At 54.6% G+C, this 60,948-nt stretch overlaps 1 protein-coding gene across 5 annotated transcripts; it reads left to right on the forward strand.

Moving 5' to 3' along the window:
• The first annotated feature begins 32,545 nt into the window (after nt 1–32,545).
• Nucleotides 32,546–54,585, forward strand: LOC140910923 (RING finger protein 145). 5 transcript variants are annotated; one of them, XM_073343079.2, is made up of 11 exons: nt 32,546–32,917; nt 41,674–41,782; nt 42,242–42,333; nt 43,648–43,883; nt 46,378–46,553; nt 46,911–47,051; nt 48,587–48,769; nt 49,383–49,595; nt 50,077–50,131; nt 50,647–51,003; nt 52,565–54,585. In XM_073343079.2, the coding sequence occupies exons 1-11, from the start codon at nt 32,752–32,754 to the stop codon at nt 53,105–53,107; spliced, it is 2,271 nt and encodes a 756-aa protein (XP_073199180.1). In that variant the 5' UTR covers nt 32,546–32,751; the 3' UTR covers nt 53,108–54,585. The 5 variants fall into 5 exon arrangements, with proteins under 5 accessions (XP_073199180.1, XP_073199179.1, XP_073199176.1 ...); XM_073343075.2 differs by lacking the exon at nt 50,077–50,131 and having other exon boundaries at nt 32,547–32,917; nt 49,383–49,590; XM_073343076.2 differs by lacking the exon at nt 50,077–50,131 and having other exon boundaries at nt 32,548–32,917; nt 49,383–49,530.
• Nucleotides 54,586–60,948: the final 6,363 nt, after the last annotated feature.

The following is a 60,948-nucleotide window of genomic DNA, read 5'->3' on the forward strand; positions in this document are numbered from 1 at the left end:
ACTTGATACCGGCTGCCAACTAGACATGGAGCCATTGATCACTACCCGTTGAGCCCGACAATTTAGCCAGCTTTCTACCCACCTTATAGTGCATTCATCCAGCCCATACTTCCTTAACTTGCTGACAAGAATACTATGGGAGACCGTGTCAAAAGCTTTGCTAAAGTCAAGAAACAATACATCCACTGCTTTCCCTTCATCCACAGAACCAGTAATCTCATCATAAAAGGCGATTAGATTAGTCAGGCATGACCTTCCCTTGGTGAATCCATGCTGGCTGTTCCTGATCACTTTCCTCTCATGCAAGTGCTTCAGGATTGATTCTTTGAGGACCTGCTCCATGATTTTTCCAGGGACTGAGGTGAGGCTGACTGGCCTGTAGTTCCCAGGATCTTCCTTCTTCCCTTTTTTAAAGATTGGCACTACATTAGCCTTTTTCCAGTCATCCGGGACTTCCCCGGTTCGCCACGAGTTTTCAAAGATAATGGCCAGTGGCTCTGCAATCACAGCCGCCAATTCCTTCAGCACTCTCGGATGCAACTCGTCCGGCCCCAGGGACTTGTGCACGTCCAGCTTTTCTAAATAGTCCCTAACCGCCTCTATCTCCACAGAGGGCTGGCCATCTCTTCCGCATTTTGTGATGCCCAGCGCAGCAGTCTGGGAGCTGACCTTGTTAGTGAAAACAGACTTGGTGTGTCCTGGGCTCTAGTTAGGGTTGCCTCGTGTCCGGTTTTCGACCGGAAAGCCAGATCGAAAAGGGACCCTAGTGGCTCCGGTCGGCACCACCGCCTGGGCCTTTAAAAGTCGGGTGGGAACCCAGGGCTAAGGCAGGCTCCCTGCCGGCCCTGGCTCTGTGTGGCTCCCGGAAGCGGCCACCAGGTCTCTGCAGCCCCTAGACACATGAGCCACCAGCGAGGCTCCACGCGCTGCCCCTGCCCCGAGGGCTGGCTCCTCAGCTCCTATTGGCCAGGAACCGCAACCAACGGGAGCTGCGGGGGCGGCACCTGCAGGCGCGAGGGCAGCGTGCAGAGCTTTCCTGGCCGCCCATGTGTCTAGGGGCTGCAGGGACCTGGTGGCCGCTTCCCAGGAGCCGTGGCAAATGCCACCAGGACCCCGCACTCTGAACCCTCTCCCGCACCCCAACCCCCTGGCCCAGCCCGGAGCCCCCTCCTTCAAGCCAAACCCCTCATCCCTGCCCCATCCCTGAGCCTGAACCCTCAGCCCAGAGCCCTCACCCTCCTCCTGCACCCCAACCCCCTGCCCCAGCCCAGAGCCCTCACCCCTCACACACTCCAACCCCCTGCTCCAGCCCGGAGCTCCCCCCTTCAACCCAAACCCTCATCCCCACCCCCACCCCCAGTCCAGAGCCCCTCACCCTCCTCCTGCACCCCAACCCCCTGGCCCAGCCCGGAGCCCCCTCCTTCAAGCCAAACCCCTCATCCCTGCCCCATCCCTGAGCCTGAACCCCCAGTCCAGAGCCCTCACCCTCCTCCTGCACCCCAACCCCCTGCCCCAGCCCAGAGCCCTCACCCCTCACACACTCCAACCCCCTGCTCCAGCCCGGAGCTCCCCCCTCCAACCCAAACCCTCATCCCCACCCCCACCCCAGAGCCTGCACCCCCAGTCCAGAGCCCCTCACCCTCCTCCTGCACCCCAACCCCCTGCTCCAGGCTGGTGAAAGTGAGGGTGGGGGAGAGCGAACAATGGGGGGGGGGGATGGAGAGAGTGGGGGCGGGGCCTTGGGGAAGGGATGGGACAGGGTCGGCTGGTTTTGTGCAATTAGGAAGTTGGCAACCCTTGCTCTAGTCCAGCCCTACCCCAGGCTTTTGTTGGGACCAGGGTCCATCCTGGCTGACACAGGCACCGTGCTGTGGCTCGGGACGTGCTGGCCAACGTCTATGCTCCGAAGAGGCGTCTCCACCGGGAGGAAACCTCTGGGCTTGGCTCCGTGCCCTTCCATGTCTATCCTCAGAGGACTCCTTGCCAAGTCGGGGGGGAAACAGGGCATTCAATGCAACGCAGGCCCTGGGGATGCACAGCCTGATGGGAAAAGCTCCCAGGCCAAGGGAGGAGACAGGCGAGCCTAGGGAATCCCCACCATCAATGCACACAAGCACCACCCAGGCCCTCCCCTCCCGTGCTTGGATCAAAACAGGGCTCGGGTGGCTTTCCATCCCCTTTGTGCTGCCTGGACCTGGGCCACACAGGTATGTGCCTGGCCCCCAGCGATGGCTAGAGCAGCCTCAGGGCTGCTCTGACTTACACTCTGCTATGGGTGCAGGTAAGCAGAGGGTAGCCATGGTGCATTGCGCTCTGTCCCCGAAAGCCCCGTGGGCTGAATTTCTGGTTTGGAAGCGGCTCTGCAGCATACGTGCCATGTGTTAACAGCAGCTTACTGTTATTAATGTCCTGGGTCAGAGTCTGCAGCCTGTACGCAGGCAGAGTGGTTCCTGTGATCAGCACCACTAAAAGCCATGGGACTGCCGACAGGAGGAAGCACTGCTCAGCATGCGCAAAGATTGCAGCGTGCGGCCCTGTGTTTGTACTGGAAACAAAGGCAGCGGAGATGCAGGGATCTCCCCTCCCACCGGCCTCAGCCTCCGCTCACTGCAGTAAGGGCCCCGTCAGCTAAGAGCCCCAGGGCCTTTGGCTGCAAAAGCAGGCCTGAGCTAATCCTCACAAAGGGGGACGAGGTCCGGCACAGGGAACTGGGTGGGAAGGACTCCAAAGGACTCTTAAATGCCCCTGCGGGAGCAGGGAGACTGGGTGCGTTGCAGAGCGTGCATTCGCTAGGACGGAGATTAGCCTCTTGGCTACTCAATGGCTCGTTTTGCACCTGCCAGGTGAGGCCTCTGCTCGGAGCAGCTGCAGCTAGGAGAAGGAGTACAGAACGAGTGCGTTTGCATAGCCGGGCCCTTTGACAAGAGGCGCAGCATCCCCGGCCGTGGAGAATTCATGACAGAAGGCGGAGCTTTTCCAATATGCAGGAACCCCCACACGTAGGTTGGGCTAGCCTCAGGTCTTCTGTTTTACAGAGCAAGAAATTCTACTGCAAGTCACCACAGTTATTATTTAGATTACAGCAGAGGGCACCGGCTGAGATCAGTGTAGTATTGTGCTAGGCCCTGCCCAAACACGTTACACGGGACAGTCCGTGTCCCAAAGAGCTTTCGGTCTAAGCTGACAAGACACGGGAAGAAAAGCAGAGGCACTGAGATGGGAGGGGTCTTGCCTAAGGTCACATGTCAGGACTAGAACCCAGGGCTGGTGGACTGGATGATTCAGAGGCCTGTGAATTGCACTGGGACCCTTTGATTTGTGGACCCTCCCTTCAGAGGTGCCCATCTCCAATCTCAGAACACTCCCCACTTCAGGTGAAGCCAGTGGGGTCTGTGGGCCCATTAGCCCCCCAAAAATCAGGCCTGGGCGTGTCGAGGTGGGCACCCAGCATCTGGATCTTTTTGGAAAGTATCGGCCTGTCACTGCTTGGTTGCAGTCAGGCCCGGGCGTAAGTGAGGGCATTGCTGAGGAAACAAAGGTAAACTGACCACACGAATGAAGGGATAGGGTTGATGTGCCCAATTTTGCTCCCAGCTACCCTGTGGCTGTCCCAAACTGAGGTCAACAATTCAGGTTATTTATTAGGTTCATTATGGTAATGCTTCAAGGCCCCAGCTGAGATCAGAGCCCGTGTGACACTGAAAGACACTGGAAACCCTCAGGCATGGGGGATGTGGTTTACGCCCGGCATTTTAAAGGCAACGTGTTTGAGAAAATGTTTGCCATATTCATTGGTGCTGGTTTGCCTGTTGCTTTCCCAAACCAGGCAACTTTAGGTACCATGTTACTGGCATCAGAAAAAAATGCCCCATTCTGTCCATGAACCAACCACTCGGCTAGGACAGTCTGGTGACTCAGCACCTCCAGCTCGTCCGCTGGGTTTGACCATGGAGCCTTCAGCCCCGAAGCTCTCCCATGTGAGCCGAAGGAGGGAATTCCAGAGGCTGGCATCAGGGGTAGGTTGTTCTCCTCTAGGCAGGGCAGTCATTAGAGATGGGCAGCTGACTGCTGAGGCTTAAAAGCCGAGGAGTGCGAAAGCCAAGGGTCCGACAGGCCGGAGAGGCACAGAAATGTCTCTCCCAGTACTCCTTGGGATGTGGAGTTGAAGAGATGAGCCCCATGGCCCAGGTAAAGGGGGTTCTAAGCACCCTAACCTTTCCCAGACCTTGCTGTGCACCCGGAACGTAGCCTTTGAGTCGTTTATCAGAGCGCAGTTTCTTCTTATTTCTACTGGGCCAGATCCTCAGCTGGTGGAAAGAGGCCCAGCTCCTCTGAAGTCAATAGTTAGACCAATTAATATCAGCTGAAGAACTGACCTGCTATGATTTACAGTGTGTTAATTGCTGTCAACTGGTAAAAGGCATCTCATCTCCTTCCCTCGTGGCTGACTCCCTAGCGGCTAACAACCTGCTACTGCTGCTGGCCAACGGAATTTCTCCTTCTGGCTGGAGTCGTAACCAGCTTATGCTGCAGTGCAGGGTTGCTGCGATTGGCACCCACTCCTATCGGGCCTGGAGGCTCTGCTGCGGCCACAGCATGTCTTTATTTTGGGATCACCGGGGAGCAAGGAGGAAAGGAAGGAGGGGTTGAGTAAATAGGAGCAAGAGAACAGGGGAAAGGGATGGAGGGGCATGACAAGAGGGCAGAGGGGGCTGGAGAGGGAGGGCGGGGCAGTGGTTAAGCCTTTAGCCAGAGACCTGGGTTCAGTGCTCTGCCTGTGTGGAAAAGGGGGCCTGAGGGGCTAAGTGGCACCCCCCTACACACACACACACCTGTCAGTGCGGTGCTGTGGGAGCCGGGCAGCCCGAGCCAGGCTGCTGCGGGAACTGCTGGGATTCCCGGCCTGCAGCGTGCCCAGCCAGCACTCCGTGACCCATGCATGTGCCAGTCCAGAGAGCTCTAGGGACAAGAGGAAACACTCAGCACAGTGGCTCCTCTCCCCAGCGCCTGGCCAGCTGTCTCCCCGCTGCAGAGAGGGATGTTCTAACGGCAATGGCGGGGGCAACTGGCCCTGAAGGGACAGAGCATGGTAGCGAGTGGCTGGTGGCACACTGAGGGCAGGCTGCACAGCCTAGGGGCCTGAGGCTGCACCAGGGCAGCTGCTCCTCCCCTGCACCAGTGGCTCTGCAGAATCGCCCAGGGGCCACTGCGTCTGGAGAACTGAGCCGGGCATTGTGGGATAGCTACCCAGAGGGCATTGCACTGCTCCAGGCCAGCACTAGTAGTGGGGGAAAACGTAAACGGATTCCGCAGGGCTGGTGTGGACGCACCGAACCCGTTGGGCTTAAACTGGTTCTGTCCAAGTGGGGCCAGTCTCTGGTGTGGACAGGCCGTAGCGTGGCAGGGAGGGCAGACCGGCAGAGCAGGCCGGAGCTGCAGAGCATGAACAAACAGCGCTCATGTGCAGTCCAAAGCCAGAGGCTGTTAACGGGCTGTTTCTTGGCAGGAGGCCGATGCCCTTCCACGTGACTTATTTTTCAGTGACACTGGCCCCATTGGGAGCTGCCGTGCGGCCAGCATAGCCTCTAGACCCCACCCTGCTGCGGAGGGGCCCCTGAGTACTAGTGGGCTGATGCTTTGGGCTGGCTAGGATGCACTCAGACTGAGGAAGCAGCGAGTGCTACTGATGGGAAGTGCAGCCCGGTTTTTTGAGCTTCCTGCCTTGTGTCCCTCCTGCTGGGGCCTCGGCTGGTTAAGAGGCACCATGCACTGCTGTGACGATCACTTCTGTGTTTCTCTGCCTCAGCCCAGGGTCACACACCTGGCAGATAGTCCAGCACACAGCCTTCAGAGCAACAGCATCACCTGGGGGGAGCTCGGAGGCATGCTCCCCCACCGGCCCCCCACCCTCACACAGGATCAGACTCCTTCTCGCTGTGTTAATTGCTTTGGCCTCTCTTTTCACGGGCTGACTCTGTTGATGGATTGTGTGGGTAATGCTCACTCACCACGGATGGGGCTGGCTTGTAATTGGAATGGAGATGGGTTCGCTGCTGTACATCAGCAGCCCTGTGACAGCTTAGGTGACAAGAGGAGAAAATTAAAAAAAGACAGAGAACATCATCCTCTCCTCCTGCAAAGCGAGATGGTACCAATCTCTCTCTTTGGACAAGGCAGGAGGAAACACGCCGAAAGGAAAATCCGGGTGCTCAGTGGAGGCTGCTTCTCCCGTTGAGCCAGAGCTGGCCTTTCCTGCTCTGCTCTACAGACACACTCTCCAAAGGGCTCAAACTCTCAAACACCACAGCAACAACATTCACTCAGACCCGCCCAGAGCTGGCTGTTCCTGGGGATCCTCACTCAGCACTGTTCTGCCCACACCCTAGATCCTCTCTCCAGACAGCCACACCCACTGCCCTTTCATCTGGGTGGCAGAGCCAGCGAGCCAGCAGAGCCCCTGTCACTTCCCCAGCAAGGCGAGCCCCTGCTAACAGGGCAGAGTGTGTCAGGCAAACATACATACACACCCCCCCCCCACTAGGGTGCTGTCACCAGGTAGGGCTTCACCCCGGTTTCCAAACACCCCTGCCTCACCCAGTCTCCGTTGAGAAGGTGATGCTCTTCAAATAGGCAAGCAAACAAACAGCAACCAGTCTCTGAACTCTCCTTTTCTCTCAGGCTTCAGGATCACTCCTGCCAGGGATCTCTGCTCTAGCTCTGAGCAGCTTCCCAGGTCCAGTCAGCTCTGCTCCTTTCCTGACACCTTCTTTGGGACACTCTGACTTTGACAAAACCGGCATGTTTTGCTGAAGAAACCTTTCAGTGAAAAGTTCTGGCTCCCTCTAGTTTTAATGGGAAGTTCTAACAAGGAGTCACCTGGGCAGCCTCACCCATGCTCTCTCCTGCACCTTCCTCCACATATCGTGGGGAGGGGCGGGAGCAGACACCAGCTGGAGGAGGGGCTGACTAGCCTGGGAACGCATTGGGTCTGTCTACACAGCACATAGACACCTGCAGCTGGCCCATGCCAGCCCACTTGGGCTCACAGGGCTCGGGCCATGGGCCGGTTTCATTGCTGTGCAGACTTCCACCTCCAGTTCCAAGTGCAGGGCCAGTTAGATGGGCAGAACTGCAGCGTCTGAATGCGTGGATGAGATGACTGTGTAGGGAGGAGGGGTTTAGATTTATTAGGAACTGGGGAAAACTTTGGGGAAAGAGGGAGCCTATACAGGAAGGATGGGTGCCATCCAAACCAAAATGGAACCAGATTGCTGGCACTTAGTTTAAAAACTGCTCTACAACCTTTTTAACGTTAAGGGCTGGGGGAAAGCTCACAGGTGCGAAGGAGCATGTGGTTCAGACAGCGACATCCCTTAGGGGAGGATCTACTAATGGAGATTCTCTGTGTCTTAGTCAGGAGAAGAGGATGGAGGAGGATGAAATACAAGTAGGATCTGATGAGAAACAGTCAAATGAAAAAATGTCCTGTTCAATTACATCATGTAATGGCAGACAGCTAAAAAGTGACAAGTTTTTTAAGTGCTTATAAACCAGTGCTAGAAGTCTAAATAATAAGATGGGTAAACTAGAGTGTCTCGTATTCAGTGAGGCATCACAGAAACTCGGTGGAATGAGGATAGTCAATGGGACACAGTAATACCAGGGTACAGAATGTCTCAGAAGTACAGAACAGGTCGTGCTGGTGGGGGAGGGGCTCTGTATGTGAAAGAAAGCGTAGAATCAAATGACGTAAAAATCTTAAATGAACCAAACTGTACCACAGAATCTCTATGGATAGTAATTCCAGGCTCGAATAAGAATACAGCAGTAGGGATCTATTACCGACCACCTGACTGCCATGGTGATAATAACTGAAATGCTCAGGGAGATTAAAGAGACTATTAAAATAAAAAACTTCATAATAACGGGGGAATTCAACTATCCCCATAGTGACGGGGTCCATGTCACCTCGGGACGGGATGCAGAGAGAAAGTTTGACACCTTAAATGCCGGCTTCTTGGAGTAGCTAGTCCTGGAACCCACCAGAGGAGAGGCAGTTCTTGATTCAGTCCTAAATGGAGCACAGGATCTGGTCCAAGAGGTGACTATAGTAGAATTAAGTTTAACATCCCTGTGGCAGGGAAAACACCCCAGCGGCCCAACACTGTAGCATTTCATTTCAGAAAGGGGAACTACACAAAAATGAGGAAGTTAAAACAGAAATTAAAAGGTACCATGCCAAAAGTGAAATCCCTGCAAGCTGCATGGAAACTTTTTAAAGACCCCATAATAGAGGCTCAACTTAAATATATACCCCAAATTAAAAAACATTGTAAGAGAACCAAAAAAGTGCCACTGTAGTTAAATAACAAAGTAAAAGAAGCAGTGAGAGGCAAAAAGGCATCCGTTAAAAAGGGGAAGTTAAATCCTAGTGAGGAAAATAGAAAGGAGCATGAACTCTGGCAAATGAAAAGTAAAAATATAATTAGGAAGGCCAAAAAAAGAATTTGAAGAACAGCTAGTTAAAGACTCAAAAAGTAATAGCAAAAAAAAGGTAAGTACATCAGATGCAGGAAGCCTGCTAAACAACCAGTGGGGCCACTGGACAAGCAAGATGCTAAAGGAGCACTCAAGGATGCTAAGGCCATTGCAGAGAAACTAAACGAATTCTTTGAATCAGTCTTCATGGCTGAGGATGTGAGGGAGATTCCCACACTTCCCACAATATTTGTAGGTGACAAATCTGAGGAACTGTCCCAGATTGGGGTGTCAGTAGAGGAGGTTTTGGAACAAATTGATGAACTAAACAGTAATAAGTCACCAGGACCAGATGGTATCACCAAAGAGTTCTGAAGGAACTCAAATGAGAAATTGCAGGACTACTAACTGTAGTCATAGAATATCAGAGTTGGAAGGGACCTCTGGAAGTCATCTAGTCCAACCCCCTGCCCAGAGCAGGACCAATCCCAACTAAATCATCCCAGCCAGGGCTTTGTCAAGCCTGACCTTAAAAACTTCTAAGGAAGGGGATTCCACCACCTCCTTAGGGAACCCATTACAGTGTTTCACCACCCTCCTAGTGAAAAAGTTTTTCCTAATATCCAACCTAAATCTCCCCCACTGCAACTTGAGACCATTACTCCTTGTCCTGTCATCTGCTATCACTGAGAATAGTCTAGATCCATCCTCTTTGGATCCACCTTTCAGGTAGTTAAAAGCAGCTATCAAATCCCCCTTCATTCTTCTCTTCCATAGACTAAACAATCCCAGTTCCCTCAGCCTCTCCTCATAAAGTCATGTGTTCCAGACCCCTAATCATTTTTGTTGCCCTTCGCTGGACTCTCTCCAGTGTCTCCACATCCTTCTTGTAGTGTGGGGTCCAAAACTGGACACAGTACTCCAGATGAGGCCTCACCAATGTCGAATAGAGGGGAACGATCACATCCCTTGATCTGCTGGCAATGCCCCTACTTATACATCCCAAAATGCCATTGGCCTTCTTGGCAACAAGGGCACACTGCTGACTCATATCCAGCTTCTCGTCCACTGTCACCCCTAGGTCCTTCTCTGCAGAACTGCTGCTGAGCCATTCAGTCCCTAGTCTGTAGCGGTGCATGGGATTCTTCCATCCTAAGTGCAGGACTCTGCACTTGTCCTTGTTGAACCTCCTCAGATTTCTTTTGGCCCAATCCTCTCATTTGTCTAGGTCCCTCTGTATCCTATCCCTACCCTCGACTGTATCTACCACTCCTCCCAGTCTAGTGTCATCTGCAAACTTGCTGAGGGTGCAGTCCACACCATCCTCAACATCATTAATGAAGCTTATGCTCTAATAAATTGGTTAGTCTCTAAGGTGCCACAAGTCCTCCTTATCATTAATGAAGTTATTGAACAAAACCGGCCCCAGGACCAACCCTTGGGGCACTCCGCTTGATGCCAGCTGCCAACTAGTTATGGAGCCATTGATCACTACTCACTGAGCCCAGTGATCTAGCCAGCTTTCTATCCACCTTATAGTCCATAGTGCATTGAGCCCGACAATCTAGCCAACTTTCTACCCACCTTGTAGTGCATCCATCCAGCCCATACTTCTTTAACTTGCTGACAAGAATACTGTGGGAGACTGTGTCAAAAGCTTTGCTAAAGTCGAGGAATAACACATCCACTGCTTTCCCTTCATCCACAGAACCAGTTATCTCATCACAGAAGGCAATTATATTAGTCTGTAACCTATCGTTTAAATCAGCTTCTGTACCAAATGACTGGAGGATAGCTAATGTGACACCAATTTTAAAAAGGGCTCTAGAGGTGATCCCGGCAATTACAGGCTGGTAAGCCTGACTTCAGTACCGGGCAAACTGGTTGAAACTATAGTAAAGAACAAAATTGTCAGACACAGATGAATATAATCTGTTGGGGAAGAGTCAACATGGTTTTTGTAGAAGGAAATCATGCCTTGTCAATCTATTAGAATTCTTTGAGGGGGTCAACAAGCATGTGGACAAAGGGGATCCAGTGGATATAGTGTACTTAGATTTTCAGAAAGCCTTTGATAAGGTCCCTCACCAAAGGCTCTTAAGCAAAGTAAGCTGTCATGGAATAAGAGGGAAGGTCCTCTCCTGGATTGGTAACTGGTTAAAAGATAGGAAACAAAGGGTAGGAATAAATGGTCAGTTTTCAGAATGGAGAGAGGTAAATAGTGGTGTCCCTCAGGGGTCTGTACTGGGCCCAGTCCTATTCACTATATTCATAAATGATTTGAAAAAAAAAAGAGGGTAAACAGTGAGGTAGCAAAATTTGCAGATGATACAAAAGTGTTCAAGATAGTTACGTCCCAAGCAGACTGAAAAGCTACAAAAGGATCTCACAAAACTGGCTGACTGCAGAACAAAATGGTAGATGAAATTCAGTGTTGATAAATGCAACGTAATGCACATTGGAAAACATAATCCCAACTATACATACAAAGTGATGGGGTCTAAATTAGCTGTTACCACTTAAGAAAGATCTTGGAGTCATTGTGGAGAGTTCTTTGAAAACATCCACTCAATGTGCAGCAGCTGTCAAAAAAGCAAACAGAATGTTGGGAATCATTAAGAAAGGGAGAGATAAGACAGAAAATATCATTTTGCCTCTATATAAATCCATGGTACGCCCACATCTTGAATACTGTGTGCAGATCTGGTCGCCCCATCTCAAAAAAAGATATTCTGGAAATGGAAAGGTTCAGAAAAATGGCAACAAAAATGATTAGAGGTATGGAACAGCTTCCATAGGAGGAGAGATTAATAAGACTTGGACTTTTCAGCTTGGAAAAGAGACGACTAAGGGGGGGAAAGATGATTGAGGTCTAGAAAATCATGACTGGTGTGGAGAAAGTAAATAAGGAAGTGTTATTTACTCCTTCTCATAACACAAGAACTAGGGTCACCAAATGAAATTAATAGGCAGCAGGTTTAAAAAACAAAGGGAAGTATTTCCCCCCCACACACACAATTAACCTACGGAACTCCTTGCCAGAGGATGTTGTGAAGGCCAAGACTAAGAAGGTTCAAAAAAAGAACTAGATAAATTCATGGAGGATAGGTCCATCAATGGCTATTAGCCAGGATGGGCAGGGCTGGTGTCCCCAGCCTCTGCTTGCCAGAAGCTGGGAATGGGTGCAGGGGATGGATCACTTGATGATTCCCTGTTCTGTTCATTCCCTCTGGGGCACCTGTCAGAAGACAGGATACTGGGCTGGATGGACCTTTGGTCTGACCCAGTCTGGCCGTTCTTAGGAGCCTATATATCCATTTTGGGTGACCTGGGTGGGTCCTTGCCTGTGGATTGGCTGAACCCTGGCTGAATGGCGTGGGGGCGATCACAGGTCCGGCAGGTAATTGTCTCTGGTGAATCGATGCTCTCTGGCTCAAGGGTCTCTCGTCCGGCTTCAGCAGGTTCAGGCTCACAGATAACTCAGGCTTGCAGAGGCTCAGAGGTATCACAGCAGAGCACCGAGGTCTCCCCCAGGTTCTCCTGTCATGGTGCTGATCCAACGGGTCCAAGGTAAGGCTGTGTGGCGTACTGGGGGGGGGGAAGAGGGGGCGGGGGGAGGCATTACTTAACTCAGCGTTTCCTTCATTGGTGTATTTCCCGGTTCTCAGGGTGTCTATGTCTGGCTGGGGCAGGGCTGCAGCCTGTGCTCCTCATTGGGCTGGCTTTTGAGCGTGAGCCACTATTGCACAACGGGATGCCCTGGCTTCTAGCCAGAACGCCCTGTTAGCCAGCCCGGGTCCGGTGCAACAGTCCCTGGGCTAGATTCTCTGCTGGTATAATGCTGCTGAAATAAACGGAGTTAGGCCAGCAGAGATTTGGCCCCCAGCGACCCAGGGTGCGGTTTGCTGTCCGGACAGTTGTGTTTGGAGCCTGGCTGCAGCTGTGCTTCAGGCCGTGGCTGAGAGGTCGGGGGGGGACTGACTCTCCCCCAGTGTTGTCGCTGACACTGCTGCAAAGTCGGGGGGAGATGCACAAGGAATGCCGGGGTCTTGGCATTTCTGTCGCCCTCGAGAAAAGTTCTCTGGAGACCTACCGCCACCTGCTGGATGGTCTGAGCCATGCCAATCCCTACTTTCACTGCCTAACTTCTGGGATTTGCAACCGATTCCATTTTTAATGAAATTTAGTCCTCATGAAAATGGTCTTGTTAAGAACATAAGAATGGCCAGACTGGGTCAAACCACTGGCCCATCTATCCCAGTATCCTGTCTTCTGACAGTAGCCAGTGCCAGGTGCCCCAGAGGGAATGAACAGAACAGAGCAAGGGATCCATCCCCTGTTGTCCAGTCCCAGCTCCTGGCAGTCAGAGACTTAGGGACACCCAGAGTGTGGGGTTGCATCCCTGCCCATCCTGGCTAAAAGCTGTAAGCAGTGTCAGGATGAGCTCCATCCTGACATCTGGTGGTGAGGTGTGGCAAGTTGTGGAAAAGAACTTCAGGGGCCGATCTCATTTGCATAGGCACACCCACCCCGCCTAGAATGAGGCCATAGCTGCCCAAATGGTCACTTTGGCTGCTGTGGGATCCCCAGTGTCTCTGTTATTGGGGCAGGAAGAATAAATTGTTATTACCCTGATTATGGGAACTGTGCTTGGAACTGTACTTGGCCTTTTGTTAGGATGGAGGGACTCACCATCAACTAAGTAGGACTCGCTAGGCAAGGGTCATGGGTTCCAAAACTCTGTGAACTGAGAGAGGCTGGGGACAAGTATTAGTACTTGGTGGCATGGGCCCCTTGGTGAGGGCCTTACATGCTAATTGCACGTCCTCCTTTCTCCTCTGTGGAATATCAGAGCTAATTTTGATTCTATTAGGAGTCTAGTTACAGGCTGCTGAGCTCACTTTGGGCTGACAGTGCACCAGCACTGAGGCTCCCCTAGACAAGCTGAATTCACTAAAGAGCTGAACTGATTAAGAGCTGACATCACTGAGTGTTGTGTTAAGTAGTGGGGGAGCCTGAAGATATAGTGTGGAGCAGTTTGCGGGGCGGCTGGAGCGCCTCGTGGACAGGCTGCTGGAGCAGTGGAACCAAGCGAAGGAGTTCGTGGGGCGGCTGGCAGAGCGAAGGCCTATAGAGCTGTGGGGCGGTCAGCTTCAGATCATGTAAGGTGCCCCTTACCTCTCTTCCCCCCCCCCCACCATCTCCACCCAGGTTGGGAGGTAAAGCTCTGCAGATAAACTTTCAAACTCTGGAGCTGCCCTGACCAAGGACAGAGACTTTGGGGTCATTGGACTTTTGGGTGATTTGGGGTTGCTGGACTCAAGAACCAAAGGGAAAGGGGCATGCCCCAATTTGCTTGGGGTGGTTTTTTTTTGCTCATGGGTTGTGTTACGAATCCTGTTGGTGGTGTTTCCCCAACATAATGCCACATTGTTTCTCTCTGTTATTAAAAGGCTTTTTGCCACACTCAGACTCTGTGCTTGCGAGAGGGGAAGTATCGCCTCTTGGAGGCGCCCAGCGGGGGTGGTATATATTTGTCCCAGGTCACTGGGTGGGGGCTCGAGCCGGTTCGCATTGTGTTATTGGAATGGATCCCCTAGATATTGAACCCAGCCCTTGTTGCTGCCAACTTTGACGGGCAGAAGGGTTACAAAGCCATTGATGAACCTATTCTCCAGGAACTTACCTAGTTCCTTTTTGAACCCTGTGACACTTCTGACCTTCACAACATCCCTTGGCAACAAGTTCCACACGTTGTGTGAAGAAATACTTCCTTTTGTTTCTTTTAAACCTGCTGCTTATTAATGGCATTGGGTGACCCCTGGTTCTTGTGTTATTTACTCCTTCTCATAACACTTCCTTATTCACTTTCTCCACACCAGCCATGATTTATACACCTCTATCATATCCCCCATAGTTGTCTCTTTTTTAAGAGACACACTTCTGGTCTTTTTAATCTCTCCTCATATGGAATCTGTTCCACGCCCCTAATTTTTTCCAATTCTAATATTTTGTTTTTGAGATGGGTTGACCAGAACTGCACATGGGCATACCATGGATTTATATAGCGGAATTACGATATTTACAGTCTTATTATCTTCCCCTTTTCTAATGTTTTCTAACATTGTGTAGCTGCAGTCAAAAAAGCGACCAGTGAGCTGATGTTCTTAGAGAACTATCCAAGGAGACTCCAAGATCTCTTTCTTGCATGGTAACAGCTGATTTAGACCGCATCATTTTGTATGCAAAGTTAGGATTTGATTTAATTGGGGACTGGTCCTGCTTTGAGCAGGGGGTTGGACTAGATGACCTCCTGAGGTCCCTTCCAACCCTGATATTCTATGATTATGTTTTCCAATGTGCATTACTTTGCATTTATCAACACTGAATTTCATCTGCCATTTTGCTGCTTACTCACCCAGTTTTGGGAGATCCCTTTCAACTGTTTGCACTTAATTATCTTGAGTAATTTTGCACTGTGTGCAAACTTTGCCATCTCATTGTTCACTCCTTTTCCAGAATATGTTGAACAGAATTTGTTCCATTTAAATCCTTGAGGGACCCCACTATTTACCTCTCTCCGCTTTGAAAAATGACAACTTATTCCTACCCTTTGTTTCCTGTCTCATGGCTCAGTAACTGGACAATAGAGGACTTTCCCTCTTATCCCATGACAGCTTACTTTGCTTAAGAGCCTTTGGTGAGGGACCTTGTCAAAGGCTTTCTGAAAGTCCAAGTACATAATGTGTTTAATTTACCTGATTGTTCCAAAACCTCCTCTACTGACACCTCAGTCTAGGACAGTTCCTCAAAAGAATGGCTCAGGTGTGGGAATCTCTCACATCCTCTGCAGTAAAGACTGATGCAAAGAACAGGAGGACTTGTGGCACCTTAGAGACTAACCAATTTATTTGAGTATAAGCTTTGGTGAGCTACAGCTCACTTCATCAGATGCATACTGTGGAAAGTAAAGAAGATCTTTTTATACACACAAAGCATGAAAAAATCTCTCCCTCCACCCCATTCTCCTGCTGGTAATAGCTTATCTAAATGATCACTCCCCTTACAATGTGTATGATAATCAAGGTGGGCCATTTCCAGCACAAATCCAAGGTTTAACAAGAACGTCTGAGGAGGGGAGGGAGGGGAGGAAAAAACAAGGGGAAATAGGTTACCTTGCATAATGACTTAGCCACTCCCAGTCTCTATTCAAGCCTAAGTTAATTGTATCCAATTTGCAAATGAATTCCAATTCAGCAGTCTCTCGCTGGAGTCTGGATTTGAAGTTTTTTTGTTGTAATATCACAACTTTCATGTCTGTAATCGTGTGACCAGAGGGAAACTGTGGAACCATCTGATCAACATCCTCTACAGTAAACAGGGTAAGATAAAGAATGAGCTCTCAAAAATGGATACTCTCATAAAAAACCAACCTTCCACACAAACTTCCTCATGGCTGGACTTTACTAAAACTAGACAAGCCATTTACAACACACACTTTGCTTCTCTACAAAAGAAAAAGGACACTAAACTTTCTAAACTACTACATGCCACAAGGGGCCACAGCAATGGTTCCCTCAACCCACCCAGCAATATTGTTAACTTATCCAACTATACTCTTAGCCCAGCAGAAGCAGCTGTCCTATCTCGGGGCCTCTCCTTCTGCCCCTCCACCCCCACGAACATGATACAGTTCTGTGGTGACCTAGAATCCTATTTTTGACGTCTCCTACTCAAGGAATATTTCCAACATACTAATCCACAGACACCTCCCTACCAACACTACAAAAAGAAGGATTCTAGGTGGACTCCTCCTGAAGGTCGAGACAGCAGACTGGACTTCTACATAGAGTGCTTCCACCGACAGGCACGGGCTGAAATTGTGGAAAAGCAGCATCACTTGCCCCATAACCTCAGCCGTGCGGAACACAATGTCATCCACAGCCTCAGAAACAACTGACATCATAATCAAAAAGGCTGACAAAGGAGGTGCTGTTGTCATCATGAATAGGTTGGAATATGAACAAAAGGCTGCTCGGCAGCTCTCCAACACCACTTTCTACAAGCCATTACCCTCTGCGAGTTACCAAAAGAAACTACAGCATTTGCTCAAGAAACTCCCTGAAAAAGCACAAGATCAAATCCGCACAGACACACCCCTGGAACCCTGACCAGGGGTATTCTATCTGCTACCCAAGATCCATAAACCTGGAAATCCTGGGCGCCCCATCATCTCAGGCATTGGCACCCTGACAGCAGGATTGTCTGGCTATGTAGACTCCCTCCTCAGGCCCTACACTACCAGCACTCCCAGCTACCTTCGAGACACCACTGACTTTCTGAGGAAACTACAATCTATTGGTGATCTTCCTGAAAACACCATCCTGGCCACTATGGATGTAGAAGCCCTCTACACCAACATTCCACACAAAGATGGACTACAAGCCGTCAAGAACACTATCCCCGGTAATGTCACGGCTAACCTGGTGGCTGAACTTTGTCCTCACCCATAACTATTTTACAGCGGCACTGCTATGGGTACCCGCATGGCCCCACAGTATGCCAACATTTTTATGGCTGACTTAGAACAACGCTTCCTCGGCTCTCATTCCCTAACGCCCCTACTCTACTTGCGCTACATTGATGACATCTTCATCATCTGGACCCATGGAAAAGAAGCCCTTGAGGAATTCCACCATGATTTCAACAATTTCCATCCCACCATCAACCTCAGCCTGGTCCAGTCCACACAAGAGATCCACTTCCTGGACACTACAGTGCTAATAAACAATGGTCACATAAACACCACCCTATACTGGAAACCTACTGACCGCTATTCCTACCTACATGCCTCCAGCTTTCACCCTGACCACACCACACGAGCCATCGTCTACAGCCAAGCTCTGCGATACAACCGCATTTGCTCCAACCCCTCAGACAGAGGCAAACACCTACAAGATCTCTATCAAGCGTTCTTACAACTACAATACCCACCTGCGGAAGTGAAGAAACAGATTGATAGAGCCAGAAGAGTTCCCAGAAGTCACCTACTACAGGACAGGCCTAACAAAGAAAATAACAGAACGCCACTAGCCATCACCTTCAGCCCCCAACTAAAACCCCTCCAATGCATTATTAAGGATCTACACCTATCCTGAAGGATGACCCAACACTCTCACAAATCTTGGGAGACAGGCCATTCCTTGCCTACAGACAGCCCCCCAACCTGAAGCAAATACTCACCAGCAACCACACACCACACAACAGAACCACTAACCCAGGAACCTATCCTTGCAACAAAGCCCGTTGTCAACTGTGCCCACATATCTATTCAGGGGACACCATCACAGGGCCTAATCACATCAGCCACATGATCAGAGGCTCGTTCACCTGCACATCCACCAATGTGATCTATGCCATCATGTGCCAGCAATGCCCCTCTGCCATGTACATTGGTCAAACTGGACAGTCTCTACGTAAAAGAATAAATGGACACAAATCAGATGTCAAGAATTACATTCATAAACCAGTCGGAGAACACTTCAATCTCTCTGGTCACTCGATTACAGACATGAAAGTTGCAATATTACAACAAAAAAACTTCAAATCCAGACTCCAGCGAGAGACTGCTGAATTGGAATTGATTTGCAAATTGGATACAGTTAACTTAGGCTTGAATAGAGACTGGGAGTGGCTAAGTCATTATGCAAGGTAACCTATTTCCCCTTGTTTTTTCCTCCCCTCCCTCCCCTCCTCAGACGTTCTTGTTAAACCCTGGATTTGTGCTGGAAATGGCCCACCTTGATTATCATACACATTGTAAGGAGAGTGATCATTTAGATAAGCTATTACCAGCAGGAGAGTGGGGTGGGGGGAGGTATTTTTTCATGTTTTGTGTGTATAAAAAGATCTTCTTTACTTTCCACAGTATGCATCCGATGAAGTGAGCTGTAGCTCACCAAAGCTTATGCTCAAATAAATTGGTTAGTCTCTAAGGTGCCACAAGTCCTCCTTTTCTTTTTGCGAAGACAGACTAACACGGCTGTTACTCTGAAACCAGTATATATAGTGAAACTTGAGTCCTGCTTAGCTCCACCTTCACCAGTCATTGTAAACTAAAGTCCTACCAAATAGTGTTTCTCACCAATCCTAGCCCACTAAAACATTTTAACCAATCACACCCCACCACCTTAGTTGATTTAAATCTTGCAAAATTAGTTATGCAACAAAAACAGTTAAAGAATCAGACAGATAAACAATAGAGAAGTGGGGACCACAAAGACAAAACAAAGAAGTGGGGATTTTACAACCCCAACTGTTGATAAGGGATTTCTTACCAGACAGAATGCCATCTGTGATGTTATTGACATAATCTGGGACAGTATAGAATAGATCATGGTTGCAACCAAGGTCCTGTAGTGGCACCAAATCTTGTATAAAGGGGGTCAAATAAGGTGTCTAAGACAAGGCTATGGTTGGCTGCTTAGGATTATGCTGTCTGTGTGCATATATCATTTTTGTATTTAAAGTTATAAGAACTGGCTCTATACTGTCTGTATTTCAATCTTATGCTCTGCTTCTGGGTGACACCCCAGGCAAGTTGGTGTCAGCACTGTCTAGACTGCTTGACGGCCCATTAAGGACCATCAGCTACACAACTGGCCCATTGAGAGAAGGCAGACACCTTGCTGAGTCACAAGGTGTATGCAGGGACCTGCCTATGGACAAAACTCTGAGGTTTGTTTTTTGCCATGTGCCCGAATGCTTGTTTTTGAAACCAAGAAAGCAGGGGACACATGACAAGAGACTAAAAGACTGCTGCAGCTCCTCCATCTTGTCTTCAATCCTGCTTCTGACCTCTGAAGGGATTTTGCTACAAACGGAAGCTCTACACAAAGGACTGAATGACCCACCCCAGCTGGGGATGTACTCCAGAGACTTGATTTGAACCTGCAGTTTATTCTATCGCTGAACCAAGAACTAAGCCTGAACCAAGAACTTTGCCATAACTCTATGTAATCTATTCCATTTAACCAATTCTAGCTCTCATCTATATCTTTTTCCTTTTATGAATAAACCTTTAGATTCTAAAGGATTGGCAACCACGTGGTTTGTGGGTAAGATCTGATTTGTATATTGACCTGGGTCTGGGGCTTGGTCCTTTGGAATCGAGAGAACATTTTTGCTGGGGTATTTGGTTTTCATAACCATGCGTCCCCATAACGAGGGGCACTGGTGGGGATGCTGGGAAACTGGGGTGTCTAAGGGAATTGCTTGTGTGACTTGTGGTTAGCCAGTGGGGTAAAACCAAAGTCCTCTCTGTTTGGCTGGTTTGGTTTGCCTTAATGGTACAGGAACCCCAGCCTTGAGCTGTAACTGCCCTGCTTTAAGCAATAATTGACACTCTCAGTTGTGTCCCGCCAGAACCAGCATTGTTACACCATCAAACAAAGTTTTCTTTAAACATCTTAAGATCTTTCTTTATCTGGTGAGGATGGTTATTAGCACAGGAGGCTCCTTAACAGCTTGAGTTTACATCGTTTTGATGCAATTTAAATGGAATGTGAGGATGTGACTCTGCTTTTTAGCTTATGGCTGCTGCTGACTGCAGAAAGAGGCCTGAGACCTTACAGGAGAGGGCATAGAAGTTTACAGGGAACCCCCAGGTCTGAAATCTACATAATAGTTAAGCCAAAGGGGATGTAAGGTATCTACTTACAGCCCCTAGTCCACTGGTCATCCTAAACATTGCAAAACATTTGCCAGAACCTGGGAATGGGCGACAGATCACTTGAGGATTCCCTGTTCTGTTCGCTCCCTCTGCGGCACCTGGCACTGGCCACTGTCGGAAGACAGGATACTGGGCTAGATGGACCTTTGGTCTGACCCAGTCTGACTGTTTTTAAAATGTACGTAAGGATATTTAAAAAGTTATGTATCTATACTGAAAACTAAGACAGGTCACCAGAAGGTGATAAACAGGTGTTGTGCATCTTCCAGTGTAAACCTATTTGCATGCAGAGCCACCAGCTAATCTAGATTGCTAAATCGACAAGAGATCACAAAACATGCAGGAAGGCAGCAGAGCAGGAGGATGTCCAGTTTATGACAGAGATCAAAGCATTAGTCTGGTATAGTAGGAGACGGCAAAGAAACACACAGGGTCGGTCTCCTAGGGGACAAGTTGAAAGCGTGGCTTGTTTCACGCCAAAGGAGTCGCAGCCTGTCTGGCTGGAAAGAGCTACAAAGACTTTAGCTGAGCTAAACTTCATTAGACAAGACGGTACCTTGTCAGGTAAGTCGAGACTCTAGAAGGCGTATTATGAGTTTGTATTAGATGTAACTAAGTGTTTCCAATACTTTCACCTACCTGCTATTACTTTAATCTCTATTCTTTGAAATAAACTTCTACTTGTTTTCACTCTAAACGAATCTAAGTGCTGTGAGTTGAGCAGAGCTATGATCCTGGTGTAGCTGTACCAGCCGTATCGTAGCACCTAAGCATGGCGCTCACCCTGCGCCCCGTCCTCTGTGCTCTTCCACTTCCCCTTCCCCCAGCTCCTCCTGCAATGCAGCCCCATGTAGCCAATGATTTTAGTTTATTATCCATTTAATGTGTGATGTTATAACATATAACATACACTGACTATATCTGGTAAGAACATAAGAATGGCCAGACTGGGTCAGACCAAAGATCCATCCAGCCCAGTATCCTGTCCACCGACAGTGGCCAATGCCAGGTGCCCCAGAGGGAATGAATCTAACAGGTAATAATCAAGTGATCTCTCTCCTGCCATCCATCTCCACCCTCTGACAAACAGAGGCTAGGGACACCATTCCTTACTCATCCTGGCTAATAACCATTAATGGACTTAACCTCCAGGAATTTATCCAGTTCTCTTTTAAACCCTGTTATAGTCCTAGCCCTCACAACCTCCTCAGGCAAGGAGTTCCACAGGTTGACTGTGCGCTGAGTGAAGAAGAACTTCCTTTTATTTGATTTAAACCTGCTGCCCATTAATTTCATTTGGTGACCCCTAGTTCTTATATTATGGGAACAAGTCAATAACTTTTGCTCCTTCACTTTCTCCACACCACTCATGATTTTATAGACCTCTAGAATATCCCCCCTGAGTCTCCTCTTTTCCAAGCTGAAAAGTCCTAGCCTCTTTAATCTCTTCTCATATGGGACCTGTTCCAAACCCCTAATCATTTTAGTTGCCCTTCTCTGAACCTTTTCTAATGCCAGTATATCTTTTTTGAGATGAGGAGACCACATCTGTATGCAGTATTCAAGATGTGGGCGTACCATGGATTTATGTAAGGGCAATCAGATATTCTCTGTCTTATTCTCTATCCCTTTTTTAATGATCCCTAACATCCCATTTGCTTTTTTGACTGCCGCTGCACACTGCATGGACATCTTCAGAGAACTCTCCACCATGACTCCAAGATCTTTCTCCTGATTTGTTGTAGCTAAATTAGCCCCCATCATATTGTATGTATAGTTGGGGTTATTTTTTCCTATGTGCATTACTTTACATTTATCCACATTACATTTGCCATTTTGTTGCCCAATCGCTTAGTTTTGTGAGATCCTTTAGAAGTTCTTCACAGTCTGCTTTGGTTTTAACTATCTTGAGCAGTTTAGTATCGTCTGCAAACTTTGCCACCTCACTGTTTACCCCTTTCTCCAGATAATTTATGAATAAGTTGAATAGGATTGGTCCTAGGACTGACCCTTGGGGACCACCACTAGTTACCCCTCTTCATTCTGCAAATTTACCATTTATTCCTACCCTTTGTTCCTTCTCTTTTAACCAGTTCTCAATCCATGAAAGGATTTTCTCTCTTATCCCATGACAACTTAATTTACATAAGAGCCTTTGGTGAGAGGGACCTTGTCAAAGGCTTTCTGGAAATCTAAGGACACTATGTCCACTGCGTCCCCCTTGTCCACATGTTTGTTGACCCCCTCAAAGAACTCTAATAGATCAGTAAGACATGATCTCCCTTTAGGGAGGATCTCCATGTTGACTTTTGCCCAACAATTTATGTTCTTCTATGTGTCTGAAAATTTTATTTTTTACAATTGTTTCAACTAATTTGCCCGGTACGGACGTTAGACTTACCAGTCTGTAATTGTCGGGATCACTTCTTGAGCCCTTTTTAAATATTGGCGTTACATTAGCTATCCTCAGGTCATTGGGTACAGAAGCTGATGTAAAGGACAGATTACAAACCATAGTTAATAGTTCCGCATAGCAAGAGTTAATCTGTAGGATTATAAAAAGTATAAGATTGATCAGTATTTAGAGGAACCAACTATTAGACATGAGTAAGACAAGCTGAAACGCAAGAACCTGAGACAGGTTGGGTCACAGAAACCGATTCGGGACGGCCACCTGATGTCCTGAGACTACCTCTGAACCCATTTTCCCTGGCAGCTTGGGACTTTAGTGCCTTGCCTGGTTGTGCCAGACACACTAGCCTGCTACAAACACAGACCCAGGCCTGAACCATGTCCCCCAAAAGCTGCAGGCTTAACTGAAAACAGCTTAAGAAGTGTTCCTGACTCCAACACCCAGCTCCCAATGGGATCCAAACCTCAAATCTGTTTTAGTCTGTATAAAACTTATACAGGGTAAACTCATAAGTTGTTCACCCTCTAGAACACTGATAGAGAGATGCACAGCTGTTTGCTCCCCCAGATATTAATAGTTGCTCTGGGTGAATACAAAAAGTAGGATTACTGGGAACCACTTAAATCACAGATAGAACAAAGTAAATTACCAAGCAAGATAAAACAAAAACATGCAAGTCTAAGCCTAATACAGTAAAAAACTAAATGCAGGTAAATCTCACCCTCAGAGATGTTCCAATAAGCTTCTTTTACAGACTAGACTATGGAAGGGGGAGGATCTGGGGAACTACAGACCAGTCAGCCTCACCTCAGTCCCTGGAAAAAATCATGGAGCAGGTCCTCAAGGAATCACTTGGAGGAGAGGAAAATGATCAGGAATAGTCAGCATGGCTTCACCAAGGGCAAGTCATGCCTGACTAACCTAATTGCCTTCTATGATGAGATAACTGGCTCTGTAGATGAAGGGAAAGCAGTGGACGTGTTATTCCTTGACTTTAGCAAAGCTTTTGATATGGTCTCCCACAGTATTCTTGCCAGCATGTTAAAGTAGTATGGGCTGGATGAATGGACTATAAGGTGGATAGAAAGCTGGCTAGATTGTCAAGCTTAACGGGTAGTGATCAATGGCTCCATGTCTAGTTGGCAGCCGGCATCAAGCGGAGTGCCCCAAGGGTCGGTCCTGGGGCCGGTTTTGTTCAATATCTTCATAAATGATCTGGAGATGGCGTGGACTGCATCCTCAGCAAGTTTGCAGATGACACTAGACTGGGAGGAGTGGTAGATACAGTCGAGGGTAGGGATAGGATACAGAGGGACCTAGACAAATGAGAGGATTGGGCCAAAAGAAATCTGATGAGGTTCAACAAGGACAAGTGCAGAGTCCTGCACTTTGGACGGAAGAACCCAATGCACCGCTACAGACTAGGGACAGAATGGCTCGGCAGCAGTTCTGCCGAGAAGGACCTAGGGGTTACAGTGGACGAGAAGCTGGAGATGAGTCAACAGTGTGCCCTTGTTGCCAAGAAGGCCAATGGCATTTTGGGGTGTATAAGTAGGGGCATTGCCAGCAGATCGAGGGACGTGATCGTTCCCCTCTATTCGACATTGAGGCCTCATCTGGAGTACTGTGTCCAGTTTTGGGCCCCACACTACAAGAAGGCTGTGAAAAAATTGGAGAGAGTCCAGCGGAGGGCAACAAAAGTGATTAGGGGACTGGAACACATGACTTATGAGGAGAGTTTGAGGGAATTGGGATTGTTTAGTCTACGGAAGAGAAGAATGAGGGGGGATTTGATAGCTGCTTTCAACTACCTGAAAGGGGTTTCCAAAGAGGATGGATCTAGACTGTTCTCAGTGGTAGCAGAGGACAGAACAAGGTGTAATGGTCTCAAGTTCAGTGGGGGAGGTTTAGGTTGGATATTAGGAAAAAAACTTTCCACCAGGAGGGTGGTGAAGCACTGCAATGCGCTACCTAGGGAGGTGGTGGAATCTCCTTCCTTAGAGGTTTTTAAGGTCAGGCTTGACAAAGCCCTGGCTAGGATGATTTAGTTGGGGATTGGTCCTGCTTTGAGCAGGGGGTTGGACTAGATGATCTCCTGAGGTCCCTTCCAACTCTGATATTCTCTGATTCCTAGTCTAGGTCCAGCAATCACTCACACCCCTGTAGTTACCGTCCTTTGTTCCAGTTTCTTTCAGGCATCTCTTGAGCCATCTGAAGACAAAAATGGAGGGGTTTCCAGGGCTTATATATTCTCTCTCTTGTGGGCGGAAACCCCTCTCTCTCCCTGTGTAGAATCACAGCTACGAGATGGAGTTTTGGAGTCACATGGGCAAATCAGATGTCCATGCATGACCCAGTTCTCTACAGGCCGACGCCATTGCCCACATGTTAGCTGGAACGTTCCCAGGAAAGCTCAGATGTGGATTGGCATCTCTCAAGGTCCATTGTAGCTAAGTGCTCCCAATTACTTGAATACCCCCTTCACACTATTTGACCAAATCTGCCTTAGGTGCTTCCTACAGCAAATACTTTAAATACAAGCATACAGCCAACGCTCCTAACTCCAGATACAAAAATGATCCATACATACAAATAGAGGGAATGCATTCAGTAGAACATAACCTTTGCAAAGATATGTTACATGGCATATTTAGCCTAAAACATTCCAGTTATGTCATATTTGCATTCATAAGCATAATTCTATAAAGCATTATGGGGTTGTGACAGGGTCAGGACTCACCGTCGCTGGCGCCTCCGGTTGGTTGCTCCAGAAATTAGCTCTTGTCAGCTGTGGCGTGCCCTCTGCACGTGGTGTCTCACCTGTTGTCTGCTCTGCTGATTTGGGAACTGCCTTGCTCCCTGCTCAGTGGGGTCTGCTTCAGGACACTGCCCTCCGGCAGCACCCACTACTCCCTTCTCACCCCCTTCCAGGAGGTTGGGGGAGAAGTAACAACAGTCCTTTGGCTTGCACCTGTCTCAGTGGCCAACCACAACCCCAAAGTCTAGCCCCTCACCTCAGCGCAAGTCGCAGTCTGTCTTGGCCCCACTCCTCTGTGGCCAGGTGCAGTGTAAGTGCGGGGAAGGGGGAAACCCAGGCCCACCCGCTACTCTGGGTCCTGACCCAGGGACCCTCTAGCAGCAGCCTCTCTCTCTGCCTTCCTTCACTTTCCTCCTGTCCACCTATCTTCCCTGGGCCACTTCCCCTTTGGCCCCATGCACCTTCTTGACCCCTTTTTAGCAGGAGTCGCAGCCTGGCAAGTAACTGGGCCGAAGCTTTTCTCTGCTCCTCCGAGCCTGCCCAGCACTGCTCTGTCCAAGGTGCTACCACCTTACCCCAGGAGCCAGTCCTCCTCCCTCGCTAGTCAGGGAGAGACTGCCCTCTCCTTTGCTAGGCAGCCTTTATATAGGGCCCAGCCCGGCCCTGATTGGCTGCCTCTCTTTTTGCCCTGATTGACAAGAAATGATGGTGTAAGTCAATGACCGAGAACTAACCCAAATGATTATGGGGAAAGAGGTACCAACTGGTAATAACGTGTAAGTGTAGCCGGGAAGATTAAATTTAAATGATAAAATGTTGTAACAACAAATATTGTCTCCAACACGTGCCTTAACCACAAGATAAAGTGGTACACTGATGTTAATGAGAACCTCCCCAGCCTCTAGAATTCGGGGTCCCTTGTGTTTCTAAAGGACACAGACCAATAAGGAAGAGAGGGTTGACACTTTCATGTACATGTACAGAATGTAGGTATAGACAGACTCACAGAATAAGAAGGGGTGCCCAGAGCAGGAAAATTTAGCTTCCTACAGGAAACTCCAGCAGGAACCACTCCAGTATTGATGGTCAATCCATGAGAGGGCCAGCGGACTCTCTAACACCGTCTAGGAGGATGTGAGTATGTCTGTAGGTATAACTGGTACACGGTTCCTCTCTTTAGGAATTGTATATGCTGGGACACTTATAACTTGGTTGGTAACTTTAATAAAACTACTACAAGATAGATACTCTTGTAATTGTCTGTGTTATTTGTCTATGATTTCATGTGTTCCTAAGGTCTCTAGATCCAGAACAAACAGAGATAACTCTGTTGAAACTGAGACTGTAGTCGCCAGAGCTGAACCCACAGTAATATAATTAACATTAAATAGAACAAAAGGCTCCACCCTTCACCCTCCCCTGCCCCGCCCTATCACCAGCATTATGTATTATCGGTGCCGCAGCAGAGCCTCGCCCACCAGTCGCACACCAGGGCCCAGCTGCTCTAGGCGCTATACAGCCACAGCACGGGGATGGCCTCGGCCCTGAGGAGCTGACAATGGGGGTGTGAAACAAGGGGTGTCAGGTGGCTGCAGCTAGGCCAACGGAGGAGCGGGAGGGAGCGGTGCGGCCCTGCTGTAGCCTATAGGGCTAGCCTGCTTGCTTGCCTATATATCTTTTCTTATGGGTTTGATCATTTGTTTTATTAGAATGGGTTTATCCATTTGTATTGGTGTATTATTGGCTGTAATGCAAGGAACCTACAGGCCACATCCTGTATGTTGAGCTAAAGCAAGTTAGCAGACACATGTTGGAGACCGTCAGCCGAGATAGGTGGTGCTGAGCTAAAGCAGAAAGTATATGTATGTGTGTGGCCTTTAACATAGAGAAGTGAGCAAGTTAAAGCAAGTTGGTGTAGATATGACCACCTACGTTCATGGCCTTTTTCAGACTTAACAGGTACACCACAAAAAACATGGAAATAACTGGTGCGGCCAGAAAAAACAGAGGTGAGAATGAGCTAAATGGTCATCAATACGCAAGGACATACCAGCCTGTAGAGTAAGTGCACCTGATATTTCGGCGAGGAAATTAAGTTTGGACATGGAAGCTGGGCAAACAGTGCTCAGGCGCTGTCAGAAGGACAGTCCACCGTGTCCGTGCAGTTCAGTTCATTCATTGTTTGGGTTCGTCCTTGTTAGTTCTTAAGTAACTCTAAGTTAGCTTCTACAGTCTTTAGCTTTAGCTCTAGCTTCAACTAGGTTCTTCACCTCCCACTCAAAATTTGAGAAACCTGAACCATCAGACTCTCTTGGCATGCCAGAGACGAGGCTGGTCCTTTGTCTCTTATCACCAGGTTATCAAGGAAGGGTGCGAGTGTGTTAATTGAGAAACCTTTATTGTATATAATACCACATGTACTGCTAGAACAATATTATGGTTTCGTAATTGATTGATTATTTGATTACTATTCCATTTGTCTCAACAGAAGTCTTTAAGGCTACATTTTGTTCTCAGTGTGAGTGTCCTTGCCATACATCCTGAGGGTCCTTGCAAATGCTGTGTAGCCTGATTCTGGGACAAGAATCTTATTATCTTCTGATCAGATTAATTGGTGAGCCTATAACCCATGTTATCTAAACAATATTATTAATCTCCTAAAATCAGGCAACACTGCTGGGCCATGCTCCGGTCCCACAGTCTGGCCTGCGGGCTCAGCCCTGCAGCTGCACGTGGTCTGTTGGGCCGCCCCCCACCAGGATCAGCCTCCACTTGCAGCTTAGGCTCCAACTCGGTTCCCTGACATCTGGGCACAAGCCTCAGGCTGCCTGCCCAGCCTCCCTGGACAGCCTGCAAGCACCTGGGCAGCCTGAGCCGGACAAAACTGGGGCACAGTCACAGCTGGGAGATGGGGACATGGAGGCCACATTAGATGAGGGCTGCCCAGTCAGGCTGCCCTCATCCAAGATGGCTGGATGACCTTATCCTAGATGGCTGTCCCTAGGCCTTAGGTGGTCTGCCCTCATCCAAGATGGCCACTCCTTCAGACCTCAGAGAATCCGCCTTCATCTAAGATGGATGCCCCTCGAAGCCCTAGTTGGTCTGCCCTCATCCAAGATCTGTCTTACTCAGGCTGCTCTCATCAAAGATGGCCACTACGAACTCCTCTCATCCAAGATGGCTGCCTTCTGAGTAGTAGAGTGAGACTGACATTACACGCTCATTAGTAGCAACATATCGGTGCCCTTTTGCTACATTGCTCCTAAGAGGCTGTTGCTGTTATGGGGCGTGTCATCTGACCAAAGGCAGCCCGCTTTTTCTGAGGTGTCAAACAGCCTAGAACTGACACAATACAGCCTATGTTTACTGCTGTGGCTACAGGACTGCATTAGTGTACGTACTGTTCATGCTGAACAGCGGCTCCAGTCTGCATTTGTCGCCTACGCCCACATTGTAGCAAGAAAGCAGCCTTAATTAACAGTTATAAAAGTGTCAACTTTTCTGTTTATGTTTTAAGAACAATCAAACACCAACCATGACAACAAACAACACCCCTCATAGACACTTTTTGTACTGGCATGTACGGTAATGTTTTGTAAGTCACCCGGGATACGGGCATCTGCTAAGCTAATAATACGGTAACAACCTAAATTAAAGTACTATTCCACATCAGTGTATCAACCGGTAAACGAATGTTACGAATTACACCTGGTAGGACACGCACACAAGTGCTACGAATTACACCTGGTAGGACACGCACAGTTCGAATCTAGGCTGAGGCACAGAAACAAAGTCCACAACTGCAGAGTTCCCAAAAGACACTAAGTTTATTACGCTCGAGCGTGGTGCCCCCCTGCTAGCCAGGGGGGGACCCTGAATGCAGATTATACAAAGGTTATATACCTTTTAGCAAAGCATGTTGCCCTCGTGCATCGGAAACCTTAGCCAATAAACAAACCCTTGTCTTATCTACCACCTATCCCTGCTTGGTGCATTCCTCGTGCTATACCAGTATGTTAATTACACAGCATGGTCCTAAAGCCATGCATCAGTAACTTTTATTATCAGGATGGGAGGCCTCACATCAAGGCCAAGAGACAGGGAATTAGAGACTGACAAAAACCAGATACTGGGAGTCAAGGCAGGCTGGAGACAAGGAGGAGGATTTTCACAGGGATTCAATATCTAAGGATTACTCCTCCTGGTGTATGATGTGCTGGCATTTAAACAATGGTGGGCCCCAAACCAAAATGGAGTCACATGTGCTAACTTTTCCTTAACACGAAGCATGGAGGAACTCACTCATTTGGGGTGCAAGAACTCTCTTAATTTGCTCTGCTTCTTCTCTGCCACAATTTTGTTTTGAAGGTGGGATTCAAGGTACCAAAGAGCCCGGTAGACCCTGTCCCCAAGTCCCTCTAGCGGCGAAAAGTGCCAAAGTGTGTTCAAAGCCTTCAACAGCTCAGAGTTTGTCGGGGGTGGAACTTCATCAAAATCATCCTCACTCTCTTGATTATCCTCTGGATTATGATACATTTCATCAACACAAGCTCGTTTCTCTGGCCTTGCTGCAGCGCGCAGTAATTCCTCATCGCTTAGCTCTCTGAACGTGAGCAGAGCCTCATCCACGGCCACAGCAGCTACTCAGTCCTCTTTTTCCATGTTGACTGGAAGTGGAACATCGTTCAGGGGGTCGTCAGACTCTGCAATATCCTCGTCTCGCCCACCTTCCTCTGGCACAACAAATTTGCCTTTCCGGAAACAGTTGGAAATTGTTGTCGGCTTTACATCTCGCCAGGCCTCAGCAACAAGATGGACGCAATCTAGCAAGTTTACAGTTTTCAGGACTGTCTGAACATCTGCGTTGGGGTCCACATCAACATCAACATTAATCCGGCTGGCGATTTTTGATCGGTAATGTCCCTTCATGTTCTCAATGACACCTTGAGCCATAGGTTGCAGCGAAGATGTAGCGTTAGGGGGTAAAAATTCAAGCTGAATGTTAGTGAGAACCACTCCTTGAGGATGTATGGAGCAGTTAGCCAGGAAGAGGCATATCTTACGGCTCTGCCAGCAAAGCTGGTGATCCCACTTTTTCAGCCAATTGATGAAAATCTCACCTGTCATCCAGGCATTCGCTGAACTGACATAATTGAGGGGAAATTTCCTGAAATCCTCTGGAAAGCATTGGGGTCGTTTTAACTTCCCGATCATGAACAGTGGGCGTTTGTCACTCCCATCCATGTTGGCACAGACGGGCACAGTTACCCTGTCCTTTGCCGCTTTCCCTCCTTCTAGCTTTTCATTATTTTCTCTATGTCCTCTGTCACAGAGCCCTTTCAGATAAAGCCCTGCTTCATCAGCACTGTAGACGTCAGCCAGAGAAAACTTTTCAAGGATATGAGGAAGGTTTTCGCACTGCCATTGCTCAGATGCGGGTTTGCCTGCTGACTGGTTTCCACCCTGCTCTTTTTTGCAGGCGACATTGAAGCGTTTCTTCCATCTGGTAAACCAAGCGTCGCTTGCCTTAAAATCGTTCAGCCCAAGGGAAGCAGCGAGCTGACAGGCTTTTTCCTTGACTGCGGGTCCAGCAGCCGTGCCCCCTGCGCCCTCTTCTCCTTGAGCCAGGTAAAGAGAGCCCGATCGACTGCGGGGGCTTTTCCTTCCCGCCCGCGCTTATGGCAGCCGTTCGACTGGCCGGCTTCATAGTCAGCCAACAGCTTTTCCTTCTGCTGCCAGATCCGGCACACGACCGACCGGTGCAACTCCCACTTAGCGGCCACTTGGCTCTGAGTGGCCCCCGGCCTCTGGCACTCGCGGACGATCTGCGCTTTCTCCTTCAGCGAGAGCCTCCTTGGCATTTTGTCTGGGTTCGCCCCACACCAAGCGATGCCAGGGGGTGGCGGGGGCCATGTCCCGCCTGCAGGGATGGGGCTTGTACCCGCCAGCGGCCAGGCTGTTGCTACAAGGCGCTGTCGGAGGGAATGGCGCTTACACGCTGTGGTTGCTCTTACACAAGGCCCTTGCTGCACACAAGCATCGCCTGCAGCTTCAACATGGCTGCCCCTCTGCCTTGCCCTTATCCAACATGGCTGCCCCTCTGCCTTGCCCTTATCCAACATGGCGGCTTCTTCAAGCCTCACCAGCAGCTTCAACATGGCTGCCCCTGCCTTGCCCTTATCCAACATGGCTGCCCCTGCCTGGTCCTTATCCAACATGGCGCCTTCCTCAACCCATCACCAGCAACTTCAACATGGCTGCCCCCTCCTTGCCCTTATCCAAGATGGCCGCCTCCACCGTGCTCTTATCGAAGATGGCGGCTTCCAGCTTGGCCTCCCTAGCCGCAGGCGCCTGCCCTTACCTGAGATGGCCGACGAGGCGTCACTGGGAGCCTGCGCCAGGCTTTCCAGCGCGGCCTCTCTATGGTGCGGGCGGGGGCGGGAACGGGAGAAAGTGAAAGTGACAGAGAAGCCGCCGCGCCGCGGGCAGTGACCCCCCCGCCCCCCCCTTAGGGAGAGACCCCCCCCGGAGTGACCCGTCAGGTGAGATCCCGCGGGGGGACACGGGGAGACCCCCCGCTGAGCGCCCCCCCTCCCCGCGGGACAGGGCCCTCCCCCCCCCCCGCTGAGCCCCCCCCTCCCCCGCGGGACAGGGCCCTTCCCCCCCGCTGAGCGCCCCCCCTCCCCCGCGGGACAGGGCCCTCCCCCCCACGCTGAGTCCCCCCCTCCCCCGCGGGACAGGGCCCTTCCCCCCCGCTGAGTCCCCCCTCCCCCGCGGGACAGGGCCCTCCCCCCCCCCCGCTGAGCGCCCCCCCTCCCCTCCCCCCCGGGACAGGGCCCTCCCCCCTCCCGCTGAGCGCCCCCCCTCCCCCGCGGGACAGGGCCCTCCCCCCCACGCTGAGTCCCCCCTCCCCCGCGGGACAGGGCCCTCCCCCCCACGCTGAGTCCCCCCTCCCCCGCGGGACAGGGCCCTCCCCCCCCCCGCTGAGCGCCCCCCCTCCCCTCCCCCCCGGGACAGGGCCCTCCCCCCTCCCGCTGAGCGCCCCCCCTCCCCCCCGGGACAGGGCCATCCCCCCCCCCCGCTGATCGCCCCCCCTCCCCCGCGGGACAGGGCCCTCCCCCCCGCCCCGCTAAGCACCCACCCCTCCCCCGCGGGACAGGGCCCTTCCCCCCCGCTGAGCGACCCCCCTCCCACGGGACAGCCCCCCTGTTGAGCCCTGCCCCCCAGAGAGCGAGACCCCCCCATCCCTGGGACCACATCTAGGGGAGGGAGACCCCCCGGCTGAGCCCTGCACCCCCAGGGGAGGGAGACCCCGGGACGCCTGCCTGCACCCTAGGGAGAGGCGGCCCCCCTCGGCCCCCCCGGGCCGGCATGCCTCGGCTGGAGGAGGTGGCCAACGTGGCGCTGCGGGTGCCCAGCGTCGTCCTGCTGGACCTGCTCTACCGCTGGGACGTCCAGGCCTTTGCCGAGCTGCTCCGGCCCCAGCAGGAGGAGGCCCCCTGGCGCCGCCGCGCCCTCTGGCACGCCTACTACCTGGGTGAGGCTGGGGGGCGAGGGGGGAGCGGCCCTGCTCCGGGCAGCGAGTTCTGCGCACTCCCCGGGAGCGCCCGGGCGGGGACGGCGAGGCCCCTGGAGGAGTCGGGGCCACCCACCCTCGCGTTCCCTCTGGACGCGTGGGAGGTGCAGACCGAGTCCCAGCATGCACCGCTCCTTTGCGCCAATCCTGATGGCGCGCTGCGTGCGTGGGCCGGCGGTCTGCATGCGCCACCGCTCCCCACGGTGAAGGTGTGGGAGCCGGGGAAGGCGCTGGAGGAGCGGGGCGCTGTCTGGATGGGGGCGCAGGGTCCTGGGTGACCGTGGTGGGTGCTGCCCCCCTCCCCCGAGCTGTGGGTGTGGATAGTGGGGGGCACAGTTTAAAGGTTCAGCCGCCCCCCCCAACAGCTCAAGTCAGTCAGACCCCCCCATCCCCGGGCACAGCTCTCCCTTGCCCTCAGTGTGCTCCCCCAGAAAGCAGCGCCCCCTGCCTGCAGCGCCCAGCTGTTGTTCCTGCCTCTCCCCGTGGGGCACAGATTGCCTGGCCCCCGAGGTCAGGGCTCCGCCAGCTGCCACTTATGGAGGGGGGGCCCAGCGGCACCATGTGACTGAGTGGGGTTGGCTCTGAGTCAGCAGGAAACCCACATGCGGGAGTGGGGATCCCCCACCCCAAGCGCTGGAGGCTGCGTGGTTTCCAGCTGTGGCTTCCAAGGCACCCCCCCCCGCCGCTCCCCAGCCGTGGGCTCCTACGCATTAGCCACCCCGTGGTGTCCCCTATCTCCCAAATACAGAAGTCAGACTAAGCTATGTGCATGGCAGGCCAGCTTGTGAGAGCGCTCTGAATGGGTCATAGAATCATAGAATATCAGGGTTGGAAGGGACCCCTGAAGGTCATCTAGTCCAACCCCCTGCTCAAAGCAGGACCAATTCCCAGTTAAATCATCCCAGCCAGGGCTTTGTCAAGCCTGACCTTAAAAACCTCTAAGGAAGGAGATTCTACCACCTCCCTAGGTAACGCATTCCAGTGTTTCACCACCCTCTTAGTGAAAAAGTTTTTCCTAATATCCAATCTAAACCTCCCCCACTGCAACTTGAGACCATTACTCCTCGTTCTGTCATCTGCTACCATTGAGAACAGTCTAGAGCCATCCTCTTTGGAACCCCCTTTCAGGTAGTTGAAAGCAGCTATCAAATCCCCCCTCATTCTTCTCTTCTGCAGGCTAAACAATCCCAGCTCCCTCAGCCTCTCCTCATAACTCATGTGTTCTAGACCCCTAATCATTTTTGTTGCCCTTCGCTGGACTCTCTCCAATTTATCCACATCCTTCTTGTAGTGTGGGGCCCAAAACTGGACACAGTACTCCAGATGAGGCCTCACCAATGTCGAATAGAGGGGAACGATCACGTCCCTCGATCTGCTCGCTATGCCCCTACTTATACATCCCAAAATGCCATTGGCCTTCTTGGCAACAAGGGCACACTGCTGACTCATATCCAGCTTCTCGTCCACTGTCACCCCTAGGTCCTTTTCCGCAGAACTGCTGCCGAGCCATTCTGTCCCTAGTCTGTAGCTGTGCATTGGGTTCTTCCGTCCTAAGTGCAGGACCCTGCACTTATCCTTATTGAACCTCATCAGATTCCTTTTGGCCCAATCTTCCAATTGGTCTAGGTCCTTCTGTATCCTATCCCTCCCCTCCAGCGTATCTACCACTCCTCCCAGTTTAGTATCATCCGCAAATTTGCTGAGAGTGCAATCCACACCATCCTCCAGATCATTTATGAAGATATTGAATAAAACCGGCCCCAGGACCGACCCTTGGGGCACTCCACTTGATACCGGCTGCCAACTAGACATGGAGCCATTGATCACTACCCGTTGAGCCCGACAATCTAGCCAGCTTTCTACCCACCTTATAGTGCATTCATCCAGCCCATACTTCCTTAACTTGCTGACAAGAATACTATGGGAGACCGTGTCAAAAGCTTTGCTAAAGTCAAGAAACAATACATCCACTGCTTTCCCTTCATCCACAGAACCAGTAATCTCATCATAAAAGGCGATTAGATTAGTCAGGCATGACCTTCCCTTGGTGAATCCATGCTGGCTGTTCCTGATCACTTTCCTCTCATGCAAGTGCTTCAGGATTGATTCTTTGAGGACCTGCTCCATGATTTTTCCAGGGACTGAGGTGAGGCTGACTGGCCTGTAGTTCCCAGGATCTTCCTTCTTCCCTTTTTTAAAGATTGGCACTACATTAGCCTTTTTCCAGTCATCCGGGACTTCCCCGGTTCGCCACGAGTTTTCAAAGATAATGGCCAGTGGCTCTGCAATCACAGCCGCCAATTCCTTCAGCACTCTCGGATGCAACTCGTCCGGCCCCATGGACTTGTGCACGTCCAGCTTTTCTAAATAGTCCCTAACCGCCTCTATCTCCACAGAGGGCTGGCCATCTCTTCCGCATTTTGTGATGCCCAGCGCAGCAGTCTGGGAGCTGACCTTGTTAGTGAAGTCATATTTTGGGTGGAGCTCTTGCCTGTCACATTGCCGGGGGATCGGCTGCAGGAGTGGTGGATCGATCCTAGCGCAGCGGGACCCTGCTGCATTCACTGCCCAATGACAGTAGCTAACTATAGGCCCGGACAGAAAGGCACCCAAGGGGTCAACCTGGCTTCTCCTGCCCCCAGGTACCTGTCTAGGCAACACCTCTCACAAGCTTTGATATGACTGGCAAGCCCGGGGGCCTCCACGTCCTCGATGCTCCAGTCTCTGGCAGTTTGACAGCATGATAAAGTTCTTTGGTTTGCAGGTTTTCCCAGGAGAGTTAGCTGGGAGCACGGTTCCACTGCAAACAGAATAGGCAGAATAGCCCTTTCCTCCTCAGGTCTGCGCCCGGCATGTAACTAGCTCCATTTGGCTCCTTCCCGGGCCAGCAGGAGCTGTTCTGTTGGCTCGTGAGCTCTGGAGGGTGGATGCTGCCTTGGGTGAGGGAGCTGGGTTTGGGTTCAGAAAAGAACTAGGTAAGTTCCTGGAGGATAGGTCCATCAATGGCTATTAGCCAGGGCTGCAACCCCATGCTCTGGGTGTCCCTAGCCTCTGACTGCCAGAAGCTGGGAGAGAACGACAGATGGATCACTCGATAATTGCTCTGTTCTAGTCATTCTCTCTGAAGGCAATTCTCTGGCATTGGCCACTGTGGGAAGCCAGGACACTGGGCTAGCTGGACCATTGGTCTGACCCAGTCTGGCCATTCTTATGGGTTTGATTCGTGCATCATCCAGAGAATCATTACCCACGTTCTAAATGCAGACGCTTTCTTGTTGCTGTGTGAGGAGGGAGGACCTGGCTTGATGGTCAGGTCCCAGGGCAGTTTGCAGGACTGGCAGGTTTCATTAAAACCCGTTCACTTGCAATCCAAGCCTGTTGGCTCAGGCGTCCCTGAGAGGCAATGAACACAGAGTCCCACGGTGCCATTTTTACTAGAACATGCAGGGTTTCCCATTCTAGTGCAGTGGTGGCTCCTGCGTAGAGAAAGGATTTGAGTCCAAGGCTGCCGGAGAGAGGAAGTGAGGCCCAGAGCGGGTAAGGGAATCACACGCTGAGGTGCCCACACCTGAATGCGCTATTCCAGGCCTGGCTTTGTAAGACCAGGTACAGAACAACTCACCCTGCCGCAGACAGGCCGGTTGCCAAGGCACAGTGTTAGGAAACTGATCCAGCCCTCCAATGTCTTTGGGCCTTGCTCTGTGAGTTACGGTTGCAGGGCAGGGACTCTGTCGGGTGCGAGACCTGGGGCCCAGGCTGGCCAGAGCCCCGAGGGCCTACAGGGGAGAGGCAGCTGCTCCCTCCTGGCCTGCCGGATGACCCACACTGGTGCAGCTGCTTGGAGAGAGGCCCCAGCTGACCCCCGCCCAATGCCAGCACATCTGTTAGGGCAAGCGGGGCCAGTTTCTCCATTACCACCGAGATCTGCTGGGCTGAGGAGAGAGAGGGCTAGAGACTGGCTGTGGTCCTTCTGCCTTAGCCCTGCTGTGCTCGTCTGCTAGTGGCTCTGGCAGAGCACGTTCAGTCGGAGGCCAGGAGAGAAGGTCTTGGGGCAGCGTTGTGATGTCCATGCGGAGGCGAGGAAGGGGGTAGCTCAAACTCTTCTTGGTGGGGGAGATTCAGCAGCTAGTCTGCCCTGCCTCTTGGTCCCGTGGCATCTCTCTCTCCAGGCAGCTCGTTTGCTGCGTGGCTGCGTCCCGTGCCCTGTTGTATCACGAGATTCGTTCTTGCCTCTGAGGCAGCCCCACAGGGGAGGAGGCGCCCGTTGCAGAGGAGGGAGCTCTCCTGAGTAACATGAGTCAGCCGCAGGGTTCACTGCGGCCTGGAGATGGGCACCCAGGCTCCGTGGGGATGGGTGGGGTACAGAGAGTCTAGATGGATCCAGTACCAAAGGTTTTTCCTTCATTGTCCATGCCGGTTCCATTCCCAGCACCCAACCGCAGAAGCTGAACTGGCCTTAAGACTCTCCAGGCGGGGGACCCCCACCTCCTGCCTCAGTTGCGGTGTAGCAGTGGATCTGCTTCGTAGCAGCTGTGCCGGCCTTGGTATCCCCGGCTGTCATGCCCCATGCTCTGCTGGAGACGGGGAATGGCCTATGATTCCATGCAGTGGCGGATTCGTCTGCTGCACCTGAGGGAACCAGCACCCACGTAGACAGGGAGCGGGGCTTTGTGGCATGGACCTACGGGCCCCTGTCTGACTCCCAACGTCTGCACCTGCCCTCACCTGCTGGCATGGAAGGACTGTGGATTTTGCTTCCTCCGGGGGAGGATGTATCCGGGAAGCGGGATGGAGGGTGCAGGCTGCTGCAGCGGGTGTACATGCATGTTTGCAGTGGGCTGCACTGTCTGGCTCTGCCAGAGTCAGGTGGCCCATGTGTGTAAGCCACCCAGCGGCGTGGGACAGTTTGCAGTGGGCGTGCTCATGGGTGGCAGAATGACGTAATTTGAACAAGTGCAAATAAATCTTTATGCAACCCAGTGCCGTCCAGACATGGTGCCTGCCACATTCCATACAGAAAAATCTCTAATCCACCCCGTGGCATCCCAGACTCTGGTGCTACGTGGCCTATAGAAAAACTTGTTAGAAATGTTTTAACGAGTTGAAAATGCAAAATTATTTGGGACTATTTTTTTAATTTCTCCACCTGTAAACAGGGCTGGATTAAGACAGGGGCTTTAGGGGCTGCAGCCCAGGGCCCCAGCTCAAGAGGGCCTCGCAAAAATAAATCACAGGCAGTGATCTCCGGGCCACTAAAAGAGGCACTCAGGCAGTTCTGCCTGCATGCCGTGGCCCCACACCGCTCCTGGAAGCGGCTGGCTGCTGGCCCATCTCTGCAGCCCCTCATGGGGTCAGGGAAGGAGTCTTTGCATGCTGCCCCCACACCTCCCATTAGCCAGTTTCCCCTCCTGTACCCAAACTCCCTCCCAGACCCCGTACCCCCTCCTGCACCCCAACCCCCTGCCCCAGGTCAGAATCCCCTCCTGCACCCAAACTGGCTCCCAGACTCCACACCCTCTCCTGCACCCCAATCCCCCACCCCATCCCCCTCCTGCACCAAACTCCCTCCCAGGAAAAAGACTTGTATACAGGAGCCCCACAAAATCTAATAGCCCCAGGCCCACAGAAGACTTGATCTGGCCCTGCCTGTAAAGTACCACGTTAGTAGCATAAATGACTCTACAAGTCATGGAGGATGCTAGAATTGTAGGGAATAGATTGGAAATCCTAAAAGTGCTTCCTTTGTAGGCACACAGCCCTCAAAGTCTGACACCTCTGGACCATGCTGGGTCCGTGCTGCTGCCCTGTCCCAGTGGGGAGTGTTTATGTGAAATCGTCCAGCTCTTCGCTTTCCCTCTTGCATCTTCATCTTGCTCTTTTCTGCCTGTCTGTTAGATTGCCAGCTCCTTGGGCAGAGACAGTGTCTTGTGAGGGGCTTGTCTAAATGCAGGTGCTGCTTAAACTGTGCCTGTGTCCCCAGGGTTCCCCCCCAAATACGTGGTCTCAGCAGTACCAGTATAAAAATGCAGATACCCGGGTGACTTGGTCCACATAGGCGGGGTATAAGCTGTACCAGTCAAAGGCACCGTTATCCTAGTATTACTGTTTCACTGGGAGTGGGGGGGTGTGTGTGATTTTTTTATCCGAAATAGTTTAAAACTATCGACCAGGCTAGAATTGTCTGTAAAGCTCCAGGCAGCTTGTGACGCTCTGGAAAAAATAACCCCGAGCTGTTGGTTGGCTGCAGGTCACCTAACTCGCTGAAGGGTTTTCAGGGCCTTTTATATTCTCTGCCCTGTGGAAGATCTCAGCAGCAAGATGGAGTTTGGAGTCACATGGGCAAGTCACATGTCCACACATGACTCAGTTTGTTACACGCCAACGCCATTGTTTACATGTTAGTTTGAACGTTCCCAGGAAAGCTCAGATGTGGATTGGCATCTCCCAAAGTTCATTGTCCGTTATGTGTTTCTTTATTGGGCACTTACTGAGAAAAGTCCTTTCTCAAGAAGCTGACCAAATGCTTCACTGAGGCTACTTGGAATCAAATACATTTGAGATACAAGTACATAGCCCATATTCATAACTTCAAATACACAGATGATACCCACATACAGCTAGCATAATTATAACCAGCAAATCACAACCTCTTCCCATGACAACCTTTGTACAATACTTGCTGCAAATACATAACCGTGGTGGCAACATTGACCTATGACGGGGTGGCCAACCTGTCGCTCCGGAGCCACATGCGGCTCTTCAGAAGTTAATATGCGGCTCCTTGTACAGGCACCGACTTTCCAATGTGCGGGGTGGGGGGGGTTGCTCACTGCTCAACCCCTGGCCCTGCCACAGGCCCTGCCCCCACGCCACCCCTTACCACCCCCTCCCCTGGGCCTGCCGTGCCCTCGCTCCTCCCTCCCCCCCAGCCTCCTGCATGCCAGGAAACAGCTGATTGGGAAGTGTGGGTAGGGAGGGGGAGGCACTGATTGGCAGGGCTGTCGGTGGGTGGGAGGCGCTGGGAGCGGAGTGGGAGAGCTGACCAGGGGCTGCTGATGTATTACTGTGGCTCTTTGGCAATGTACCTTGATAAATTCTGGCTCCTTCTCAGGCTCAGGTTGGCCACCCCTCATCTATGCGGTCCCAGATCATATTAATAACGTTGCACCCCTTTCCCAGCTCTGACGCCACAGAGTCTGCCTGTGTCCCTGTCCCATTTCCCGCCCCCTTAGCAAACATGATTCCAATTTCCTTTCCACTTCCTGTTCAACCCCAGTTTATAGAGTAATATTCCCAGCTATACCTTAACCAGTCATTTTACTGAAATCTATCTAACCAATCCTAACAGACTATAACGTAATTCTCTAACCAGTTATATCCCACTACCCTAATTAACTTGCACCTAGCAAAATTAATTATACAGCAGACAAAAGAAACAGAGAACCAGACAGATTAACAATAGAAAAGTGGGGGCCATAAAGATAAAACATACAGAAATGAGGGTTTCACAACCACAACTATTGATAAGTGATTTCTCACCAGACAGGGTACTATCAAACTAAGTTTTCTTTAACCATCTTTATCTGGTGGTGATGGGCATTATCAGGACAGGATTGTATTCCTAAGAGCCAAGTACCACCTTATTTCAATGTGACTGGCTTATGATGTGAGGATTTCAGAGTAACAGCCGTGTTAGTCTGTATTCGCAGAAAGAAAAGGCGTACTCGTGGCACCTTAGAGACTAACCAATTTATTTGAGCATAAGCTTTCGTGAGCTACAGCTCACTTAATCGGTTGCATCCGATGAAGTGAGCTGTAGCTCACGAAAGCTTATGCTCAGATAAATTGATTAGTCTCTAAGGTGCCACAAGTACTCCTTTTCTTGATGTGAGGATGTGACCGTTCCCTTCCCAGCTTATGGCTGCCCCTGCTGCTTAGCCAGAGGCCTTAGCCTAAGAACAAGGCCTCAGACTATCCGAGGGAGAGAAGACCCATACACAGGCAGACTGTGATTTTCATAGAATCATAGAAGATCAGGGTTGGAATGGACCTCAGGAGGTCATCTAGACTAACGCCCTGCTCAAAGCAAGACCAATCCCCAACTAAATCATCCCGGCCAGGGCTTTGTTTTATACCTCTATAACTAGCTAAGTGATAAAAATACACTAAGTTCTTAATGTGTAGGCCTTTACAAGCTGGCCTGAATATCTATATTCTAACAGCTGGTTAGGTCTTGGGTGGGACAATTGCAAGCAAACCCCGGCTGGCATTAGGGATTCAGTGGGTGGGTCCCTCTCTTTGGAGTCAGTAGCTTGTTCTGCCCTCATGCAGCCCCTGCAACATGTGATAGCCACTTCCCATTGTTCAGTGTCGCTGTTCAACAGCTGCCGCGCCCTGCTCCAGAGGTGGCTGCATTTCAGTGGTGGGCGAAGCCCCCCCTGTGTGTAGCTTGTAGATGGAGTTGTTTGGGAAAGTGCAGCATCGTAACACATGTGGCTGAGTTTGAACTGGTTTCTGTTTTCCTGGCTCAGGTAAGAGGATGGGGGATGGGGCAGAGAGACCCCAAGAAAAGGCTTGAAGAGGAGAGACCGGTGCTCCTGCGGGGCTAGCTCTGGGCGCTGGGTGCTGTTTCTGGCTGTGCCCTCGGGGGTGGGTGGGCAGCGCAGTGATGGGAGACCACAGGCACGGCTTGCTGACCTGTTCTCTCCCTTTCCCAGGCCATATGCTGTGTGTCGGGGTGCTGCTGCTCCCAGTCAGATCCCTGGTGAAACTTTACCTCTACGGCCTGACACTGCTGCTGCTGTTCGTGGGGCACCAGACGGCCAGGTGAGCCCGGCGACCTGGCTGCAAGCCACCTGCCTTGCCCCGGGGGCTCTGTGCACTCACCACGGCCCTGGCAGGGGCAGGCAGCGTACATGGCTCTTGCAGGGTGTGGGAGCTAGCAGTGCACCCCACAGCAGAGCTTGGTACCCTGGGAGGAGAGCCCCGGGGGAGAGCTGGATCCGGGGGAAGCTGGGACTGGAGACACGTGCTCTCGGGCTGACACTTCACGGCTCCTGGCTGCAGGGGCGGCTCCGACTCCTGGCCCTGGGGTAGCGCTTGCCCCTACGGTGTGGTCAGGAGCCAGGAGAGGAAGGTGGGTTGGGTTTCGCTGGCACGGGGACTCGTAGAAGATCGCAGGTGCATACCTGGGGCTCTGGCTAACTAGAGTGAGTCTGGGGCACTGTGGGGCTGACAGGAGAGGAACAGGCACCTGCTGCTAAGACCCCACCCCTCTCCTTCCAGGGACTACATGCGCCATGAGATGGAGTACGAGTTCCAGGGGGCTGTGTACCAGGACCCTGTGGTGCTCAGCCGCTTCCTGACCGCCCTGACAGGTGAGGCTGCAAGCCCCTGGGGCCGCCCTTTCCTGAGACGCCTTTCTCTGTGGGGCCACCCCATTTTCCCCTTTGGCATGGGGATCAGATGGAAGCCCTGCAGCCCAAGGGAGGGGCGTGTCCCAGGGTCAGGGTTTTCCTATGGGATCCCTCCCATCAAAAACTGGAACGGCCGCAGAGCATGCAGGGCGCCCCCAGCACCTGTTCAGGGAGCACTTCCCAAGGAGCAGAGCCGAGAGACCCACAGACTCTCTAGCTCACGGCTGGCACCTGGTAAGGGTCGGGGTGGCCCTTTAATGGCCTCTCAGTGTGACCACGGCACACCCGCTCACGCAGCATAGTGGGGAGCACGGGGGGAGTCCAGCCTAACTGCTGGCTGAGCAGCATCTCTGAGCGACCGGCACCATGCTGAGGGGGCGTTAGAAACACCTCGAGTGAGTTTGAATCCAAATCCTGATCGCATCTCTGCTTGCCCTGGGGCGTGTGAATTCACACCCCCGCTTTGGGCTTCGAACGGGGACTGGGTTTGGACTAAGGGCTGGATGGGTTAGCTGGCCATTTGGGCGTTACACCCTCAGTTACACGCTGCAGCCCTGGCTCTGCTTTCAATCCGGCTTCTCCCAGCGGAGTGTGTCAGTGAGTGGCAGGTGGAAGCTCCCCCAAAAGGGATGTCTCTGCACAGGGGTTTGTGCCCCAGTAAACTGGGGCGAGGCGATGTGTAGGGCAGACCGACAACTACCCAACTGACCTCAAACAACACAGCTTAGGGCTACCCAGGGGGACAGCGCCCTCCGGTGGCCATTTGTAACCTGGGTGGGGAACTCTTCCCTGCAGGCAGCGTGCAGGTCGAGCCCCTCCCATACAGCCTCTGTGCAGCTGTCTGGGGGCCTTGGGGAGGAGGGTGAGCCCAGGCCTGCTTGCAGCAGTGTCTGGGAGAGCTGGTGATGTGTCTCCCTTCACCCAGCACCTCTCATCTGAGGCTCTCAAAGCACCATCCACGATCACTGAATAGCAAACTTCCCACTGGCCCCTGGTGGCGGGGGCAGCATTAACGGCCTGTTCCAGGTGGGGCAGTGTCTCACCCACGCCCAACAAGGAGACCGTGGCAGGTCTGGGAACAGCACCCAGGAGTTGTGACTCCCCGCCCCGTGTTCTAAGCACTAGGCCATGCTGCCTAGGCTGTGGGCTGCAGCCATCGTGCTAGCTGGGAACGCTGGTTGTGCAGGGAAGCGAGGGGGGATGTGGGCAGGGGCCGGCTGTGAGCCACCGCGCGCTCCAGCTGCACTAACGGGCCTGCTCTCGCCTTCCCGCCAGGCCAGATCTTTGTGAGCACGCTCTGCGCCCTCCTCATGAAGACCAAGCAGGTGTGGCTGTTCTGTGCCCCACTGCTCCCGCTGCTGGCCCGGCTCTGTGGCCTCCCCCTCCAGGCGCTTCCTGTGGTCAACGCCTTTGCCACCTCCGTCACTGTGGTGGAGGTGCTGTATGTGGCCACCTCCCACCTGCTGGCTCCCTTCCATCTGGCTGCTGCGGTGTGCAGGGAGATGGCTCAGGTGAGCGGCTGGCATGCAGGGAGAGGGCGGGTGGGGGGAGATGAATGGGTCCGGCAGTGCCCTCAGGCAGGTAGCTCGGGGCACTTCACAGTGAAACCAGACTGGTCCAGGGGTCTGGCCAGGTCAGGGGGGTGGGAATGGGACATGGGGCCTTGCCCCTTAGGGGGCACTGGTTCCAATCCAATTGCAGGGCAGGGGACTGGCTGGCTCAGCGGGGCAGGGAATGAGACACGGGGCCTTGCCCCTCTAGGCTGGGAGACTTGGGGAGGGTGGGGGAATGAGTAAGGCTAAGATGAAGTCATGAAACCCGTGACTTCCAGCGACCTCCGTGACACTGGGGGCCCCGCAGCTGACCAGCCTCTGCCAGCAGCGGGGGACCCTGCAGCAGCCCAGCCTCTGCAGGCGGCAGGGGATCTCCCACCGCTGTGGGTGGCGGGACCCCCCGCAACTGACTGGCTGCTGCCATCGGCGGTGATCCCTGAGCTGCCCAGCCACCACTGCTGGCAGGGGTCCCCTTTGCAGTGGCCCACCCACAACCCCCTTCCACCACGCAGCTCCCAGCCGCTGGCAGCAGCAGACGGACCCCAGAGCTGCTCAGGGGCCCCCCGCAGCTGTTCAGCCACCATGAGCAGCCCCCTCCTGCCACCACAGTTCCCAGCCTGCTTTGGCAGAGGAGCCCTGGATCTGCTCAGTGCTTGCAGGGGGTCCCCTGCAGCTGCCAACCCCGCAGGGGGACCCCTTCCAGCCACTGGGCAGTGGGGTCCCTGCAGCTTCCAGCTGGACCCTCCTCCCTAGACATTCTGCAAGGGATGTTTTAGTAAAACTCAGGGACGGGTCACGGGCAATAAAGAAAAAAACACGGAAGCTGTGACCTGTCCCTGACTTTTACTAAAAATGTCCGTGACAAAATCATAGCCGTAGGAATGAGACATGGGGCCTTGCCACTTGAATCATAGAATCATAGAATATCAGGGTTGGAAGGGACCCCAGAAGGTCATCTAGTCCAACCCCCTGCTCAAAGCAGGACCAATTCCCAGTTAAATCATCCCAGCCAGGGCTTTGTCAAGCCTGACCTTAAAAACCTCTAAGGAAGGAGATTCTACCACCTCCCTAGGTAACGCATTCCAGTGTTTCACCACCCTCTTAGTGAAAAAGTTTTTCCTAATATCCAATCTAAACCTCCCCCACTGCAACTTGAGACCATTACTCCTCGTTCTGTCATCTGCTACCATTGAGAACAGTCTAGAGCCATCCTCTTTGGAACCCCCTTTCAGGTAGTTGAAAGCAGCTATCAAATCCCCCCTCACTCTTCTCTTCTGCAGGCTAAACAATCCCAGCTCCCTCAGCCTCTCCTCATAACTCATGTGTTCCAGACCCCTAATCATTTTTGTTGCCCTTCGCTGGACTCTCTCCAATTTATCCACATCCTTCTTGTAGTGTGGGGCCCAAAACTGGACACAGTACTCCAGATGAGGCCTCACCAATGTCAAATAGAGGGGAACGATCACGTCCCTCGATCTGCTCGCTATGCCCCTACTTTTACATCCCAAAATGCCATTGGCCTTCTTGGCAACAAGGGCACACTGCTGACTCATATCCAGCTTCTCGTCCACTGTCACCCCTAGGTCCTTTTCCGCAGAACTGGTGCCTAGCCATTCGGTCCCTAGTCTGTAGCTGTGCATTGGGTTCTTCCGTCCTAAGTGCAGGACCCTGCACTTATCCTTATTGAACCTCATCAGACTTGAGGGGGTGTCCAGGCTGGGAGGACTGGCTGGAGTGAGGGCAGGAGATACAGGGCCTTTTCCCCTCTAGGGGGCGCTGGCTCCCATCTGACCCCAGGGCAGGGCAGCTGGCTAGCTCAGGGGGCTGGGCAATGGGACCCTCCAGCTCAGAGGCCTAGTTCCTGTCGAGCCCAGGGTGGCGGTGAGGTGCTGTGTGTGAGACAGGCTGATGAATCGGAGTCCATTGTAGTCTGAGACCCTTCATGCAAACCACCATCGGAACTGGGCCCCTTCGACTTCCTTCCGGACAGTCCCCAGGGCGGGGTCAGGAGCTCTGGACTCCCCTCTGGCCGCTGGGGAGCAGGGATGTGGCTCGCTGGTGTGAGGGCAGGGCACTCTCCGGGAGCAGCCGGGGTTCTGTCTCCAGGGCTGGGAGCCCAGAGCTAGAGACACTTCAAACACTGCCCCCAGGTGCCCTGTAAACCTGCCCGCTGAGCTGGTACAGGAGTCTGACTCCCCAGCCCGGCGGTCCCTGCAGTCCCGTGTCTGGACGCTCTGACTCCATCACTCTTACCAGAGGGGGGATGGAGGCACCGGCTGGCGATGTGCGTGATCAGACACACCCCTCTCTCAGCTGGACTGGGGCTCTCTGTCCAGCACACAGAGCTGGGAAACGTTCAGCCCTCACAGACGCTCCTCCACAGTAGATCCCCACCGCAGCCCCCCGGCCCAGGCTGTGTGACAGCACTGGCTAACTGGCGCCTCCTCCCCAGGGACTGGAGATGTACAGGCTGGTGGCGCTGGCCATGTCCCTCTGGAGCCAGCTGGCCATCCCGGTGCTCTTCCTTGTCTTCTGGCTGGTGCTCTTCACCCTCCAGATCTACTCTTTCCTGGCCTCTTCCAACAGCCTCCTCGCCCAGCAGGGGCTGCTCTTCATCTTCCTCAGCAGGTAGGAGGGGGCGACCCGCGCTGGGGCAGGGGGTGGAATGACCTGGAAGGCCGCCGGGGCTGATCCAGGGAGCAGTGGGGTCAGGCTGCCTGTGGGGGTGGGGTGGGGGGCATCTAGGCCATTCTGGGCTGCAGCTCATCTGTTGCCAGGGTTTGAGATAAGGGACGTCGCATACAGGGCCTGCTTGGACCTCAGCAATTCAGGTCCGGCTCCTTACTGCCCCCTGGTGTTACTGCTGCGGTGCCATACCTGCCTGCTCTCCGAGCCCATTCCCTGGGATCTGCCCACATGGGTTAAGGGGATGGACCCGGGGCCTCCCAAAGGAGCGTCTCACCCTGCCGTGTGCTCTGTTGGCAGCGTGGCCGAGTGCTGCGGCACGCCCTACTCCCTCCTCGGCCTGACCTTCACTGTCTCCTACCTCGCCCTGGCCGCGCTCAACCTTTGCAAGTTATACCTGCTGGGCTACGACGCCTTCCAGAATGGCAACGTCATGCACAGGTGAGGGGCCCCCGGGGCAAGGGCATCGCTGCCGTGCTGGGGCTGAGGAAGCCGCAGGCTCGGCTTCTGGTCTGGCGGCTCTGCGAGTGGCTGCGCTGGGCATGTCTGCACTGCCGCCGGAGCTAGACGCACCCCAGCTGGCTTGGATCGAGCTCGCTCCAGTAACAAGCAGCGGCAGCGTGGGCAGGCTGCTCAAACACGTACCCCAGGCGGGCTTCTCCAGCCCATGGTACTGGAGAGCGCAAGATGCAGGCTAGCTCAGGTCCGTCTACGCATGCTGCATCACTGCTCTGATCGCAGGACACACATGCCCCTGGCGGCTGCCTGGCAGGATGCCGTCTTCCTCAGGGGTGCGGTGAGGGCACTCTCTCCGCTCTCCCTTCTTGTCTCTGTGATCCATGAGCTGGATCTGACTCTCTCCTGCCCACAGTCACACTCCCCTGGGGCTGGGCACCTGCATGGTTAATTGTGACCCCCCGTAGTGCTGCACGGCAGAGAGAAAACACGTCCCACAGCCTGGGCAGCTTATTATCGGCCTGAGGCAAAGTGCTGGGCAGCTGTACGGAGAGGGGGGTGTGACTGATGCACAGGATCCGTGTGTGATGGGTAACCCCCACTCCGGGGTGCCACCTGATGTACTGGGGTCGCACTGAGCCCACCCGTTCCACCAGCCTGGGCTTCCTTACCCTGTCCTGCTGTGCCAGGCCCTCAAGCCTCCTCCAGCACACACGCAGGTAGGGACATGCCCAGCTGCAGAAAGACACAGACACTGAAATCAGCTCTGCACGGGAAGAATCAGCTAGGGGATCGCCCAGCACTCACGTGCACACTCCCTCTGGGGTGCAATCCCAAAATTGTATTATCTTGCGCTGCACAGAAAACTGTACAGCGTAAGCTCAGGAAATTCGCTCCCTCCCACAGTGTAGAGGAAGTTATGCACAGCTTTTTGCCCCTCCCACCCTGTTGTGGATTTCACAAACTAGTTTTAGAGAAAACAAGAGCAAGTTTATTAACTACAAAGGATAGATTTTAAGTGATGATAAGGGCTAGCAAACAGATCAAAGCAGATTACCCAGCAAATAAAACAAAGATGAAATATAAGTTTAAAATACTACAGAAACGGGTTACAAGTAGGAGTTTCTCACCCTAAATGTTGTTTTAGGCAGAGTGCCCTGCCCCAGGTGACTGGCTGGGTGCTGGGAGTTTGGACTGCCTTCCCTGGCGATCTGGGCTGTGAGCACCGCTCCCCCGAGTCGAGGGCATTGCCTGGTGACAGCACTGTGCGAACGGCAGCTTGGCTGTCACTGATTTGGGCAGGGTCTGAGTCCCGGCATGCAGCCCTGCGTGTGCGTTCATGTGCTGGCCACTGCACGCGTGGTCACCGTGGCCGCCTGCTCAAATAGCCGGTGATGCTCCTGGCCGTCTGCACTAGCAGGTCCTGGCTTTGCACACGCAGCGGTGGTGATCGCATGCCTCCGGCGGGCGCGCAGTTCTTGGTTGAAGCCCCATGCCTTCTTCTCCTGCTCGCCTGGCAGAGGTGTGACGGAGGGCGTGACGCTGCTGCTGCTGGCTCTCCAGACGGGGCTGCTGGACCTGCAGATCCTGCAGAGAACCTTCCTCCTCAGCATCATCCTCTTCATCGTGGTGACGTCGACCCTGCAGTCCATGATCGAGATAGCCAACCCCATCGTGCTGGCGCTGGGGGCTTCGCAGAACAGGTAGCACCCGATCCCCCAGCCTCCCAATGGGGGCAGCAGGATCCGGCCCAGCTTCCACCTAGCCAGAGTCCCAGCCCTCCCCATGGCTGGGGCTCATTGCATGGGGATCTCCCCAGACCAGGCACAATCCTGGCCGCCCCTCGGGGCTGCCTGGGGCTTGATGCAGCACCCTCTTCTCTCAGGGCCCACTCCAGAAAGGGTCCCATTGACGTCACTGGGTTCTGGATCTGGCCCTCGGACAGGCTACTGCTGAGCGCAGTGATGCCGCTGCCTTCCCCTTCGGCCCTCACGGAGCCGCTGAGACCCCTGGCTGGGAGACGGTGCCACGGCTCAAGGGAGAGTCCCCAGCGGCCACGAGGAGCTGTATGGGATGCAGAGCAGTGAGGGCAGAACTGGCTGGGCCCACAGGCCTCCCTTAGCTCTACCTGCCCAAGCGAGGACGGGCAGAGTGTTGTGCGTCTCCCTCACTCCCAGCCGGTCCGGCAGGCTCCGCAGCCCTCTCCTCCGTGGTGGGAGGGATTCTTGGGGCGCCGCAGCAGGCACTGGGGAAGCGCTGGAGCCCTGCAGGCTGAGCTGTGGACTGGCCAGGCCTCTGACTTGTTCCTCTTCCCAGGAGCCCTTGGAAACACTTCCGCAGCCTCAGCTTGTGCCTCTTCCTGCTGGTTTTCCCCTGCTTCATGGCGTACAAGATCGCTCGCTTCTTCCACATGGACTTCTGGCTGCTGATCCTGGTCTCCAGCTGCATGCTCACCTCCCTGCAGGTACGGCCGGATCTCCTTCCCCACATCAGGGTCTCCAGCTGCATGCTCACCTCCCTGCAGGTACGGCTGGGCCCCTCTGCCCGCGATCAGGGTCTCCAGGTACATGCTCACCTCCCTGCAGGTACGGCTGGGCCCCCCTTCCCCCCATCAGGGTCTCCAGGTACATGCTCACCTCCCCATTTGCAATCCCCCAGCTTGGAGCAGAAATTCTTCTTGTTACCCTTCTCTGATCACACCCTGCTTCGTCATACCCTCTCCCCTGAGTCCGGGTCCCTAGACATGTGCTCCCCTCGCTGCCAGGACGGCCGGGTCCCCCTTTCCTCAGTCCAGGTCCTCTGCCACGTGCCTCTCTCCCTGGGGCTATGGCCAGGACCCTTTCCCCCCAGTTCAGGTCCCCAGCCACATGCTTCCCTCCCTGTGGGTATGTCTGGGTCCCCTTTCCCCCAATCTGGGTCTCCAGTTGTGTGCTGCCCTCCCTACTGGTACGGGTCCCTCTTCCCCCTGATCCAGGTCCCTAGCTGCATGTGCCCCTCCCTGCAGGTACAGCCGGATCCCTCTTCTACCGATCCAGGTCCCCAGCTGCGGGCTCCCCTCCTTGCAGGTACAGCTGGAGTCTGTTCCCTACAGCATCTGTCCCTCCTGCTAATGAGCACCTGCCCCCCTCAAATCCCAGCTGCCGTGGTGCTGCCCTGGCTGGCTTGGGTCCCTCTGAACTTCCTCACAGCCGCTTTCACTCCTGGCCAACCTACATTTTGTGCCCTCTGCAAACGCTCTGACTTGCCTGCTGGCCTCTTTGCAGAGCGTTACTGACTGGTAAAGAGTGGCCACAGCACGGAGCCCTGTACCCTCACTGGGAACCCTTCGCCCCCGAAACCTGGCCACTCAGCATCCCCTGTCCCTGGGCCAGTCCTGACCTGCAATGACACCTCGCCCACAACCCCTTCGTTTCCTTCCCTCCCACCCTGGGGGGGACCTTGCCAAGGGACACGTGACAGTCGTGGTAACCAAAGTCACCTGACTTTCCAGCATCTGCCCCCTGCGAGGGGTGTGGGGCTAATTGGCCCGGTGGCTGTTGGCAGCAGAGCATCATCCCCACTCTCTGACCCTTTGCACCAGGTGATGGGCACCCTCTTCGTCTACGCGCTCTTCATGATTGAGCTGTTCCAGGATGCGCCCCTGGAGAAGACGGACGAGATCATCTACTACGTCAATGCGGTGAGCCGGGTGCTGGAGTTCCTGGTGGCCGTCTGCGTGGTGGCCTATGGCACCTGGGAGTCCATCTTTGGCGAGTGGAGCTGGATGGGCGCCTCTGTCATCATCATCCACTCCTACTTCAACGTGTGGCTGCGGGCCCAGTCGGGCTGGAAGAGCTTCCTGCTCCGCAGGGAGGCCGCCAAGAAGATCAACTCGCTGCCCAGGGCCACCAGGGGACAGCTGCGGGACCACAACGACGTGTGTGCCATCTGCTTCCAGGTGAGCCAGCCGCGCCCTCCTCCCCCCGGGGGGCAATGTGGTGTCAGCACTCACCAGCGGGGACGGTGACTCCCACTCCGGTGCAGAGGGGGTCTCCAGCGCCCTCCTCCTGCACCGGCTCCACTGCCCCGCGGCGTAGGGCACTGCTCGGGAACCTGCCCCTGCTCTTCGATGAGCCTGTGTGGGGGATGGGGCGAGTTCTCTTGCGCAGATCAGAAACCCCTCTCCCCTTGAGTGCACTGCGTATTTCCAGGGGGCCCCCTTCCCCAGCCCAACCGGCTCTGCGTAAGGAGGTGGCTTCCTGGGGGTTCAAGGAGCTCCTCAGTTGGCCTCCACGTGCCCTAGATCAGGGGGAGGGTTGCATCCACTTCAAACAGGCTGCGAGGGTCAGGGGGGGTGTTCCTGGGGGGTTCACACTGAGATCAAGGGCAGTGACTGACCCAGCGGACCCCAGACTTGTCGCCTGCATGGCCCCCTTGTCGGACGTCTTGCTCCCTGCGGCCCCAGGCAGCCTGGCAGAGAACACCGGCGTGACCTGGCGTGCACCGTCGGTGCGAGGTCACAATGTGCGGAGGACGCCAGTTTGTAAAATGCCATCCTCCACCCCCTAGTGATTGCTGCAACCCTGCCCGCAGCTGGCCTGACCCCACCCCACACGGGCTGCGACCCAGAAGGTGAGAACCGCTGGGCTAAACCTTGGGCAGTTAGTTGCTCAGTTCTTGCGTCCATTCAGCATTGCTAGGGGGCAGGGGAGTTTCCTGGGTTCAGGCTGCCTGCAGACTCACAGGCGGACGCTGCAGCTCCCGTTACACTCGGGCCCGTTTGGCAAGTGTGCTCCAAGACCATGAGCATGAGAAACTTTTATTCTTTGATGAGATTCTGCTGAGTCTGGTTATGCCACGTGGGCCCTGTAACTGCCCCAGGCCATGTGTGCACCTGCCCTGGAATCCAGGCCCACGTGTTCCAGGCTCCATGGGTGTGCAGTAGAGTTGCACACTGACGAGGATTCGAGCCCTTACCGTTGAGAAGGGAACCCTAGAAAACCTGGCCTGAGGGAGAGGAATGCAGCACTGACTGCCTGAGTCTGCAGACAGCCTGGAACAGGAGCTCGCTGATCTGTGGTGAGACCCGTGCCTTGTGCCGTACAAAGGATGCCAGTGAGGGGGCCTCCGGTGACAGCCCAAGCTGGCAGGTGCTTCACGGTGCAGCTGGCCAGCAGGATGGGTGGCTCACGTCTCCTGGTGACTTCCTAGGGGCCCTGAATGCAAGGGCCAATGGGCAGGCATAGGGGTGCTGGGTAATGGGGCATTTCCTGGCTCCTCGTCTTGGGGTGCCAGCCATGCTGGAGAGGCTGGTGTAAGGGTTGGCAGCACCCCATAACACCTCCTTGCCCTTGATGGCACGAGGGAGCCTGGGACGGCCTCTTGAACCAGGCTCTGTCCTGGGTGACTGGAGACTGGATCTTCGTACCCCATCCCGTTCCAGCGGGACAGCGGTGTCTGTCCCAGCCCTGGCTGTGCTGGCCGGCTCCCCACTAACCCCTCCTTCCTCTGCCGGGCAGGAGATGAACATGGCCGTGATCACCGACTGCGGCCACTTCTTCCACACGGGCTGCCTCCGCAAGTGGCTGTACGTGCAGGACACCTGCCCCATGTGCCACCAGCCAGTGAAGCCCTCGGCCACCGAGGGACCTCAGCCAGCCGGGGGAGAGCGGGCGGAGCCAGAGCCCATCCCAGAGGAGGGGGCGCCTGAGAATGCAGATGCCGGGGCTGCGGGAAGGGCAAGGACCCCAGACCCCAGCAGGACCGCTGAGGGCGGGGAGTCCAGCTGGCAGGAGCAGGAGAACCCAGCACTGGCAGAGCCCAGCAGGGCCGGACTGCTCCCAGAAGCTGTGCCCCATGGGGAGGGCGAGCCCATGGACCCCGCTCAGAGCAGGACTCCCCAGCCAGTGTCTCGAGGGGGCTGCACTCCACAGCCGAGTGCCAATCCGGGGCGCACGGCCCTGCTGGGAACCCCGCCCCCTCCGGAGTGGGGCGGAGAACGTGGAGGGGGGGCAGGAGCAGGGACCAGCATGGGCTTCGACGGCCGCCACTGCCTCTCTTAGCGTTCAGCCTGGGGCGCCGGCCCCCCACCCCCGGAGCCTGGGCTGGCGCCTCCCTGCAATCCGAGTGTGCAGCGACTGCCAGGCATGGCCGGTGCCAGCAGAGGGGGTGTGACGGCTGCTGCCAGGCTGGGAAGTGTAACGCCCAGTGTCCTGCCCTGGAACACGCCCACTTAGCCCCCAGAGGACGGGCCTGAGTCGCCCTTTGGCACCTGTCTGCAGACTTGCTGCAGCTCCGGAGCCCCCAGTGCAGTGTGCCCACCCCGTACGCAGTGCCGGAGCGCCCCCTGCTGGGAAGAAGCAAGCATGGCTTTTAGAAAGCCGGCAGGGCCCAGCCCAGCCCTGCTCCGGCTGCGCAGAAACAACCGGGAGGCGCTTGGATGGCTCGTGCTCCATTACGAACGGGGACCACCGGGCTGGGCTCCCCACGGTTACAGAATGAGGCGTGTTACTGCTGGCTCCCTGTCACTTGGCTGCTGCTGCTAAGCTGGGTGCCAGATCTATCTGGGCTCTGCCCCAGCGCAGGGGTTCTCAGCCAGAAGGCAGCCGGTGGCACCTGCCCTTCCCTTCCCCCTGCCGAAGTGGGAGAGGCCGAGACGCATTGGCCTGGTGGCTCTGGCGTGACTGGGGCGTCCTGCAGCTGCTTGGGACCATGTGCGGGAAGGGGGAAGGAACCTATCTGGGCGGGCCCTGTGCTCTCCAGGCCGGGCCTGTCTGCGGTGGGAGGTGGCCTGCTGCACCACTGCTATTACAAGGCTCCTGGGGGGACCTCGGCACCTCCCAGGATTGGGCCCTGGGCAGGGCAGTGTCCCTTTCCCTCTGCTGGTTCAGCCTGCAGCATGCCCCGCAGAGCCTCTCCCTGTATCAGGCCAGTTCTGCTCTCAGAGGAGTTCGCCCTGGCAGGGGAGGGGCCAGGCTGCTGTGACACAAGGGCGCATAGCTGTGCACTAACAGCAGCCATGTCTCACCCCAGAGGTGGCTGCATACCAGTGGTAGGCAAAGCAAGTACAGGCCGTGAAGTCTCCCCCATCTGTACTCTGCCCTCTGTGAAGTATTTATCTACCACAGGTCCATGTCCCTTTCCCATGCAAGGCCCAAGGGAATGTGATGAAACTTGAATAGAAAACCCCTTTTGTTTTTAAAGCCTCAGGGATTAGTAATTCCAAGGAAGCTGTGACTTCTACCGGAGATGGACGGGCCCTCGTACAGCTGGGCTGGACATGTCTGCGCAGCGTGTAGGATCCATGTGGATGCAAGGTGTTTGATCGCTGTCAGCTCTCTTCCCTTTGGAAGGGACCCCGTCCGGCTAAGAAGCCTTATTTGTGTTACCTTCGGGTGATCAAAGCACCTGGAATGTGCAGATTCCCATTCAAGCTGTCGCGCTGTGGGCTGTTTGCACTTGGACCGGCGACGTCCCGCGAGATGGACATGGCAAACAGCACAGAGTGGCTACGAAAGTGCAATTAAAAACACGGAACATTTGCGTGGATCATCACTTACCTGTGAACTGGGGGGCGGGGGGGAGTGGCAGGGCGGGCCCCGCTCCCTGTGTGGGTAACCCTAAACCGAAGGGAATGGCCGCAGGCTAAACAGCCACCTGCCCTCATAAACAGGGGCCAGGGCTGCCCGGTGCTGGTAACCTGCTCCGGCACCGCAGGTCCAGCCGGGTTCCCTTCCGTTCTCAGCTCTTCAGTGTGCCCCAGTCCCGGATCTGCTCCAGCCCTGCCAGGCCCCTTGCACCTGCCATGGCTGCTGCCCACCGTGCTGCCTGGCTTAGCCAGCTGCAGGGCCCTGGGCTTGGTGGTGAGGCAGGGGCCTTTGGAGGCTGTTGCCCCTCCCGCTCGATGCCAAGGGTTGCCCCTGTGCCGGCCTGTTCCTCTGTGCTGCTGAAGTCATGTAGCCAGGCCTTGGCCACAACTTCAGGGCAGCAGGCTCAGCGCAGGTTCTTGGCTGGAGGGAACATGGAGGCCGCGCTGCCCAGCTGCTGGGGTGTGGAGCTGACGCAGTGTCCCGCAGTAATCCCCCTTCTCAGGGGAGGGACAGTCCGAGGGCCTACTGCACACCATGGGGCCAGGCCGGGGGCCAGAGAAACTGACCATCGCCGTCCCTGCTCCTCACGTGCGGCTTGCCCTGCCTGGGTGCGTGGGGAAGCAGGGCCCTGCCCCTCCCCGTCCCAGGTGGCTGGAGGGGTCCAGCTGGCCCCTTCCCCTCTGGGCAGCCATTCTCCCCACCACCGGCCATGCTGAGGAGCAGGCGGGGGGAGATTTGTGAGGAGGTCTCTGTCATCACAAACCAGTAGTTTTTGCTTGTTTCTTGGAGCAAGTTTGATTTCCCCCCTTGAATCTCTGGCGGCTCCCTCAGCCCAGCTGAGCAGATGTTGGCTTCTGGCCTGGTTCCTCTCCCAGTTCCCCCTGGATCCGCTCCCCCAAACCCGGGCTAACCCTCTGTGCCAGCCGCATCGCTGTTCTTGACGAGGTTTTGATGTAGGGGGGCTGTTCATTTTGTTCCAGGTGAGGCTGTTTAAGGCCCAACCAGCCAGATCTGGCTCCTCGCTGCAGGGACTGGGCAGGCAGCGGCCTCCTTAGGTCTCTGAGCCCAACGACTGAAGCTCAAGTCACTGGGACGGTAAATTGGGCCAAGGGGGATCCCCTCGGGCTGGGGCTGGGGGGGAAATATGACTGGTGTGAACCCTGGGTCCTCTCTGCTCACCATGGGCATTAAAGATCCTGCCCAGCTTTGAGGTTTGCTCTGGAATCCAGCTCCCCTTCAGTCCCTTGTTCCAGTTGCCACACTCCACCCCAGAGGTGGCAGCGTACCTAGAATAGGGGGCGCCTGCCTTGTCCCTCCCCAGGGGCTGAGGTGCAGCCGGGTCATGGCGATGGAGCTGCGAGTGGGTCACTCCTGAGGCTGGCACCTTCCCTTCCAGTGCCACCGGGGGAGCAGCTGCCACCAGGCCAGGCATTGGCTCCCAAGCCTCCTAATTGTGAACCCACCCCCGTGGCATTGCCGGGCCTCCCCCGTCCCCCTCTGGAGGGCCTGGCAGCTGGGGCTAAAGGCAGCGTCGGCTCCCCAGCGTGGCCCTGCTCGGGTGGAGGCACTGAGATTGGGGGGCTGGCCAGGTCCTGCATGCCCCAGTGGAGTCTGGGCCCCAAAGGGCAAGAGAGAACCCGAGCCCCTTTCCTCGTGGGCCCGCTCCCCTGGTGGATGCCTGGCCTCCCGGCAGCTCCCAGCGGGCTCCGTGCAGCGCCTGGCCGCACCCCAGCGATAGCGGGCCTCGTCTAGCTGGGGGGCGCCGAAGGGCCCCTCAAAGGCCTGGGCAGTGCAGCGATGCCTGGTGTCTTCTTGGCTTCTGCCACTAGATGGGGCAGAGCCCCCGCTGCAGAGGGAACGAATTGCGGGTGGCGGCTTTTCTGGCACTTAAAGTAGCCGATTCAGCAGCTTGGCCGCCAGCCCAGAGCGGGGAGAAGGCAGGAGGTTGCCCAAGCCCCTAGGAGCCCCTGGGATCCCCTAAACGCTTGCCAGCGTGGGCCCAGCTTTCCTCTGGGTTACGGCCCTTGGCGTCCGGGAGCCATGGGCAGCTGCCCCAAGGCAGCGCGTCTGAGCCTCGGGTTCTCACCGGGCCTGGCAAGGCCCCCCGGGCCGCGAGCTGCCATCACTGTGGGTTCACCATTACCCCGACGCTCCCAGGTCCTCGAGGCCGCGGGTCCCCCGGGCAGGGCTGCGGCACCGCCTCGTTGCGCGGCTCGCCCGGCGCGGTTGTGGCCTGGCAGGCAGAGGCGAAGCTGCTGGGAATCCAGCCCTGCCCTTCGGCATCCCAGGGCGGCCTCTCCGCCCGCCCTGGGCCGGTCCAGCCGCCCGGAGCTCCGGGGCCACGTGGGACCAGCGAACGCACGGGCTGAAGTGCTCCTCCGTCGGCATCAGAACCAAAGGGGCTGATGGCCGAGCTGCCGGGGGTGCTAGAGGTGCTCAGCCCCCGCCATGCTGGGCTCCGGGGAGGGAGAGCCACAGGCACAGAGGCCGGAGCCTTTTGCCTCTGGCTGTCCTGGAAACCCGGCCTGGGGTGGCTGCTGCTGTCTGGGGCCTGGCCTGTGGCTTGGGCGGGTGGGACGTGCCCACAGCCATAGCCCACCTGGCACTGCCAGGGCCCCGGGCTGAGCAGCCAGGCCAGGGACTGACAGGGTGCACAGCCCTGGAGGGAAGGCAGTGATAAATGTTGGATCTGTCCCCCCCAGGCTTATTTCAGCTGGGGCTGTAACATCCCCGTCAGGGCTCAGCCGCTTAGCGTGGCTGCCCTGGGCGTCTGGGGGAGTCCAAGGACAGCAGGGCCTGTTGGGATGGTCCAGGCCAGGAGCTGTCAACCTTTTACTTTCTGAGCCTCCCCCCTCTCCCCCCATGCTATAAAAACTCCAGGGCCCACCTGTGCCACAATAGCTGGTTTTCTGCATAGGAAAGCCAGGGCTGGCGTGAGGGGGTAGCAAGCAGGGCAATGGCCCGGGGCCCCACGCCGCAGGGGCCCCGCGAAGCTACATTGCTCAGGCTTCAGCTTCAGCCCCGGGTGGTGGGGCTCAGGGACCGGTGTAACGAGGCTGGTTCAGGCAGGACCCCACAGAGAGTGCCAGTTCAGGACAAACTGCTTCGAGCAGGGCAGTGACAGCCCCAAGCTGGGGTTTCTGTGCACCCCAAGGCAAACCAAACCAGCCAGACAGAGAGGACTTCGGTCTCAGCCCACTGGCTAACCACAAGTCACACAAGCAATTCCCTTAGACACCCCAGTTTCCCAGTATCCCCACCAGTGCCACTCGTTATGGGGACAGATGGTTATGAAAACCAAATACCCCAGTAAAAGAAAAAAGGTTCCCTCGACCCAAAAGGACCAAGCCCCAGACCCAGGTCAATATACAAGTTAGATCTTACCCACAAATCACACTGTTGCCAATCCTTTAGAATCTAAAATCTAAAGATTTATTCATAAAAGAAAAAAGAGAAAGACGAGAGCGAGAATTGGTTATATGGAATCAATGACATACAGTCATGGCCAAGTTCTTGGTTCAGGCTTGCAGCAGTGATGGAATAAACAGCAGGTTCAAATCCCGTCTCTGGAGACCATCCCCAGCTGGGATAGGTCCTTCAGTCCTTGGGTCAAAGCTTCCGTGTAGCAAAGTCCTTCCAGAGGTATGAAGCAGGATTGAAGACTGGATGGAGGAGCTGCCGCAGCTTTTTATAGTCTCTTGCCATGTGGTGTCTCTTTCTTTGTCCCAAAGACAAGCTGCCCATCCCATGGCCTGGAAACACCTCAGAGTTCTGTCCCTAGGCAGGTCCCTGCACACCTGGCTGAGTCCCCAGGCGAGTCTGTCTTCTCTCAATGGGTCAGTTGTGTCGCTGATGGTCCTTAACGGGCCACCCAGCAGGCTAGGCAGAGCGGACACCCACTCGTCTGGGGTGTCACCCAGAAGCAGAGCACAAGTTTGAAACACAGACAGTACAGAGCCAATGTTCCTAACTTCAACTACAAAAATGATACCCACATACAGACAGAATCATCATAACCATCACCTCGTCTGAGACGCGTTATTTGATCCCCTTTATATAAGATTTGCTGCCACCACAGGACCTTGGTTATAACGATGATCTACATGGTCCCAGATTATGTCAATAACGTCACACCCTGGGCTTCAGCCCCATGTGGTGGGGCTTCCGCTTTCTGCCCTGGGCCCCAGTGAGTCTAATGCTAGCCCTGCTTGGAGGGCGCCCTGAAACCAGCTCGTGGCCCCCCAGGGGCCCTCAGCCCCCTGCTTGAGAAACACGGGTCCCGGCTGTCCTCCCTCGTAGCCCAGGCCAGAGCCCTGCCCCCAGTAACCCCGGATCAGCTGTTAGAGGAGCAGCCCGTCTCGATTGCGGGATGGCCAGAGCTGGAGAACCCTCCGCCCTCGGGGAAATGGTGAATCCCCCCGTTACAATTTCCAGGCTGAGTGTGTCTAGTTTCCGCTTCCAGCGCGTGGATGGGGCTGAGGAGCCCGTTATCAGTGTGTTCCCCAGGCAGGTGCCTGCAGACCGGGCCCGGGTCACCCCGAGAGCTCCCAGAGTCTGTCACGACAATGCAGGTTTTCTAGCCCTTCCGCCATGCCGGGGCTCCTTCCTGACCCCTCCCCAGTTTGGGTTGCTGCCAGATCTGCGGGCTGATGGCGCAGTAGGGGGCGCTCACCCCACCAGCTGAGCTGCCCCCTATGCCCCAGTCGAGCACAGAGCAGCGGTACGGGCCCACAGTGCTGCGGGGGTGGGGTGGGGGTGTCCGCATGGGGCATCTCCCCTCGCAGCCAGAGCTGGCCCCAAATTGCAGCTGCAGCTCCAAGACCAAGAGCAGCCCCCCCCCCCCCCCACACACTGTTCCCCCCCACCCCGCAGGGCTGCGGTGGTGGAGGGAGGTCTGGAACTCCGCTGCTGCCCATCCAAGACTGCAGGGGAAGCAACTGCTCCTGGGGGGGCTGCGGCCGCCCCCAGGGATTCAGTAAATGGCCTCCCTCCGCCTTGCGGCGCTGCCCCGCCCAGGCACTTACCCGCCGGGCGCAGCCATGGCACTGGCCCAGCAGGGAATTGCACCAGCCCATTAGCGAAAGGGAGCGAGCAGCCCGTCGATAAAACCCATTTGGGGAGAGGCGAGAGTCCCCCGGGAATCCAGGCTTTTCCCTCCCCTCCCAGCCGCGCTGGCAGAGCCCTGCCGCCCCCACTTCCACCCCGCGCCAGCGGGTTTGCTGGCCAGGCCCAGCCCAGCTGGGGAGTGGTCCTGGACCTCCAGGCCTCCATCCTCGGCCCCCTGCCCCGGCAGCTTCTTTGCCTCTGCCAGGCTGCCTCTGTGTGCTAGCCCCTGGCGATCCCTCAGCCCCCTCCCCACGGCGGCGAGGCCGGCTGGGTCCCCGGCTCCCCTGAGCCCTTCCCAGCCCGGTCCTGCTGTCTGTGCCGAACGGCCAGAGGGTGTGCCCGGCTGGGCAGTGCGGGATCGAATACCCCCCGTCCCTGCCTGGCACTGCTGGGCGTCTCTCCAACTTTTACAGAGCCCCCTGGGCCCAGGCAGCCCGGCCCCCCACTGTCCATGTGGGACTCAGCCCAGCACGGGGCTGCCCCTCTGCCCTCCCCCCAGCCCCCCGGATGGCTGTGCAGTAACGTGCCAGCTTCCCCGGGCCCCCTGGGCTCCAAGGTGGTGGATGCTTTGCCACTAGTGGCCAGGTCGTGCCCAGCCGTCTGGGCAGACAAAGGGGCTCTTAGCAGCTGGGCCCGTCTGGAGCGGGCCGGCGGGGACCCTCGGGAGCTGCAGGGCTCCCTCCGCCCTGGGGCACCGCTGCCCGGCCATGGCACTCCACACAGGGTTCTGGGCCGGGGGGCCACGGACACCCGACTGCTCTCCTGGGGGGCTGAGCAGGCCTGAGGCCTCCAGCCGGGCGAGCTGCCCCTGTGCCCGTCCCTGGGGCTGTCTGCGCCGAGTCTCTCGCCCCAGGGGCCCAGTTAGTGCTCGCCAGGGAGGTGTTCAAAGGGACAGCAGTTGCGGGGTGGGGACTGGCACCTCTTTTCCCCGCCTGTCTGAAGGCGTCAGCACCCCATGGATTTCCGCGCCGAAAGTGGAATGAACCCCTGGGGCAAGGGGCTCCTCCCCGGGCGCTGTCCATGGCCAAGCCGGGCGCGGCCGGCAGAGCCCCACACACCTGGGCTGGTCGCAGCCGGAGCACCCAGCGCTGAGAACCTGACCGGCTCCCTTCTGCATCCCCGCAGCTCCTGGGGCACCAGCCCGGCTCCATCTCTCCGCACCGCCCTGTCCTCTCAGGTGCGTCGCATTCTCGGCACGGGGACACCGG

The sequence above is a fragment of the Lepidochelys kempii genome, chromosome 4, assembly GCF_965140285.1.
Source record: "Lepidochelys kempii isolate rLepKem1 chromosome 4, rLepKem1.hap1, whole genome shotgun sequence".
In the NCBI taxonomy this organism is placed as follows: domain Eukaryota; kingdom Metazoa; phylum Chordata; order Testudines; family Cheloniidae; genus Lepidochelys; species Lepidochelys kempii.

Coding starts and splice junctions, on each gene's coding strand:
- LOC140910923 (XM_073343079.2), top strand. CDS start 32,752: ATGCCTCGGCTGGAGGAGGTGGCCAACGTGGCGCTGCGGGTGCCCAGC. Junction 48,770..49,382: donor CTGGGGGCTTCGCAGAACAG/GTAGCACCCGAT, acceptor TCCTCTTCCCAG/GAGCCCTTGGAAACACTTCC. Junction 50,132..50,646: donor GCGGGCTCCCCTCCTTGCAG/GTACAGCTGGAG, acceptor CCTTTGCACCAG/GTGATGGGCACCCTCTTCGT.